This window comes from Sinocyclocheilus rhinocerous, unplaced genomic scaffold (assembly GCF_001515625.1).
Source record: "Sinocyclocheilus rhinocerous isolate Xijiao unplaced genomic scaffold, SAMN03320098_v1.1 scaffold153, whole genome shotgun sequence".
NCBI lineage: Eukaryota > Metazoa > Chordata > Actinopteri > Cypriniformes > Cyprinidae > Sinocyclocheilus > Sinocyclocheilus rhinocerous.
Window position 1 is genome coordinate 3,103,307 of NW_015660878.1, and position 72,089 is coordinate 3,175,395.

The 72,089-nt window shown below is 36.6% G+C and overlaps 4 protein-coding genes across 7 annotated transcripts in view; all 4 read right to left on the reverse strand.

The window, feature by feature from the left end:
- Window positions 1-3,612: 3,612 nt before the first annotated feature.
- On the reverse strand, window positions 3,613-10,315 carry LOC107725681 (keratocan-like). 3 transcript variants are annotated; one of them, XM_016535043.1, is made up of 3 exons: window positions 10,068-10,315; window positions 5,475-6,349; window positions 3,613-4,982 (listed from the first exon to the last, which is right to left on the reverse strand). In XM_016535043.1, the coding sequence occupies exons 1-3, from the start codon at window positions 10,298-10,300 to the stop codon at window positions 4,819-4,821; spliced, it is 1,272 nt and encodes a 423-aa protein (XP_016390529.1). In that variant the 5' UTR covers window positions 10,301-10,315; the 3' UTR covers window positions 3,613-4,818. The 3 variants fall into 3 exon arrangements, with proteins under 3 accessions (XP_016390529.1, XP_016390530.1, XP_016390531.1); XM_016535044.1 differs by lacking the exon at window positions 10,068-10,315 and adding an exon at window positions 7,586-7,660; XM_016535045.1 differs by lacking the exon at window positions 10,068-10,315 and adding an exon at window positions 7,586-7,629 and having other exon boundaries at window positions 5,475-6,356.
- A 4,710-nt stretch (window positions 10,316-15,025) lies between these two features.
- Window positions 15,026-18,018, reverse strand: lum (lumican). Its single transcript, XM_016535001.1, has 3 exons — window positions 17,872-18,018; window positions 16,099-17,004; window positions 15,026-16,018 (listed from the first exon to the last, which is right to left on the reverse strand). Exons 2-3 carry the CDS (start codon window positions 16,976-16,978, stop codon window positions 15,864-15,866), a joined length of 1,035 nt encoding a protein of 344 aa, XP_016390487.1. The 5' UTR covers window positions 16,979-17,004; window positions 17,872-18,018; the 3' UTR covers window positions 15,026-15,863.
- Window positions 18,019-30,343: 12,325 nt separating this feature from the next.
- Window positions 30,344-48,529, reverse strand: LOC107725622 (decorin-like). 2 transcript variants are annotated; one of them, XM_016534952.1, is made up of 8 exons: window positions 48,197-48,529; window positions 42,393-42,681; window positions 35,652-35,764; window positions 34,487-34,700; window positions 33,542-33,655; window positions 33,337-33,430; window positions 31,661-31,799; window positions 30,344-31,576 (listed from the first exon to the last, which is right to left on the reverse strand). In XM_016534952.1, the coding sequence occupies exons 2-8, from the start codon at window positions 42,664-42,666 to the stop codon at window positions 31,376-31,378; spliced, it is 1,149 nt and encodes a 382-aa protein (XP_016390438.1). In that variant the 5' UTR covers window positions 42,667-42,681; window positions 48,197-48,529; the 3' UTR covers window positions 30,344-31,375. The 2 variants fall into 2 exon arrangements, with proteins under 2 accessions (XP_016390438.1, XP_016390437.1); XM_016534951.1 differs by having other exon boundaries at window positions 48,187-48,527.
- Window positions 48,530-70,270: 21,741 nt separating this feature from the next.
- LOC107725512 (extracellular matrix protein 2) overlaps window positions 70,271-72,089 on the reverse strand; it is a 3,355-nt gene continuing 1,536 nt past the window's right edge. The window contains exons 3-4 of the mRNA XM_016534787.1: window positions 71,934-72,089; window positions 70,271-71,372 (exon numbers count right to left, since the gene is read on the reverse strand). The exon at window positions 71,934-72,089 is cut by the window's right edge and continues 778 nt beyond it. Of these exons, the coding sequence (XP_016390273.1) occupies window positions 70,271-71,372; window positions 71,934-72,089 (1,258 nt within the window). The remainder of the gene's footprint in view (window positions 71,373-71,933) is intronic.

Consider the following 72,089-nt stretch of genomic DNA (forward strand, 5'->3'; position numbering starts at 1 on the left):
CGACAGCATTCCACATACTCATTGATTTTACAATTTCTTCTTCTCTAGTGGTTCTGCCAATATTGCCAAATTTATGACTTATTTACTTCCAATAATGCATAAATATATACACACACTGTAGCTTAATTAGACACATATTACATTCCATCTGTTTGGCGATTACCGTTATAACTAATCTGAAAACTTGGAAGTTTCTATAATATGGACCTTGACCTGAACACATTTCCAATGACCAAACATCTCTTGTCTGTAACAGTACTTACAGCTCTCCTATCACATTTTCAGTGAATAGTCATATTTTTTATTGATAAAGCTTAAAAATCTACTTAAAAGCTTTAACATATCAGTCACACAAAACAAACCCCACAAACCAAGGAATAGTAAACTGGCCAATAAAGAACACATATAAATTGTCATCATTACCACACTGATCACCTGTTATAATACTTAAAACTGTTGTAAATAACCTGAGTTTCAACAATACTGTCATTATTGTAAGAAAATTCATGAAGATGATGGAGAATGGAAGTATTATATCATCAAACCAGAAATCCACAAACAAAAACGGAAGAAGAAGAAAAAAGACAGCCTCAGTAAAGTCAGTCATGTGTATTTAAACTATTTTAACTTAGCAAATGTGCATTACTATTACAAGAACTACAAGATTCATAAAGACCATGGTGTGCAATTAGTCATATACAAGACAAAACTGTAAAAAAATGAAAGCCTCAGTACAGCCAGTGAATTGCATTTTAGCTTTTTTAGCTTAGCCTCTGTGGCCAAGTACCACTGAGGCTAAGAAGCAGAAGGGACCCCAAGAAGCCCTTAGGTCCAGTCCCTGCTCTAAAGCACAGCAGCAGCATTTAGAAGAACATACAGAAGAACCCTTACCTCTTTCTCCTCCTTTCCCAAATGGTCCTGTTCTTCAGCTCGGACAGGCAGAGGGTTGGTGGGCCTGGCCAATGGCAATGGGTCACTCACGGTGAGTGTGTATCTGTGTGTGGATGCTTCTGAGTGTGTGACGTGTACGTGTGCACACACTCCCAGACCCGTGTGCCCTACCTGTCTGTATGTGTGAAGGTAAGAAGTGAGACTGAGAAAAGGGAGAAATCGAGTTTCTACAGCAGCGCCCACCCCATACCACACTGCATCACACACACACACTGAACAGACACACAGTTTGCACGCTGACAGACCCCCAACTGCGAAAATCCTTTAATCCCTTACAACCATCTTTCTTTTTTGTTTCCTGAAGAGACACATAAGTTATTCAGTTCTAAGTATGAGATATTTGTCTTCCTTTTCCTGAGGTGAGCATGAGGGATACTCTGCTTTCATGTAGGGATCTGCCGGGCCCCGGTGCACAATGGGCCCTCTGTGAGGCTCCTCTGTTAGTGCAACGTTGAGAGGTAGAAAAGGCCTCCATTCTGCTCGACGCCAGGATTTGGTGCTAAAACTCTACAACTCTGCTCAGTACCTCTGTGCAGAAAACCTGCTAACCTATCAGGAAGTGCAGTACAAGTGCCTGCTTCATGTTCAGTGGGATGTTTTTACAGGCCTCATTCTATTTTTCCATACTAATTCTCTTTCTCTGCGACTCAGTAATCATATTTCTGCTGAGTCACATGAAATAAAAATCCAGCATTAGTCTGTTAAGGACTGGGACTGTCAAGCAATTCAGATTTTAAAATAACATCTGACACATATTGCATTTTGTTTCAGTCTCACTGACATGTCCCTGGCAGTTTTACTGACCACTAATCTCACTTCGTTTGATTATATGTGACATTTATGGGTGTGCAAACATATCTCTTTTATGTGCTACTATCTGCCATCTTTAATTAAATGTAATATGCAGCTATTTATTTAATTATTAATAAATTATTTACACCGTGTTTTATATAGTTGAGCTTTAAAGGGGTCATATGATGTTGCTAAAAAGAACATTATTTTGAGTATTTGGTATAATGAAATTTGTTTATGCGGTTTAAAGTAAAAAAAACACATTATTTTCCACATACTGTACATTATTGTTTCTCCTCTATGCCCCGCCTTTCTGAAACGGTGATCAGAGAAATGACAAACAACAAGTGCTACTCTACACTGCTCAAAACTCGTGTTTGAATCGTCAGTGGCAAATCCTTTAAATGAAAACGTACTTACGTGAGTCAGAACTGCCGGCATTTTAGTCTAACGTTACTCTCCCAGGATCAGTAAACAGTCCTCCATAAAATGTGCTGCACACATCTGAATATTTGGGTTGAAGTGTTCTGGAACAGTGTTGTAAATACAACTTAACCACTGATTTCTAGTTCTAACAAAGTAGTTTCGCTTTCACAACGAAACACACGGCGGCTAGAGTGAGCGGAGGCCAGCGGCTAGAGTGAGCGGTGTCGTGCAGGCTTGAGAACGGCGCGGTCGGCGGGCTTACGGCAACCACATGTGACGACACCGGGCTGGACTCCGCTTAGTCCACGGTAAAAGCCGATCCGGCGATCCACAGCACGAAGTTGATGTATTTCCTCAGCGACCAGCACGGATCAGCTCTAGGCATGATGAAGCGGATATCGTCCTCTTTTGGAAGGCCAAACAAAGTAGTTTCGCTTTCACAACGAAACACACAGCGCCTTCACGACATGGTGGCAGCAACAATACTACAGCGAGAATAAAAGTTACGCCTTCTTTCTTTGCGTGAACATTTGGGCGACGTTATGCAAATCTTCCCACATCGTGACGTAAACATGTGGGGGCGTGTTTAAATGAGGCGTTTTAGGTAGGCGTGGTTGACTCTTAACTTTTATAAAGAAAATCTCTTTGGATTTAAGACTTTAGTCTTTGCAACTTTACAGATCTTCTTTATGCACCAAGAGCTTGTAACACTTCAAAGAGAAAGGAAAAATTGAAATCGCATCATATGACCCCTTTAAGGGACACCAAATGCACCAGAAAGTTCCTTAGCTGGACCATACATTGCATCAATATCCGTACAAACCCACTGGATAGTGCCAAGGAAATCCATTTACTTGCACAATCAATTTAAGCTGCACAGCCCTGCATTGTGTGGTGGAGGACTTAATGTAACACAGCCAGTCATGTCTAAAGTCAGCATAACTGATGCAACCAAAAATATATGCATCAGGCATTGCAGAATAAATGAAGCTATTGTTTCAATTGATACCCAGGTACTGTACACTCACTGTTGCTCTTTCTCTTTGTCAGATGTGTATAAATATTTAAAGTGTTCTAGAGTCTTCAGTTGCACACTGTTTTGTTTTAAAAGGTTTTTGTAACCACAAAGCTCTTGGACCATAAAGACGTGCTGGCAGTATTTCTCATACACCACATTCTCATGAGAAGTTTTGCAATACATCTGAAAATCTTAAACAAACCGACTTAATAGACGGGAATTGCTTTTGCTGGAACCGAATGTTTAGCAAAAGCTACAACTGAGTGGTAATTAAAATAAATCACAAGTCTAACCACAAGTTACATTATTGTAGAAGAATACATTGCTTGTGGATATATAAAAATTCCTTTATAACGAGGTTACCTGCTTGGCTACTCTACTTTGACAATTGAATCAGTGACAATGCAGAGACGATTGAAACCAGTTTAATCAAGAACACCAAACAAAAGTTTTTTTCATTTTATGTTTTCCATCTGACAATCCTAATGGTTCTCACAGTTTGCAGTGGTAAATGAAAACATGAAAAACAATAATCACATATGCGCGTTGAAAAAGAATATTCACATTATTTTTATACTCTAGAGAAAAATACATTTTAAAATCAGTCTAGAAGGTTCACTGGCAGTACCGTTGTCAACTGCTAAATTGAAACTCTATTTACACATTAATTATTAAAACAGTACATCTTTCTGTCCTAAAATGGCTGCTTCTCTCAATATTAATGCCACACTAAATATTGATTGAATATTGAAATATTGATTGTACAAAGATGTAAAGAGATATTAAAAAGTACTTTAAAAAAATATTACAGGTCAGTACATGTCAATCGCTATAACAGAGGCAAGAAACAATTGGAAGTTAATCTTCTCTTGGTGCTGTTGTTACTAAGAGTAACCATGCATTCAATAAAGTCAAACAAACCACCCTATGTACTCAGTTCACTACCAAAAATTTGGATCCATAATCAGACCACAACTCTTCTGTCCAAAAGCACTCCAGAACGGTGTGGTGAGGTAAGTTTTTGGGTAATGCTACACCTACTGAGATGCATTTGTTTTTTTTTCCTTCTGCACAGGATGGGGAAATTACATTACTTGCAAATTAGAAAATTGTTTTGGAGCTCTCTTCATTATACAGAACATTTAACAGATAATGGTGTTTTCCACAAATCAGGCCTGCTAGTTTTTCATATGTATGAAATTAAGGCACAGTGGTTTTACAATACAGTCATGAGAAACCATCTACAAATGCATATGTGAACCAGTCTTGTGAATTTCTACCCTCCTGAAAAGACCAAAATAGGAGACCGTCTGAATGTCATATTTTGGATACTGGAATCCCCACCAGCAATCTCAACGAGCTTATTTAGCAGGGCTTTCTTGGTCAAAAGCTTTATCAGATTCGCTTCACTAGCTAGTCCAGAACTAGACCAGCATAAGTGAAACTGGACCCACATTGAAATTCATTCTAGTCTTAACTAGTCTTTTCAGCAGTGTACATATTTTTATATTTATTTTCTGACTTTGCAAATAGATAGTCCTTTTTTGGACCCTTTTCATGTGTTTTAGTTTCCATACATTTTCAGGTCTGGTATATTAAATGGACAGGAGTATCTAGATGGCGTGGCATCTTTATATGACAATAGCCCTGAGGAGACGGAAACACATCATCAGCTCTCGTGGAATAGGGGGTTTGATCTCATTACCATCAAGGCGAAGGTAACGGAGACGTGGACTCTTCTCATCCAGGTAGTCATGGAGTGCATCAGGTGGACAGATGTCAGAGCTATTCACACCTATGGAAATTAAAGAGAAAAAAAATACACATCTTACTGATAAAGTCATAGACGTGCATCCAAAGTTTAAAGTCCAAAGTATACTTCGCACTTTCCGTGTACAATAATTTTTCTTATCAGGAGGATCCGGACACGGCTGCATGCAAGATGGAGCAGAATGTGGAAAATTAAGTTTACCAGAGCCTTAAGACGGCTTCCTTGCAGCCCAGTCAGTCAATAACTTATTACAATAACAGTCAATAACGTGGTGTTTTGCTTATGAAGTTGCTTCTTAAGGAAACTTATTTACTAAAATTTACTATATTGCTTATTTAATGGTAGAAATGAAGTCATATGCTTTGGATAGAACAATAATGTGACCATACGGGCAACAGTATGAACAGAGATACTTTGGGGCCTGTCTTTAACTAATTACTAAAGGATTTTGCCAAAAATACAAAGGAAGTCAATATGTACAATAGTGCATGTTCAGAACTTTGATCTTGAACTTACTCTTGATCTTATTGTGATCCAGATGCAGGTGCTCCAGTCCAGAAGAGATAACGGGTATCTCTGTGAGCTGGTTGTGAGAAAGCTGTAGATCCAGGATGCTGGAAAGATTAAACACATTTTTTGGGATACCTCCATTAGCCAGCTTATTGCGGTTGAGCCTGAGAGACACCACTTTGGGAAGACCCTTGAAGTATTCAGCCGGAATCTTTTCAATGTTGTTGCTGTCCAAAAAGATCTGTGTGGTTGTGGGTGGTAGGCCAAGGGGCATGGTATTTAGCTGATTCTTTGCTAAATTGATCTGGATCAAGTTGTTGAGGCCTTTCAGACTGACCTCAGTTACTGCATCATCCTGTAGCTTGTTGCCTTGCAGATCCAGCAAGGTGAGATGGTCCATTCCAGAGAAAACACCGGGTGGGATATTTGAGATTCTGTTTCGGGAGAGCCGTAACTGCTGTAATTTGGCAGGCAGAGAAGATGGAATGGAAGAAAGCAAATTGTCTTCCATGTAGAGATGTACAAGGTTAGACATAGCCTTTAGAGCATCTGCCTCCAGGCCTTCGCTTGTGATTTTGTTACGGTTCAGGTTGATCCACCTTAGTTGTGTGGCATTGCGCAGAGCGTTAGCTGACAGGACATCAATCAGGTTGTTCTGAAGGTACAGGTACCACGTGTAGGGAGGGATGACAGGTATGCGTTTCAGACCCGTATTGTCACAGTAAACAGCATTAGGGAAACTTGGAGGGCAGCGGCACTCTTTAGGACATGCCTGGATCTGAGACATAAGGTGCTCATACGGAATTTCTTCAGAGCTGACTTGGCCAGCCAGAAGTAGGGTTACAAATGCAACCATGAGCCACTCCATGGTTAGGTTTAACCTGAAAACTGATAGAAACAGAGAAGAAACAAAAACAGCTGTTAACAATATTAAAACCATATAACTCTTAGAGATAAAGAGTTGTTACAGGGCCTGGAACAATGTTTGTCCCCCATACTAAGAATATCTATAGATCCACCCTACATTACCTCAGGTTCTCTGAGTGGATAAACTCATTGACAAAAAATTAGGAACATCCTCTAGTTAAGATTATCTTTCCCTGTGTCTTCATCTTCTAAGTAGTAATCCTCTTAAACTCAGAATATGCTGCCAGGTCAACCTTAATTGACTTTAGACTTTTTTCATCTCCATTCAGAAGTTACATCTTGGACTCTGGCAAACATAAGGGTTCAGATATGTTCTATTTCTGAATACAAGAAGATATACCAAACATAGCAATGCTATCTCACGACCAATTCGTACATATTTTATGAGGTAGCTAATTCGTACGATTTCGTACGACCCCACTGGTAGGTTTAGAGTTGGGGTTAGGAGTGGTCTTTCGTACAAATTCCTACAAATTGGGCACCTTGTAAAATATGTAAAATTTTTCACAAAATGTCTGAATTTGTACGAGCCAGGTCATACGAATTCATACAAATTAGCCACCTTGTAAAATATGTATAAATTGCTGTGAAATCGGGTTGAACACAGCATGGTTTTTAACAAGACCTGGCCGTCATGTTACAATAGGGACACATACATACAAAAAAATTCCTATCTGTCATATGCAAGTTTGAGCTTTGTCAAGTGTGTATGCAAGAAATAATATGTCTCATCTGGTTTACATTTTTGGTCCTGAGCTCCAAGTGACTGTCTGGAGATCATTTTCTATGGGCAGCAGTCTCACACTAAACCAGAAGGGATCAAAGGGAAGCCCTGGGTACCGAGTGATCAGATCAGGTGGAGCCAGCTTCACCTGTTAAGATCTCTCAAAGTAAGAAAAGCCTTTTAAATCATGACCTCCATACTGGCTTTGCAGAACCTGTTCAGTGGATAAATGCATCAAAATACAGCTGAAAACTTTAGTGCCATAAATGAATACTCATCACCGTGCACTTCTGCAAGACAAATTAAATACAAAGCCATGGAGATCAAAGCAGAAAAATGGCTCCTAGCTCACAGTATGTAGTTCTGGAGGCTTTCTATTGGTATGGAAGAAGTGGGCACTGTCTTTGCCAAAAAAATAAAATAAAATTAACTGCACATTACCATTGCACAAATGCTAGAGTCTTACCTTTGACTTCTTGGGGCTCTGCTACTGTATCTCTTGCTGTGGGTACAGATGCCTCAACTCTGAACTACTTTGCCCTTTCCTGCCCCTATTTGTAGTGTCAATGGCATCTCATGATCCCTTCACAGACGGACACACTGGACACAGCCTTAGCCAATCATAGCCTCTTGAGATCAAGAGTCATAATCCTGTGGGGATGGACAATGCTTAAACCAGCGTGTTGGTCAAAAGAAGACATGGGCCATGGCCCAGTTATAATTAGGCTAATACAGGCCTATATACCATGCTTCATCCTTTTCTTCATCACCCCTCAAAACAACACCTGTCTTTGAGTAAACAAATGTCTCAATCAGACCACTAAGTTGATGAATCAGAGTTGATCTATCTATCTATCTATCTATCTATCTATCTATCTATGCATTTCCTCTCAGCTTGACTGGTAAATGACAATTGATCTGCTTTATTTTTGGCGATGCTTACAGTTGCAAAATGAGTAATGAGAAAAGTCTGCATGTTTGTTATTTAATGTGTACAATTGCCAAAAATCATGTGCTGAAATTTCTGTCCCCACGGGAGCACTAGTCTGGATTTAGAGGCTGATTTGAAGTCGGCACAGGTAGCCACATACTGTATGGTGTCTTTGTTTGACTGCCAAGCATTGATTGTGTTGTGTCATTACTTGCTCTCAATTCCGCTGACGACAACAACTACTTACTCTGTCATTGTAATCCCCTGTAATGGGCTCCTCCAGTCGAAATCTACGACCATTAGTAATCCAGTCTATTATCCAGCATCTCGTGTCAAGGATGGTGCTGCTCTACGTTAGAACCAGTGGTCTAAAGGGCAGAGCGTACAAACACCAACCTAATCCAGTTACAGAATTCAAAACCTATTATTCACAGGAACCGAAAAGTGCTCTAAACGCGGAATACGTCTGTGTCGAGGTCTGCAACACTAAATCGGCAACTAAGAGCATTAGGCTCCGAAATACAGGACATGACAAGAGGTCATTTTCAGGGCAGCAATTAGCATCTAGCTGTAGGAGGTTTAGGCCTATTAAAATACTCTGTATCTTGGATATCTGTTTATTCCAATGATGGCTTCAATACATGCAGACAAACTATGCAATATTTATATACATCTAATAGTGTCAACAGGGGAAAATATTAAAGACTTGCTCCTCTATAAGTCTCTGAGACCAAGATTACACAAGACTAAACCTTGTCACCCTATTGTGTTTACGACTAGTCTGCGACAAAAGCCCCAGATCATAGCTGGTGCCAACTTTTCTAATATCCGCACCTGTGAGACTAGACATGGCTTACAGATTTCAGACTGGATTTTCTAGTCACCCAGGTAGGTGGACTGTCCTAACTTGCGTGAGAGCAGCAAGTCAGGGATTAAATAGTCACATCTATTGGTTATGATCAGAACAGTCCAAACTGCTCAGTGCTAAGTGCTAATGCTAATTGTTATGTTTTTGCAGGTATCTTCATGAAACCTCACAAGACATCTAAACATTTTTAACTCTGAGACTGGTAAACAATATTTGAATGCTAGGTCTTTGTGGTTAATTAATATCTTTAATAGCAAAATACTTAATATACCAGCATCTTTGAATGGAAAAGAACAGAAGTTGATCATCAAAATGAAATGCAACAAGGATAAAATCCATCATAGGTGGGGGGGGAAACTATGACTGAGAAATGACAACATAGTCAACACAAATTTTATGCTTCACCTAAAAGAAAACACATGCTCTCAAAGAGGTTTAATTTCCTGTTTGGGGCATTGTGTCTCAGCCAGTTATGTTAATTACACACCGTTCCACATTTGGCTCTAGCTCTGTGGCTAGTGTGCCGTCCAAATGTCCACTGTCCAATTTCACATCTTTATGCTTCTAAGAAACATGATTTGAACAGAAACCTCTAATGAAATGTTCTGTATCATCTAATTGTTTTAGCCAACATCAAAAAGCTGCATTAGTTCTATCATCAGTAGAATTTACATTTAGAGCGCATCCATTAATGCTAGCTTTACAAAAAGATAAACTAATTGAAGTTGAAATAATTAATTGCACATTATAACACACCTCCTCCGCTGCTTACACAAGAAAAATCTAGGACTTTCCTTTAAAATCAAACTGTCCTGGTACCATGGTACAGGGGTGATATGGTCATACCATAGTATTTTGATCTATACCATGGTATTAATTAGATGCCAGTACATACGTAATACATACACATTTCAAGTTCATGATCCTGTTGCTAGCTATTACGATTCAATATTTTTTTTCCAATTACAATTAAAATACAAAATGTATTATCTTATACAAAGAAAGTAGAAAGTATACGGAAAATACAAGGAAGTGGCGTTTAAAATATCTCAATACTCAACTACAGAAAAACCATGAACCCCCACACCCACCACCCACTTCCTTATTGCATCACCACCACATAAAGTACAAAGAAATGAAAAATATTACCTGCTCATCTCAGTCATAGAGCTGATTTTGTTTTGTGCAGGTGGAGGCGAAGTGTCTGGTTCTGGTTTTGCGGTTGCAGTCAATCTCTTGGTCCGCCTGCTCTCCTCTCCAGTTTGAGTCCAGCCTGCAGTTTCTCCCACTTTCTTTCTGGCCCGGACATGCATCAGAAGACACAGCCTTATTAAATTACTATTGTTGGTAGTGTAACTTCCCCAAGGCCAAACCTTTGACATCAGCTGGTGAGCTTGATTAAGAGGGTGTGTAGAAGTTCGAAAGATACGTGTAGAGTTGTCTTTCCGCAAACATGCATTGGTTACTTATTGCTAGCACAGCACTTTTTTCTCTATTTTCTTACTCTTTTCTTTGTGCAGTGAGGGTCTGTGGAGCCTCGGGAGGTGGGGGCCACTGGCAAATATGACACCCTCCAAACAGTTGCAGGTGGCTTCGAGACATTTAACTCTTTCTTTTCGATGGACATATCTCATCTCCATCCTTCATGACTTTGAGGAATCTTTTACACCCTGTTAAACTAGGCCGCCCCCTCAGGTAATGCACATCATCTGGCTGTCCTTTTGCACTGATGGAGACTAGTCCCAACCCGTGAAAGGTAGAATTAAGCTGGAATGCAAAAACTGGTGAAAGGTACAGTGATGTTAGAGAGTTAATCCTGCACTCTTACCATATCCCAGCAGGTCCCTCTCTCTCCTTAAGTTGCACATAGCTTCACAATGAATGAAAAGGCAGTGGGTAGTAACCAGGCAACATCTGTTTCAACATCTGGATCCTGTTGTAGACATTTCAAGATGTAGAAGAGGAAAGTGGGATATAGAAGGTCTTTGAATTGGGTAGGGCACTGATTAAAGTCCCATTGCGCAACTGAAAAGGAGCAAATCTTTATCCTGTTGAAAGGATGCTATTGTCTGGAATAAAAGAGGATTCATGATTTCTGATCTTAAAGGAATAGTTCACCCAAAAATCATTAATTACTCACCCTCATATCGTTCCAAACCCGTAAGACCTTCATTCATCTTTGGAACACAATTTAAGATATTTTTGATGAAATCTGAGAGCTTTCTGACCCTGCATAGACAACAACACAACTGACATGTTCAAGGCCCAGAAAGATAGTAAGGACATTGTTAAAATAGTCCATGTGACATCAGTGGTTCAATCATAATTTTATGAAGCTACGAGAATACTTTTTGCACGCAAAGAAAAACAAAAATAACGACTTTATTCAACAATTTCTTCTCTTCCATGTTAGTCAACGCATGTTCATGAAAGTACCATGATGCATACATGTAAATAATGAAAGAATTTTCATTTTTGGGTGAACTGCCCTTTAAAGGGGTCATATGATGCTGCTAAAAAGAACATTATTTTGTGTATTTGGTGTAATGAAATGTGTTATGCGGTTTAAGGTTCAAAAAACACATTATTTTCCACATACTGTACATTATTGTTTCTCCTCTATGCCCCGCCTTTCTGAAACACGTAGATTTTTACAAAGCTCATGGCCTTGAGTGAGCGGCGGCGGCGGCCTAGAGTGAGCAAAAGCTGGGGGCTAGCGTGAGGAATGGCCGGAGGGCTAGAGTGAGCAGAGGCGGTTTGGGACCATCAAATCTCACACAATCTCACTTTACAAAGCACACATGCCCTGTCAGATCTCCAGATGTTTGGCCATGCCCAAAGAGGTCCACAAAAGACGTATTTACACCAGCATAGTCTTATCTAACTCATCATTCAAGAACCGGTTCACAAAACCAGTCTGAATGATTCAATCACAAACTGGATTGATCAGGGTCTGGATCTTATGACGTAAAAGAGCCACCAAAACATTGCTCACTACTTTACTTTACACTTTACAGATATTAAGCAACTTCCAACATTCTTATGTTGAGCTGCGATTATCATAAAAGGAAAAAAAAATTATGGTGGAACCCATAAATGTTGATTGGAGTGGCAGATCTGTTAGGTGCCAGATCTGAATGAAAGCTTGCAGTCAATTGTAAAAATGTTGGGGGTTTGGCAGACTAAAAGATTGAATAAGTTTGAGAAGAGTCTGTCATTTCACTGAAACATGACAAATTATGAAATGTTTAATTAAAACCATTAAGAACATTAAGATGCATTTAGATAGATAGGGGAAATTTCCATTTCATGTCGACTTCAAAGAAAAATTCCCAACATTTCTCTGTCCAGAGCCACACAAATCAAGTTTATAATGTTCTGACAATATCACATGTATCAAATAAACAGATTTTATCCCCTCAGGGAACCTTTGCAAGCCTTTTTTGTGTTCTCACATAGCATGACAGTGCAGCACAACGGTCCTATTCTAAACAACAACAGGAAACTCTTGTGGCCTCTCTCTCAAGAGATCAGCTGTAGGAGGACGAGCTAATAAACATCACAATGGTCTCTTTCCCCACTAAGTCTATCCAGTTTCGAGTAGATGCTGAATAACAGACTCTGGTTTTCTAGCAAGGCCTCAATTGCACAGCTGACAAGCACACTCACACAAAACACATGACATGGCAACATTCACTTTTGTTACAGCAACATTACAGTGTCCTATCAATGCACTTAGGTTAGGTTATGGAATAATTCATTTGAAAATAAAAATGTCATCATGTTGTTTCAGATGACTGACTTTCTCGCATGAAACACAAAACAAAGCAATGGAAATTCACCATATGTTTAGCTTGTGATATTAAATAAAAGATGTCATAACTTAGTCTTCCAACAAAAAAAGAGACTTCTCTCTGTCTGACTTCTCCAAACCTGCCCCTTCCTTACAATCGCCTGCAAGCTCACATTCAGATCTGCCTCTATCCAATCAACAATCAATGTATTTAACCAAGACCCTGCTATCATCCATGCAATGATGTGAAAGGAGCAGGGTCTGCCAAGCTCCAGAAACTTATAAGCTTTGATTTTTCATTCTATGCTATACTACAAATGAACTCCTTTTGTGCTCCACAGAATAAAGTCAAAAGGGCTTCGAAAGACTGTGGGTGAGGAGACAGAAAACTGCATTTCATCATCAACATCTGGTCATCAACATCAAAAGTTTTTTTTGTGTGTGTGTTTGGTCCTGCAAAATCAGCTTGTGGTGAACTTAAATGCCCAGGCTGCTATAAAGTGGTAAAGATATTTCAAACGAAAAGCCAGAACTGTCTATCCATCATCTGTTTCTAACACATGGACAAAAGAACTCCCACAGTGTCTTTCTGTCTAACTATCACATGGTCACCCCAGACCCTCCATTCCTCTGGAAGGCTGGGTTGTCTGCCTGCAACTCTACTGTTTTAAATAAAACACTCATTTTTAGTGCTAGCTCAGACTTGTGCAGAAAGATCTGTAGTTAACTTTTGACGTGCCTGACATAAAGGTGTGGTTTGGGATAGAGATAGGAGCAGATGGTTGGAAGAGGTAAAGGGAAAGAACGGACCAACTGTTGGGCTATTTTACGATTCATCCCAGGTTTGTTCTGAGCTGAGGAAGGGAATGAATGTTTACAGCTAACGCAAATACTGGCTCTGCATCTGAATATGAGAACAACCCAGCTACACAGTATGCATAAACAGTATGCCAAATGGGAAGGATGTCAGACTGCTTAGTATTCAAGATACAGTAGGCGAACCCGGATGACCTTCTGCATCCGCCAAGCCACTGAGCTTCTGAAATGTGCAGCCAGTGAATGCTTTGCTATCCCATGAGGCCAATAGTTGAATTAAAAATAGTGTCGAACTAGAAGAGTGTCTCTTTTCAAGTTTAAGTGTTGTAAGTACCAGGAAGTATGTTCTGCATTGCTGAATTGTACTTATTTAGTACTTAAGTAAATCTTTTTGTGGTTTTTGCTAGTAGGGCAACATCACATGACAAGATCATATAGTCAAAGGACAATGTCAACATTGCAGATGTAGTTGGCCATGGACTATTTATTCCACACAACTGCATACTTCATCTAGTTTGTTGTCAAATTCAGTACATAGTTTGAAAGTTTGGAAATTGAATCGCAGACTGGGATTTATTGTTAAAACTACTTTAATAATCCGTACTAAATCACAATTATTATAAGATGTTTTGATATGTTCTTACCTTTGGCAGCAGTATAAAGTTTCTTACATTGCACCGCCATTGGATGCGCCACAAAAATAACACCTTATACAAGCTCTTCCATACAAAAGCCTTTTCATCTTACAATTACTATATTTATATCCATAGCCTGTACTTCAGCTAGAGACATCAATAGAACACGTTTCCTACAGGAAGCAGTTCTGTCATCATGGCTCTGCTTCAAACAGAGCAAAACTCATAGACCTTTGTCCATCCATAAGTTTGGCTGAGAGGCCAGAAAGTAGGAAGATGGAGAACAGATTCATACCACAAGTTTCTTTCCATCCCAGACAGCAGGACTGAGAAATGGAAATCCACATGAGTCAAGCTGGAAGATCAACAACCGAGACGAAAATAATAAAACAGTAGTAGAGGAGTAGTGGAGTAGCTCGCCGGTGTGTAAAGGGAACTATTTGGGGTTTACTTTTAGTGTAGCAAAGATTGATGCCCTTATGTTTATGAATCATAAGACTTCATGACTTCTAATATCTTCTGAATACTTCCTGTGATGATGCTTCAGAGAATTTGGATGATAAAATGGAGAGGAAATTATTCACATTTAACAGATAACAGTTTTGGCTAAATGTATTATATTATTTGAATAATGCATATAATATTAATCTATTAATTTCTACATGTGACCTTATTATAAGGATTGATACCATCAGTATCCCTCCACACATGTAAGAAATCTGGTTTATTCAAATAAAGATGAAAAAACTGCTTTGGTATTTGTTTTTTAACAAAATAAAACAACAAATCAGGGAACTTACAACTTTTACAACAGTCTGCCAAAGTTACTGTAATCATACGGTTCAATAATTTGACTAACATTGTGATGATGTGAAATGGTGTATTGAATACATAAAAATGTCAACGTTGTTTACCATAGAATTGAAAACAATTGCTGTTACAAAATAAGATGAACTGCATGCAGATAAAATATGATATAAAGTGTTGGCAGAGTTCAGAAATTCAAGCTGATACTAATTTGCTATTAATACAACATTTTAGCACTGAAATTCCTCAGTTAAATAATAAACAAAACAAGAAAAACTTTAGATTGATTTAGCAGTTAGCTAAACCTCAGCAAATTCACTCAGTGTCCAGCATTTTTTTTTTTTTCAGTTTTGCGTGCATTTCAATTTCAGTTGAATTCTAGATATCCTTCAACATTGCTGCACATTTAGCCATTTTATATACAATTAGATAGTTATTTTCCATAACTTGTACTCTAAATAATCTAATTTCCTTACCGGCAGGCTTAATAATAACATGATTACAATTTTGAATGATAAGGTATTTAACATGCGGAAATATTAAGATGCAGTTAGATGACATATAGTGCAGCTTCTTATAGAGTGCACACTGGGCTATTCACTATTTGCACAAATTTGTCTCTCTTTAGATGGGAATATCTTGTCTAATTCGACTACTACTCTTTATACAGTACCGTACAAAACTGATATTTTATGTGCCAGATTTTCAAGATCCCAGACTACTGCTGTCCATTTTTTCATACAGATGCGTTCATCAACATTTTAGAGAGAAAATATTGCATGTAACCAGATGTGGTTGCCAGGATCATGAATAAAGATGTGCATATGTCAATCAGAGTGTCTACTAAGAGCAATAGCCTTAATTTGTTTGATAAACTACTGGCGAGATGTGACTCTAATCAAAGATGATCTCTGAGGCCTGGCGTAGGCAGTTAGCCGTGTCATCTGGCATACTGCTGTGTGTGATGTTGTTTCCATCCAAGCGCAGGGTCCTCAGTCGAGAGTAGTTGACCGGAGAGCTGAACTTGCAGATATTCGTCAGGTCAAACTCTGAAGAAACAGAAGTGGAAATGGAGTAAAAACCATGCAAAATCTGTAGCTTGAACAGATGGAAATGGAGTAAGACTTACTGTTTATCCCGTTGACTTGCAGGTACAGGTGCTCGAGCGATTCGTTGATCTCCGGGATGGACTTCAGCTTGTTAAAAGACAGGTCAAGCTCAAGGAGAGAAGACACGTTGAACACACCTGCAGGGATTCCAGAGTCCACCAGCTTGTTGTGAGAGACACGCAGGTACTGCAAGACCGGGAGCTTGGCCAGGTAGCCGTTAGGGATGCTGTCGATGTCGTTATTATCGGCGTAGAGCATCAAAAGCGAAGGTGGAACTCCCGAGGGAAGTTTCTTGAGCTTGTTCTCGCTCACATCCAGCAGAACGAGGGATTTCAGGCCTTTGAAGGCACCTGTGATGCTCTCGGTGGTCAGCTTGTTCTCGGACAGGTGGATGGTGGTCAGGTTTTCCATCCCAGACAAGGTGTTAGCAGGGAACGAGCTCAGCTGGTTGCTGATCAACTTCAACTCATCCAGAGACTTTGAAAGAGGGCCAGGGGGTTTGGTCAGCTTGTTATAACTGAAGAGGAGCTTCTCTAGTTTGCTCAGTTTATCAAAGGTACCGGCCTGGATCTTGTCGCTGGTGATGTTGTTGTTGTCCAGGACGAGCCAGCGAAGGTCGGTGACATTATCGAACACGCCAGCCTTGATCTCCTCAATTAAGTTGTTCTGTAGGTAGAGGTATTTGATGCCGCTTGGCACGATAGGGATGAACTTCAATTTGCGCTCGTTGCAGTACATGGCTGTGGGGAAGTTGAGGGGACATTCGCACTCCTGGGCACAAATAGGAGACGATACTCCCTCCAGTGGTGCGGAGGGGACGTAGTATTCGTCATAGTAATCATATTGACCCAAACTCTGACATAGCAGTCCAGCCAACAGGAAGAAGCCAAGAGCAAACATGGCTGCACAACTCAGTCGAATCCAACCTGGAGAAGAGAAGAGAAGAGAAGAAAAGAAAAGAAAAGAAAAGAAAAGAAAAGAAAAGAAAAGAAAAGAAAAGAAAAGAAAAGAAAAGAAAAGAGAAGAGAAGAGAAGAGAAGAGAAGAGAAGGGGTTAATATGGTTACATAAGTGGCCATATTAAAATGTGAAAAAATGTTTAAGAATAACAGAACTTTCTACGGTCAACCTAAGACATAAACAAAACCCAGAGACATTCTTCTAATGGAAATTGATGACTTCATCCTCAAGAATGCAAATAGGCCCAGACAGCCGTTCCTCCCTTTGCAAATTAGACCCACATTGCTTATGTGCAGATCCAAGTTTATCTCAAGTTACTTTATCCTTACCTCATACCTATAGATCGCTTTGTCTTTGCATGCTATGCCAAAGAATTATTGCATTGCAAATGACGAATAATGCAAGAGTACTTTTTTATAATATTGACTAATCAATTAATATTTCAAGTTAAAAGAAAAGAAGAATAAATTAGATCAGGGTCATGCATGCAATTTTGCAACAGTATTTGTGAATAACAATTCAAGGAAAATACTGCATAATCTCCCTCTGTTCATGCACAAAATAAAAATTAATGCATGCATAATATTTCTATCAGCGCATGCATTTTTAATAATGAATAATTTATGTACAAATATATTTATAACAACTTAACACAATGTTTTGAATCAAATGCATGCATGGAAGCTTCTCAAACATCACCAAGCCGAATATCTGCAATATGATAATACATTTTTTCTTCAGTCCGCCCCAAAAATCTACCAAGCAGATTTCTAATAATCTCATCCAGACAGAACAAAAGCGAGCATTATAACCGCAGATGCTAGATATCCTTACCTTCCTGCTTCTCTCTCTGTGCACGACTTCAGGTAGAGTTGTGTGTGGCCCGAGGACTCTGAAGAGAAAGAGTAAGGGAGGGAGAAAGCAGAGAGTGAGAGAGAGAGGGAGAGAAAGAGAGAGAGAGACACTCAAGCCAGACCTCAGTCGCCCAAGATTGATAGAAAACAGCAGTCAGGCGGTTCTAGTGTGCTGAACAAATGTCAGCAGTTGTTCCCTGAGAAACATATGGATTCTAACAAGGTTCAGGTGTAGCAAAGCAGTTTGGGACATGTAGTTCTTCATGGGACACAGAAAGGAATAAAGACTCACTGGGGAGGGTTTGCAAAATATATATAACTGTATAGTCGCCACACACACACACACGCACACACTTTTCCATCCCATCCTTTCCAAACAATCCCACAAAACAATTCAACTATTGTGTGTGAGACACAAACAAGCCTACAAACACCTCCATCGCTGGTTCCGTCATAACCAATGCTAAGCATTCCTCATAAAAATAAATATTCTTAACAAAACAAAGGTTAATGAAACTATTTGGAAAACGGTCTGCAAAAAAGTTGGCTACTTCAGATGGCAGCTGCCTGCTATTAGACTACTGGGCTGTAAATAAGACTTGGAAAAATTGACCAAATAAGACGGTAGTGGGCCAAACCAGACTTACATAACCGTGTTGACTATCTGAACGGAGAGTGTATCCAATTCTTAACAGCTGGTAGATTGTATATCATCAAACGGTGTGCCATCTTTTAATGTTAAGCCTCATAAAATCCAGACGGCTTCTGTCTGACTGTGGTCATGGACTTGTGATGGGAAGCTCGCACACGGTGGTGGGCTGTATGTCATGAGGGACCTAGGAAGGATGGTGCTGATTGCAGGTCAATTTAGTTTTAATAGCATACATCGGCTCTTAGGAATGCAGTAAAGCCAGAAAACCAGATGAGAGGTTGGTTCTGTAAGCCTCGTGTGTATCAGAGGTGCTGAGATTATGTACTGTCTTTGATTACTACTGCAAAATCAGTAAAGAATGTGAAGATAAAATCTGCACACCAAATGTAAAAAAATAAAAAAATAAAGAATAATTAACATAAAATTATTAAAACTAAATATAAAATAATGAAATAATAAATGACAATAACAACAAGTTTGTAAACTGACATCTATGGTCATATAGGATTACTGAGTGTGTTTAAATTAAATTAAATTAAATTAAATTAAATTAAATTAAATTAAATTAAATTAAATTAAAATTAATCATGAAAGGTCAATGATCATCATTTAAATGTCAGGTTCACTGAGAGTGTTGATTTAAAATAAAAAATAAAAAATAAAATAAAATAAAATAATCATGTAGGGTCAATGATCATCATTTAAATGTCAGGTTCACTGAGAGCGTTGATTCAAAATAAAATAAAATATAATAAAATAAAAAATAAAATAAATAATGTAGGGTCAATGATCATCATTTAAATGTCAGGTTCACTGTGTTGATTTAAAATAGATAGTAGAAAAATGAATAAAATAAAATAAATTACAATAAAAATTGAAATAAATAAATAATGTATGGTCAATGATCATCATTTTACTTGAAAGATGTCATGTTCTGTTAGAGTGCAGATTTAAAACCATAAACAAAAAAATTAAATAAAATTATTAGGAAATAGAATCATTAAGAAAAAAAAATTAATGTAAACAAATAAATCATTTACACATATCACCATGTTACTAAAAAAAATGGGTGAACAGATTCAAGAGAGAGTCAGATTCAAACACTAATTACATACTCGAGCACCATGGCTTGTTATGGCATGTGCGCTTACTGCTAGGCCACAGATCTGATGCCGCTGGGTGGTCTTAAACTGCTCTGGATCAGTCTGACTGCTGCAATGCTCATACCTGTCCCATACCAACAGCACTATGATCTTATCACCCATTCCTCACCCCTCACTCACTCCACTCATCTGTCAGGCCTGTAGGGCGAGCACATGGTGCGGAGCTCATGTTGGGACATCATGGATGAAGTTATGTAGCAGGGGCAAGTCAGGGCAAACCTGTGCAGCTCTACCTGATGCAGGTATATCCAGTTTGCAGTTGCCCCCAAATCATGTAAAAATGGTACATCTGTAGGCTGAATGATAAAAATCGGCTACAGAAGCACTTTTTTTTAGATGATACAAGTGCATTGTTTACTGCATACTGCAAACACACTCCTAGACATAGTTATGTGCCAAGTCACTTATTACACTTTAGACACTCATTTCACTAGTCTTAACTGATGGTAATTAGCTTTGGTTGGAGGACAACACTGTTATTTTAGCATCATTGGGATACAATTATAGTTTTTATTAATATTTTGAATCAGTTTTTATTTTTATATTTTCTGTTTTCATGTTAATTTCGGGTAAAGTTGAATTTTGTTAATAATACTTTTTTTTATTTGTTAGCTAGTTTTAATTTAGTTTTCTTTCTTCGTGTATTTATTTATTAATTCAGTAAATATGTCTACATAGTTTGCATAAATTTTTATTTCAGTTTTAGATTGAGTTATTTAGTACGTCAAGTTAAAAATTAAACTAAATGAAAATGAGAAAAGCTGCCTTTAAAAATATAAGGTAACACTTTACTTAAAGCCTTTATGTATAATGCATTATGAAAGTAGTTTTTACATTTTATTTCAGTTAAAGTTTATTTTATATTAAGTAAGGACATTTGTATGGGTTTAGATTTAGTTAGTAACTCTACTGTATAATGTATGACAAGTTGATAAAAAAGATTTTAAAAAAATAAGAAGGATAATAAAGATAAAAGATAAAAAAAGAAACACTTGTTTAAAAAAAAAGCAAAGAAACAACAGATACTGTAAAATACTGTAAAAACAATCATGTGTTTTTATAGAGCACTGCAGGTTACTTTTTTCTTAATTTTGTTATGTACAGTGGTGGCCAAAATTATTAGAACACTTGGCATATTTAAGTTTTGGCATATTTAAGTTAAATATTTTTGTTGAATTTGCCATTAAAATGAACTATTTCCGGAACTACCTGTGACGGAAGGAATCTGCTGGAACACTGAAAATGATGGACAGACTCCTCAAAGTCTGGAACTCAACCCCATCGAGCAAATTTTGGGCGAGTTAGAAAACAAACTGGACAGATCTATAGAACATTCAAAGGAAGGCCTTTGGCTTGAGTTGCAGAAGGCATGGGATAAGATTAGTGTTGAAGTTCTCAGGAAATATATTGACTCTGTGCCAGAGAGATGTGCTGCTGTAATTGCTTGAAAAAGGTGGACATATCAAATATTAAAATGAAAAGTGGATAAAAACAGTACGACTCACTTCATCTGATATTTGTTGTTGTTTTCATGTTAATTTCGGGTAAAGTTGAATTTTGTTAATAATACTTTTTTTTATTTGTTAGCTAGTTTTAATTTAGTTTTCTTTCTTCGTGTATTTATTTATTAATTCAGTAAATATGTCTACATAGTTTGCATAAATTTTTATTTCAGTTTTAGATTGAGTTATTTAGTACGTCAAGTTAAAAATTAAACTAAATGAAAATGAGAAAAGCTGCCTTTAAAAATATAAGGTAACACTTTACTTAAAGCCTTTATGTATAATGCATTATGAAAGTAGTTTTTATGCATTAATTATGCCTTATAATGCACCTTATAATGCATTGTACAAGCTTATGAGTAATTGTAACCACAGTTAATACATTATAACACTAACATTGTTACACTACGCATTTTAAATTCAGTTATAATTATTTACGGCAAGATATAATATATTACAACGCACATTATTAATAATTATAATGCATTATACATTAAAATGCATTATACATATAGGGTTTAAGTAAAGTGCTACCAAATATTATACATATAAAAATGATGGACAGACTCCTCAAAGTCTGGAACTCAACCCCATCGAGCAAATTTTGGGCGAGTTAGAAAACAAACTGGACAGATCTATAGAACATTCAAAGGAAGGCCTTTGGCTTGAGTTGCAGAAGGCATGGGATAAGATTAGTGTTGAAGTTCTCAGGAAATATATTGACTCTGTGCCAGAGAGATGTGCTGCTGTAATTGCTTGAAAAAGGTGGACATATCAAATATTAAAATGAAAAGTGGATAAAAACAGTACGACTCACTTCATCTGATATTTGTTGTGCTCAGAGCAACCCTCTGCATGTTTCATAAACATCATGAAATGAAATCATGTTTTGCTGGCAAAAAAAGATCAATATTTTCAGATCCATCTGGTGTTCTAATAATTTTGGTCACAACTGTATATCTGAGTGTTTTGTTATTTAAATATTGTTTATAACATTGAATTTGTGTGTGTAACACTGCCATGGTTGTTGGAAAAGCAAATTTTGATGACATTCATGTGATTTTCCATTGTACCACCTTTATTATTATCAGTATATTTTACAGTAACAAACAGAAATTTAATTAGTTTGGTATATTACTATACTATAATTAAATGACACACAGTTATTAACTACAAAATATACAGTGACCAACCTATAACATTGTCACTATATTTCTTCTTCTTCTTCTTCTTCTTACAGTAATATTCTGGCAACCACAGTTGGCGGTTTTGTTGTTGTTGCTGTTATTGACCAGAAATGTATTTATTCGACCATAAAGCCTGTGTCTTCTCAAGCCTGATTATTTCCAGCCCAACTTCGTGCAATGACATGAAGTATTTTGAAAGACTATTCTGTTTGTCCAGCTGTCTTTCCTGTCTGGACATTGACACACACGGAAAATGAAAACCTCAGCATCCTGAAGATCACTGGAAAGATTCTCCACACCAGTTCCACTAAAAGGTCCAGCATTTAACAACTTAGATTCTATAATTTCCTCTTTTCATCTCACCTACACGAGTTTACAGTGACGTTAGTGGATATATTCCCTCTGTCTTCAAAACTACGCACAGGGAAGCCCACAACTGCGTCTGTGTCTTGGTTTCTGACAGAACCAGACGTTTCCAGTCAAGTTTCGTCATTTTTCCTGGCCTGGACACTTTTGAGACAGACAAATATGTTTGTAGACAAGGATTATATTGTAATCCAACTGAGTAAATTGAAACATGTTTTATAAATCTATCAGAAAGCTGATTCTCCTGATCTTGTCAACAGCTTTATAATGTTTCCTCTCCTTAGCTTAAGTTGCTTATTTCTACTTGATCTGACACTTAAAAATGACTTTAACTGGCAAAACTGTCAGGCTGCTACAGTTATAACCTTTTTTCCCTTGAATAAAACCAGTTTCATCTTGTTTTCTGTTAGATGATTATCTGAGGAATACCTCACATGGTTCCCATTACAATACATGTCTTTGTCAGCAATAAACTGATTTAGTCACACACAATTCATTTACATTGGTTTTTAAAAAGGCAGAGAGAGCTGACTAAAGAAAACAAATGAAAAATGCCACAAAACTTTTCGATATGGCTTATGTTTACTGTGAAACACAGAGTAGCAAACCAAACCTTGGTCAACCAGTCGGCTTCATGAACTAATACGTTTATTAACAGATATTGATGTATATATAAATATTTTCTATCCCCTAACCAACCCAATGCTAACCCTAAATCTACCCCTTACAGAAAACCTGTTTGCATTGAATATTCTCTATTTGTGATGATTTTACTGGCAAAAACAACATTGTAAATTTAGCTATGATTCAGTGAGGTTTTTTAGACTAATCTGATGATTATGTCTAGTGTGAATGTGTTAAAAAAGGACAAAAACGTAGTTAACGTAATCATTTCAAACTATGAATTTCACATGAATCAATTCAGAACCCTGATTGATTTGAGTGATGAATCAAAAATATATTAAAATATTTTAGTAAAATATATGCAGTTATACATATAGCCTAGGTGAATGTAAATTAAAATGTTTAAAAATAAATTTTTGTGTTAATTGAATGAAAAAGTGTGTAAATCGTGCCTTGATGATTTTCAGAGATATTTATAATGCATTTTACATTTTATGCAGCTTATTTGAATCTATGTGGATGTATTTATATTTGCTCTGAAATGTAACAAATATAATACAATATAATAAGTATTAATAAATATTAATATATAATACACACACACACACACACACACACATATACACATATACATACATATACATACATACATATATTTTTTTTTTTTGTTTGTTTTTTTGGGGTGTTTGGGAAAAGTATTGTCCCTAAAATGTCTGAATAAACAAAGAAAGAAATAATATATTAAAATATGTATTAACAAATATTACATTTACAAAATAAAATATACGTATATATAATATATATAATTTTTGCATTTTTTAAAGTTATATAACCCACCAGTACTTTAAACTGGGTGGGTGTTTTGGGTAAATTAGTGTCACTAAAATGTCTTAGCAAAAGGCTGAAAATGTCTGAATAAACAAACAAACAAACAAATAATATATTAAAATATGTATTAATATATGAAAATTCACATTACACACACACACACACACTCATGTTTGTCTCTTGGAATTGTTTGGACTTTCTATACTTCTATTACTTTTATACTGACCAAATGATATTTTCTATCCCCTAACCCAACCCTAACCCTAAATCTACCCCTTACAGAAAACCTGTTTGCATTGTTATACTTTCAGATAAACATCATTTACTATTTTTAATATTTTTTCCCTGTCAAAAATGTAAAAAACTTTCAGGTTTTACTACCCTACAATGTAGCAAAAACAAATACACACACACACACACGCACAATTTTCATAATTTTTACATCTTAAAAATGAGGTGATCTTAAACATCACTCTTGGTTTTTAGAGCAAATTGGTATTACTAAAATGTCTTGTTTTAAAACAATATGTTCACGTTGTAAAATCCCAACTATCGGCTCTCCTCTTAATTAGTTAGAGGCATTTAGGCTCAGTTTGGACACAAACAGTCAAGTGTTGGGTGATCTTGAAGCGGACAAATGCACCTCAGACACCTCAGTACTGCCACAAACAGCCTCACATTGGCAAACACACACTCACACACTCACACACACACATGGTAGCACATGTGCCACAGACGGCTGCGAGAGTCATTTCAGACCTCAGTATATCCACTTAATGGAATACCAGCAAGCTAGTTAAGATGTCACAGCTCACACACTCGCATGCTGTGGAGGCATGTGAGAGCAAAAGCTGATCAAACTCACACTTCAGCACTGTCCTATTCTGAGGGATAAACGTCTCCCAATCTGAGAATGACGTCACTTCTGTCATGATGTGACGCACAACGCATCAATTCCTATTGTGACAGAAATGTGTTAGAATGTGTTTTGAATTTGCATTACTCCATAAAGCAGGAATTATGGCTTCATTTTGGTGCTGTCAGTAGATTAAACTAACTGAGCCTGATTAATTATATATATATATATATATGTATATTTGTATAGTAATACATATTTCACAATGAGACTTTTTATTGGGGATATTTTTGGCATTATTTACATAATATTAGTATATTATGTAATATTTTTATCATAATATTATGTAATTTTTTTTTACATAGAATTTATTCATATTTTGAATGGGCTTTTATTGTTATATTTTAAGTGTTTCTAGATTTAGCTTTTGTCACTTATTATTTACCTTTTTTATTTTAAATAATATTTATTTAAGTTTTGGGAATTTTAGCACATCTACAAATGTATTTAGGTATTTCAGTCTAATATTTATATTTTATTTCATTTCAGCTTTATTTTAGTAACAATAACAACACTCTGTTTTTGATAAAACATTTCAACTTCATATCTCACAATCTAAATTTGTATTAGGGTTATTTTATATTATTTGTATACTATTATAGTATTTTTAATATTTTGAGTTAACTTGTATTATATGTTTTCATTTTAATTCTACTTTAAATATTAGTCATTTTGTTTTGTGGTTTTTTGCCTTTTTGTTAACATATCTATTAACTTAAAATAAAAGTTTCTGTTTTAGCACTTCAACTTTATTTAAATTAGTTGCCAAAGCATAATTTTCTAATTGTCATTTAGGTTTAAGTTTACATTTTCATCGAAGACTTAGATTTTATTTCAGCTTTTTTCAATTAACCTTTTTTTTTCTTTTAATTAACAATAACAAAACTATTTTATATGCTGCTTTTATAACATTTATATGCTAATAAAGTGCCTTTATTTCTTATTTTAAACTTTATTTCACAATAATCTTTTTATTTGTTTGCTTACTTATTTAAATTTTTTTTTTTTAAAGGCAGGCAACAGGCTTTCACAGAAAACTGTGTAGATATAAAACATTGTCCTTTGGTGTAGATATATGATTATGGGTGATATTTATACTTCTTAAATCTCACAACATAATTAATAAACATGCCATTTGGAAAATTATTTCATTTATATAAATAATAATCATTTTATTATTAATTTTATTCCCACCTCTGCTCTACTTACTGTAAAGCTCTTGTCCAGTGCAGTGTGGTGATATTAGCTTTTTCCCTCAAGAAGAGATGCTTTAAACTGCTACAGTTGTTAAATATACCACCTCTCACACACTTAGCTCTCTGGCACACACACACACACATACACACAATCCCACACTGTGTCCCCTCAATCTCTCTCTCTCTCACACACACACACACACTGCACTTCACTGTTGAGTTCTGGAGGAGGAGCTTAATTATTAAAGCACAAATGACAGTAAATTGTATATGAAACTAGAGACAACTCAAAATAGTGCAGTATACACATATACATACATATACATACATACATATATTTTTTTTTTTTGTTTGTTTTTTTGGGGTGTTTGGGAAAAGTATTGTCCCTAAAATGTCTGAATAAACAAAGAAAGAAATAATATATTAAAATATGTATTAACAAATATTACATTTACAAAATAAAATATACGTATATATAATATATATAATTTTTGCATTTTTTAAAGTTATATAACCCACCAGTACTTTAAACTGGGTGGGTGTTTTGGGTAAATTAGTGTCACTAAAATGTCTTAGCAAAAGGCTGAAAATGTCTGAATAAACAAACAAACAAACAAATAATATATTAAAATATGTATTAATATATGAAAATTCACATTACACACACACACACACACTCATGTTTGTCTCTTGGAATTGTTTGGACTTTCTATACTTCTATTACTTTTATACTGACCAAATGATATTTTCTATCCCCTAACCCAACCCTAACCCTAAATCTACCCCTTACAGAAAACCTGTTTGCATTGTTATACTTTCAGATAAACATCATTTACTATTTTTAATATTTTTTCCCTGTCAAAAATGTAAAAAACTTTCAGGTTTTACTACCCTACAATGTAGCAAAAACAAATACACACACACACACACGCACAATTTTCATAATTTTTACATCTTAAAAATGAGGTGATCTTAAACATCACTCTTGGTTTTTAGAGCAAATTGGTATTACTAAAATGTCTTGTTTTAAAACAATATGTTCACGTTGTAAAATCCCAACTATCGGCTCTCCTCTTAATTAGTTAGAGGCATTTAGGCTCAGTTTGGACACAAACAGTCAAGTGTTGGGTGATCTTGAAGCGGACAAATGCACCTCAGACACCTCAGTACTGCCACAAACAGCCTCACATTGGCAAACACACACTCACACACTCACACACACACATGGTAGCACATGTGCCACAGACGGCTGCGAGAGTCATTTCAGACCTCAGTATATCCACTTAATGGAATACCAGCAAGCTAGTTAAGATGTCACAGCTCACACACTCGCATGCTGTGGAGGCATGTGAGAGCAAAAGCTGATCAAACTCACACTTCAGCACTGTCCTATTCTGAGGGATAAACGTCTCCCAATCTGAGAATGACGTCACTTCTGTCATGATGTGACGCACAACGCATCAATTCCTATTGTGACAGAAATGTGTTAGAATGTGTTTTGAATTTGCATTACTCCATAAAGCAGGAATTATGGCTTCATTTTGGTGCTGTCAGTAGATTAAACTAACTGAGCCTGATTAATTATATATATATATATATATGTATATTTGTATAGTAATACATATTTCACAATGAGACTTTTTATTGGGGATATTTTTGGCATTATTTACATAATATTAGTATATTATGTAATATTTTTATCATAATATTATGTAATTTTTTTTTACATAGAATTTATTCATATTTTGAATGGGCTTTTATTGTTATATTTTAAGTGTTTCTAGATTTAGCTTTTGTCACTTATTATTTACCTTTTTTATTTTAAATAATATTTATTTAAGTTTTGGGAATTTTAGCACATCTACAAATGTATTTAGGTATTTCAGTCTAATATTTATATTTTATTTCATTTCAGCTTTATTTTAGTAACAATAACAACACTCTGTTTTTGATAAAACATTTCAACTTCATATCTCACAATCTAAATTTGTATTAGGGTTATTTTATATTATTTGTATACTATTATAGTATTTTTAATATTTTGAGTTAACTTGTATTATATGTTTTCATTTTAATTCTACTTTAAATATTAGTCATTTTGTTTTGTGGTTTTTTGCCTTTTTGTTAACATATCTATTAACTTAAAATAAAAGTTTCTGTTTTAGCACTTCAACTTTATTTAAATTAGTTGCCAAAGCATAATTTTCTAATTGTCATTTAGGTTTAAGTTTACATTTTCATCGAAGACTTAGATTTTATTTCAGCTTTTTTCAATTAACCTTTTTTTTTCTTTTAATTAACAATAACAAAACTATTTTATATGCTGCTTTTATAACATTTATATGCTAATAAAGTGCCTTTATTTCTTATTTTAAACTTTATTTCACAATAATCTTTTTATTTGTTTGCTTACTTATTTAAATTTTTTTTTTTTAAAGGCAGGCAACAGGCTTTCACAGAAAACTGTGTAGATATAAAACATTGTCCTTTGGTGTAGATATATGATTATGGGTGATATTTATACTTCTTAAATCTCACAACATAATTAATAAACATGCCATTTGGAAAATTATTTCATTTATATAAATAATAATCATTTTATTATTAATTTTATTCCCACCTCTGCTCTACTTACTGTAAAGCTCTTGTCCAGTGCAGTGTGGTGATATTAGCTTTTTCCCTCAAGAAGAGATGCTTTAAACTGCTACAGTTGTTAAATATACCACCTCTCACACACTTAGCTCTCTGGCACACACACACACACATACACACAATCCCACACTGTGTCCCCTCAATCTCTCTCTCTCTCACACACACACACACACTGCACTTCACTGTTGAGTTCTGGAGGAGGAGCTTAATTATTAAAGCACAAATGACAGTAAATTGTATATGAAACTAGAGACAACTCAAAATAGTGCAGCACAAAATAATCCACAAGGGGGCACCAGAGAGAAACGAGAGAGAACCTGCTGGATAGATTATGAAATTGAAAAAGAAAAGAAAAAACACCCGTGTTATAATGCATTTACAACACTTCTGCTGTATTAAAATGATCCCAACATATAGATTTGAAAATTATAATGTATAAAAATATGTATTTGTTAGTTAATGTCTTGCCATTTCATTGCGTTCTTCATAGTTAAAGAATTTACCTAAACCAAAAATAATCTTCACTTATATTTTTACCATTTCTATTCCTTCTTTTAAAGTGCCAGATTCATAAGCATATATTGCCTAGACTTTGTCATTATCAAAGCAGGAAATTATATAATATTTTTCATCTCCACAAAAGCTACCATTAACTAACATCCGGACAGCTGATCCCTGTGTTTAAACAGACTCATGACTATTTTTTAATTTTCATAAAGTCCGTTTATGGTCGACCGGGAAACCGCATTTGTCTGCAGTGGTGACTGAGATGACACAATTGCAACTATTATTTTTAAAACCAGCTATTTCTGTATCAGAGCAACAAAATCCAGAGAAAGAATTATATTTGTTTAAAACAGAAAACTGAGAAGAATTAAAGGAAATTAAACCACACAATTCAAATGACTGAATGTCTTATTGCGGGGGGGTAAAAAAACTTTTTTTTTAATTTTTGGACACAATAAAACGGCCACATAAAAGGCTCTGAAACCTTTTGTTCCTCAGATTGACTTTCCCTAAAAGTGCTTTAACATTTTGTGCTTAGAGTTTCAACCTGAGCAATAGTTGTATAATTCATCTAAATGACACAAACACAGTTTTGTTTGACACAGAACTAGCACCCAAACGTGACATTTTTTTTACCGTAGCTCTTGAAGGCCTTCTGCGACTGTAGCATCCATCATAGAAATGTGTCCTGTGTGTTATTTTGAGGCATCATTCGGTTTCATTTACCTGAAAACCCACCCTGTGCCCGAACAAACCACACAGTGAAAGTTCCCAGAAAGCAGGGTGAGAGATTTGACTGTTTATTTGATTCAAGACGCCTGTGTCGGAGCCCTCGATTGGCCAGAGAGAGAGAGAAAGAGAGAGAAGAAAGGGATTACCTTTATTGCCGATATATTAAAGTCCAAACTACTGTAAGTGCTTGTGCTTCAAAGCATTGATAGGATTCTTTTATACAGCATTTATATACAGCGTCTATACAAGAGACATTCATGACTCTCATGAAAGCAGGAGGTGTCCATGTCCGCCGTCTCCCTCCAGATCCTTCCAGACTGAAACACAGACGATCAACAAACACGAAAATAAAGGAAAGAAACACATGTACAAGCTCGCACTTAACATGGCAGTCACCAGAGTAGAAAAAGCATGCGTTATAGGTTCGGGAATCGCGTTCGTCGTAATGACAACATAGTTTATTCTACATCTCGAAGCGCTATGTTCACCTGGGTAGAGCAGACGGGATCTGAGGAAACTAATGAACACAAATGCCACCGAAGCATCTGAATTGAGACGAAGAGAATCTCGAACAGCCCGACTTCCTGTTTTCTCCCACTTCAAATGATTACGAGAGAAACAACATGACTTTTTTTTTTTTTTTTTTACTTTTAACAGCACAATCTGAACTAGCGCTACACGGAAAGTAATAACTGAATACATTCTAGCATACAAGCTCTTGTTAATGGCACTGGCTGACATGTGTTAACCCCTTGCTGCCCGCTCCACAGGCCAGCGAAGAACATAGAAGAACATGGCTTAGGTCCAGAAGATCCAAAGTGACCTTCGAAAAAGATTATATCATTATCTGGGTGATGTGCGCTACTGGATATTCTAAGTGGTCATGGCTTTACTTTCTTTATTTTTCTTTTCTTTTTTTTCAAAATCATACATTTTCTGTTCTCCTCTGCACTTACACAATATGTATGTTCAATACAATACTGATATGCATTTGGTTTTTTGAATATCTGTCCAGTAATCTGCATGTTGAAAATGGGATTGTAGTTTATTTGGGGTTAACGGAGATATGACATTCAGACTAAGTTATGTGCTTGAAAGGATTAGGTCAGACAGGAAGGGGCGGGATGAAAACAGTGACTAAGCTGTCTGATTGGACGCTCTATTTCTTTCTGTAGTTGCCCAGTTGAATGGCCGAACGGTCGAAGACGCAGCGGAAGGTGATGGGCTGGACCTCCCAGTAGGGCACTGGATTACTGAACAGGCTGATGCCTGAGTACATGGCCTTCTTTGTATTATAGCCGGGTGGGCAGAAGTCCTCTGTTCCCACAGCAGCAATCTTGTTGGTGTGAAGGTAGATCACCTGGAATTGATTGAACGAGAGCGTGACAAAGTGTGACATAAAGATGTGTGGAAATGGCGTGTTAACTTGTGTGAGATCTCTCACCTGAATGTATTTGTGTTCTGGCAGGCCGGACGGGATTGAAGTCAGCATGTTATTGTCCAGGTGAAGTTCCCTCAGGTGAGGCACGTTGGCCAGAGAGCCGTTCTCCATCACGCTGATCTCATTGTGGCTCAGACCCAGCCTGAAAACACACACCGCGTTATTAACATTAACAAAAACTGCAGCGAAAATGAAAACCAAAAATGAAAATGCGAAGTAAAACAAAAACTTTGTTATATTTTCAGAAAACAGTGAAACTAAATAAAAATATATTTGATCAACCTTCTAAACAAAAATAAAAATGGCCACCAATCAATTTTTGTTTTCTTTTTTTACTTTCTGTTTTTTTTATATACATGGTACACTATCACACAAAGGTATGCATTTCATTGATGAAAATTGAAAAGAACAGGATTAATTTGGAACAGAAATATTTTGCGACAATATTTGTGTCATTACTTTCACTTTTGATCCATTTAATGCATGCTTGCTAAATAAAAGTATTAATTTCTCAAAATAAATAGATAAATTAAAGTATTTTAAGACTGCCAATGTTGTTTATTTATAAACAAATAAAAACATAGGCAGCCTTGAAATACTAAAACAAAACTGTGACCCCGGACCACAAAACCAGTTATAAGGGTCAATTTTGTAAAATTGTGATTTATACATCACCTGTAAGCTGAATATAAATAAGCTTTCATTGATGTATGGTTTGTTAGGATCGGACAATATTTGGCTGAGACACAACTATTTGAATATCTGGAATCTGAGGGTGCAAAAAAAAAATATTGAGAAAATCACCTTTAAAGTTGTCCAAATGAAGTCCTTAGCAATGCATATTACTAATCAAAAATCAAGTTTTGATATATTTACAGTAGGAAATTAACAAAATATCTTCATGGAACATGATTTTTACTTAATATCCTAATGATTTTGGCATAAAGAAAAATCAATAATTTTGATCCACACAATGTATTTTTGGCTATTGCTACAAATATACCCGTTCTACTTAAGACTGGTTTTGTGGTCCATGGTCACAAATGATAAAATGCATGAACTTATACTAGAAAACTCTTTACAAAAACTAAACTAAAACTAACAATGGTAACAACAAATTGAAAATAAAAAAAAATAAGAAAACTAAAATATATATATATAGATATTATAAACCTACATTCTCAGTGCTGTTTCGCTAAATAAAGAAACGCTTCCTACATATATTATTAATTTCCCTCATCAAATATAATCAGAATAATGAGATCAACAGCAAAACAATCTTCCAGTGTTCTCATAAAGCAGTCTGTATCTGAGTCAATACTCTTTTATAACATCTCAGCTGTGATTCAGTCTCGGCATGTACGCTGGAAAATCTCTGTAATATGAATGTTCTAATTTCTCTGTGCGATCCAAAGCAAACTGACCCATGCTATGATGTCATGGTGTTTGAGTCTCACAGGGTCGTTCTCATGCAAATTCAAAACAAACCTAATGAAATCTGAATTATTACTTCCATTGTATCAAACTCTTTCCCTTCTGAGTCAGAGTTTGCTGAGGTTTTCAGCTATACAGAGACATATTTAGCTGTTTCTGTTCAGACTCAAGTCTGCCATGAAAGAAAATCAACTTTTTGTTTGCATAACAAATTACAAATATATTAACAAGAAAGATGCATTTACTTGGACAGGTTCTTGAGGCCTTTCAGACTGTCTGCGGTCACTTTGGTGATCTTGTTTCCATCCAAGTGAAGTTCAAAAAGAGAACTGGGCAGACCTGAAGATTTTTTGAGACCGATTAATGAAAAAAACAATGATATTGTATTGATACAATTCACTGAAGTGAAACGGGCCTCCATCATTATTCACAGTAGGGATGATTCTGTACCTTTGGGAATGGAGGTGATGTTGGTGTCAGCAATTCGGATGTAAGAAACCCTCTTCAGATCAGCAAAGGCACCATTATCAACTCCAGAGCTACTCAGAGGGTTAGATCCCAGCTCTGGAATGGGACAGAGTCAAAATATGCACTGATTCATTTTGCATTATTGTTACACTGTTGATTTGATGGTGATTATTAATGTACTATTTGCTTTGAGTGCAGAATAAAATTTTAAAAAATTAAATAAAATCATTGTGACTCAGACTGAGCCTTATTTTTAAAACACACAAAGTGTTATTATCATTAACAAAAACCAAAATGAAAAGGAAAACAAAAACGGTTACACTTTATAATTCTTGCTATTTAACCATTAACTATGACTTTTTCCTCAATAAACTCCTAATTTTCTGCTTATCAATAGTTTGTAAGGTAGTTGTTAAGTTTAGGTATTGGATAGAATTAGGGATGTAGAATATAGTCATGCAGAATATGTGCTTTATAGGTACTAATAAACAGCCAAAAATAATAGGCATGCTAATAAGCAACTTGTTAACAGAGAGAATTGGCTATACTAAAGTGTTACCACAAAAACTAAAACAAAAATGCAGACTAAAACAAAAGCTAAAACAAAAAAAATTTTCATTTAACTGAAATAAAAAACAAACAAACGTAAACTGGGAAAAACTAAAACAATATAAACAAAACTTCAAAACTAACTAAAATAAAATAACCAAATTTAATTTTAACTTTTTGATACATGGTATATTATATTTATGTATTTTGTATATTTATAAAACACATGATTAATTAACTGTATAAATGCGTTATTCCTTTGAGTGCAGGATTAAATAAATAAATATGTAATAATGCAGCTAACCTAAAATGCGCCAACCCAAAAAAGCCACATATTTCACATATAGTTTTCTAATAAGCACTGACAAAAATTCCTACCCATGACGATGACATTGGCCATGCCGGCAAAGGAGGACTTCTTTATCTTGTTAATCTGGTTCTCGTGAATGCGCAGCTCCTGCAGGCTTTTCGGTATGTTAGCAGGAACATCCTTCAGGAGATTCTTGGACAGGTAGAGTCTCTCCAAAATGATCAGAGAAGAAAAGGCCTTGGCATGAATGATGGTGATCTTATTGTTGACCAGGATGAGTGTCTGAAAAAAAAAGACATTCCTTTAGGAACTTTATGGCAGATGCAAGTTATTAGTGTTTAAATGCACAAAGTTTTAGTTAGTCAACCTAAAGTTGTTTCAGTGTTTCTGTTCAAATCTGTAATATTCTTTTCACTAAAAGTTCACTAGCTACTTGCTATAATCTATACTACATTCCAGTGCATAAAAATCTTCATTTTTATGTTCTGATTGCATTTAGATCCAGGCACCATGTGGATGTTGAGCTTGGAAAGCGAGAAACAGCAAAGGGCCCTCGACGGGAGGCTGCATATTTATTGAAGTTCAGGAGGCTGGACAACGGATCCGCTCCAAAAGTGAATCATTACACTTGTGCACCTGGGAATGACACATTTCTCACACTGAGAGCTGTTTTCTGGAGATGATGGATTGGAAACACGGAGGATTTCACATTCCGGATTATGAGTTTGCCTGAAGCTCTGTTTTGCAAAGTATTTTCGAAAAAATTAGAGCAGATATTTGCCTTCAAAGATCGCTGTGGTTGCAACGCATAGTTCTAGCACCCAATTCCACATTTGGCAGACAAACAGTGTTGGAGTGTTTTCTCTGGAGAGTATTTCAGTGCTGCTCAAGCATTTGTTTTTGGGAAAATAATTACTTTTCCTTTATGTGAAATGAGGCTCGCAAGTGGTTTTGATTTGGACATTTGGACTTTATGTTCTCTGCGTTGAATTGACGCTTTCAAGGTCATAGCAAAAACATCACGCTGTCACTTCCAGTTATCAGCAGCAAGCAGCCAATTGATCCCAAAATGTATATATCAAAGAGAAATAAAATTTGTCTCATGAGGGTTACTTGGATTTAAAAGGGGATTGAGAAATGTCATTGCTTCTACGATCCAATTTAGACAAGCAAAGAAAATGCGAGAGACAAAAAGAGAGAACAAGGGAAAGAGTGAGTAATTGAATATCTCACTTGGAGACCCTTCAGGCCTTTGAAGTCGTTTTCTCTGATCTCTGAGATCTTGTTGTTCTGCAAATCCAGGAGAGTGGTATCAAGTGGAATTTTTTCTGGAACGTTCTTCAAACCTGAGAGACACAAAACCACAAGCAGTAAGAAAAATGACACTAATGAAATGGGATATGGGCTTTTATGGCTAGAATCTACTTTGAAATCAAATCAGCTGTAGACATATGGATTCTGGTCCAACACCAACACAACACACCCAGATACGAACCAACAATCCTTGAAGAGTGTAAATTGTGGTACTAAATAGAGCAGCCACATTCCTGAAAAACTTTTAAATTGCAGAAAGAATGTGAACTCTGGAGTGGTCTTGGTTTTGGACGAGCATAGACAAATCCTTTTATAGAAACGTTTCTATTAACTTTTATGAGCTACTATTCTACATGCGTAACTAGAAGAATTTTTTTTTTTTTTTTTTTTAAAGGCCAAGGCCAAAAAGGGGACAAAACAGTTTTAACTGTAAATATCTTATTATAAATAATATCATCGCTTAAGAATTGATTTCTCTTCATCCTTATTCATCTCATAATCTGAATTATAATATATAAAAATAAAATAAAATTTCACGAGCTACAGGGCCTGAGCAGTCCGGTCGATTAAGTACAACTATAAAGCACGTAAAACACTGAAAACAGCATCAAAATGAACAATGAATCAACTCCTTACAAAACCAGGAGGGTTTTATAAGGACTCCATAGACTGAAAAAAAAGTCTGAATGTGCAGTTGGACACCGGACCAATCCATTTCCAAAGTGCAACACAGTTAAGAGTTATGATGATGGTTCACGTAAGTTTTAGTGTTTCGAAAGGGGTTCTGAAAGTTAATCATAGACCACTCTTATGCCAAATATCTCACAGTTTTTCTTGGAAGGATTCTAAAAGCTGTACGATGCTGTCAGTTTAAAAAGCTGACATAAGATTTCCACACAAGGGGAATTTGATTTTGCCAACATTGGACGACAGTGGGACACAGCTTTCATTTAATGTGCTGCAGACCGGGTTACATGAATGGAATATACAGTGAAAACAAAAACGTATGGTAACACTTTATTTTAAGGACCAATTCTCACTATTAACTAGTTGCTTATTAGCATGCATATTACAAGAATATTTATTAGTACTTATAAAGCAAATATTTATGCTTTATTCTGCATGACCATATTTAGACCTCATACTTAAACTTAACTACCTTAAAAACTACAGGAAATTAGGAGTAGTTAATAGTTAGTTAATAGAGAGAATTGGTCCCTGAAATAAATGATTAGTGTGACCAAACATATTTAGACACTTCCATTTGTATGAATGTCTTTGCATGATATAACAAAAATATGCAACCAAGTGGCACATATTTTGAATAAAAACAGCACAAACACACTTTGTTTGAAATCCTTTTTCCATGCGAAACATTTCACAAAGTTTGTTCAGAAAATTAGCATCCTTAACAAATTAATTTTATATATTTATATATAAGCTTTTTGGGGCCACTGTGTATCATAGTGTTTGCTTCCAACATATGAAAAACAGGAAACAGCCCTCTACGGACACCTTGGCAATTGAATCGCCATTGGCTAGTAAATTTTTTAGTTTACTCGCCAGACTGATAATATATATATATGTATATATATATATACATACATATATGTGTGTGTGTGTGTGTGTGTGTGTGTGTGTATGTGTAAAATGGCAGTTTTATAAATATCTAAAAGTACACTCTTAACATCAGTCAGTCAAGCATTATAATATGATAATCAATATCATTTAATGATAGAACTTTAGTAATTAGAATTAAAACTTGATAACCATCCATGAAAGCATATTAGTCATTTTAACTGAACTTCGGACTGGTGGTGGTGCTTTTTTGGTCATTCAGTGTTTCTGTAAAAAAAAAAAAAAAAACATTTGGGAAGAGCTGACAAAAATACTGATTAGATAATAATGATACGAATTCTACTAATAAGAACAATATAAAACGCACTAAGGATTAATGAGCTACTGGATTCATGAATATTAATCAGGTTATGTGTGTTCGCACGAACTGATTTGCTGAAATCAAAACAGGGACGATAATAGGTGAGCGCCAGCCAATGAGATTGCCGTTTGCGCATTAGTTCCGCCCACTACCGGAGAAAGCGGTAGTTCTTAAAAGCTAAAGAATTCCAGAGTGTTCTGTGAGTGAAAATATATCTGTGCTAAACTTATACTTAGCCTCCAACTCACACACTGGCGAGTAAAATCTGAGAATTTATTAGCAATTGGCTAATATTAGACATCATTTAGTCGCCCAGAGTGAAGATTTAGTCGCATATGCGAGTGATTTACTCGCAATGTAGAGGGTTGGGAAAAATGAGGTAAACACACATGCACATACATACACATAAATATATCTGCTCTAGCAACTCTAAAAGCTTTTTAGGCAGAACCTCACACAAACATTATTTGGATTTGTTTTGTGGCGAGCTTCTTCATCACTGCATGTGTATAAACAGTTTAAGAATATGTCCCTGTTAATTATATAACCACAGGACAGAGGACACAGAGATCACAGTTGGACGTATCACTGCTGCTGAGATGTCTCACAAATGTTCCTTTCGTTCGGGTGTTTAGTCTCATTTTCTAGTGGCTACACGTCTCGGCCAAAATCACGGCAATCAATTTAGGTCAAAATGTGTTTTATTATGGAATATATTATCAGCATGTAACCCAAAAAGCACTAATAACGTAATGAAAACTTCAGTTGTTTGAGTAAATAAGTTAGAATTTTAACCCAAATGGCGATCAGATAATCAGAATGCGCAATCCATTGGCAGCCCTTATGGAACAAACATTAAACTATTAAAAAAAGAAATTGCCCTCTGTGGTTAGAAATACTATTTAGCCACTAAAATCAGCAACTGAATCAAAATCAAGAGCGGAGAAAAACACAAAACCATTATTAACAGACTCAAGGATGCTAAACTCATTCCTATACTTCTTTTACTGGTAAAAACGTGGGATGCTGTTTAATCCACAAGATTTTCATAATGGAAATCACACTACACTACACTAGTGGTCCATAACACTCAAAAATTTATATTTTACACTTATCTCAAGACAAAAAATGCTAACCTCATATCAACTGGTAACTAAAAGAGGGAGTATCTCACACTTACAGCCCGTTGTTAGGAAGTAAAAACACAAGCGGGCCCTTAATCAAACTTTCCTAGACAAACAAATTCATATTTGCCATTAGTTGTTCTTGGGTTCTGGCACTATTTCCAGACGGTTTTCCCTGCAGCTGCAGAGCTGTATAAACTGGGTCACATATTTCACTGAAAAGAGGTGAAGTTAGATGGAGAACAGGCCTGTGGCACACCTATCCCCCCTCCCTCCATTCTGTTTCATGCCAAAAGACCTGCGGAGCAGATGAGCGCTGGAGGCCTCAAATATTCGCTCTTCTCTTATTTGTCCTCGTTCTCTGTCCCATTTTCGTTCTCGTTCTTTCCTTGTCCACTTTAACTGGGGTTGAGTGTTAGCATTGCGAAAGAATTACTGAGAACTGCTGTTTTGCCTGGTCAACAGTATTTCTTTCCAAACAGACATTCTGTCTATCAAACAGACCTCTAAGTAATTTCCTGTTTATAAAAAGCTAGGCTAACTGAGAAAACATGTTACAGCAACTTAGATACACTACATTACAGGATAAAGCATGCTGGGATATGCTTTATTAACCCTTGTTCACTCTATGTTCTGTAATCATTTCCAATTTTAATATGACCCTCTGACTTAATCAAAACCCTGTAGGCAATTATTATTGAAGAATTAATCTATCTGTGATATCCATATATAGTAATGTTTCTGTTTGGTTTCCAAATGCAATATTGTACTGTATTGTTGTTGCTAACATAAACATGGTCACACTTTATTTTAATGTTCAATTCTTGCCATTAACAAACTATTAACTACAACTTTTTGCCTCAATAAACTCCTAATTTGATGCTTATTGATAGTTAGTAAGGTAGTTGTTAGGTATTGGGTAGGATTAGGGGATCTAAAATATGGTCATGCAGAATATGTGCTTTATAAGTACAAATAAACAGCCAATATGTTAATAATAGGCATGCTAATAAGCAACTAGTTCATGTTGAGAATTGGTCCCTTTACTAAAGTGTTACCAACATAACCACATTCACATATTTCTTGGAGGATTTGATGCTAAACATGTTTTGAAAGGGTAAAAAAGGGGACCTTATGTCAAAGAAAGTAAACTTAGTGAAACATCAGGGATAATGGCAGAACAATTAAGAAGGATCAGTCAACTATGTGTTGTTTCTAATGCTCTTTTTTGTGTAGATCACAGTGACCCAGCAGACAGGGCAGTTTTACAGGAAGAGAAGCTGTAATCTTTTGGAAGTAACCTTATAAAAGAACAGACTTCACTTTTTCACGTATTAACAAACACACGCCTGGGGATTCGATTAGGAAAATGAGGCAGCCGTCTGGAGGTTAGTGCCTAGTCGTCTATGGAAGTGAGGGCCGTTAACAGCATATGAAAACATTTAAAGTGGTTTTGAAACAGTGACATTACTAATTCAATGATGACTCAACAATGGGCAGATCAAACAAAGAGAGAGGTTTTGTTCATGGCTGCTTGGCCTTGGACAGTTTTATGTCATGAAATAATTGACATCAGGTGTAAACAATGGAAATGGAAAGGAAAGCTATGAAACATATTAACCAGCATGAAAAAAATAGATAAAAGACAAACTTTGATGTTGGCTTGACAAAGCCTTTTCTGAAAGTTTAAAATTGATTTTACAAGCTCAACGTTTGAAGGTTTTGCAGGTCATACAGTCGACAAATGGGACCATTGCAAGGGAGTTCTGGGTGGCATATTGCAGCCACGGAAGCCAGCAAACAAACTGGGTCAGAGATCGCAGACTCTACCAGACTTAAAAAGCCTCAGCACCCATATAAATCCTCTATAGATATGTTTCCATCACCCTGTTTTTATGCATATTTTGAAATATCGCATCAGAAACGAGTGATGGAAACGCCAAATAAAAATTTTTTTTTCCGTTTTTATGCTTGCTTGAGGTGTTTTTTGACTTGTGCAAAAAAGGGTTAATGCGAAGAATGGGAGATGGAAATAAATTGGAAATAAATAATAATGGAATGAATTCCTCCATGCGCATAAAAAAAGTCAGCACTATGGGAAGGCATAACCTGACTAACCAGCAGACTGATCTCGCTACATAGCATCTGAAATGTTGTTGTTATGGTCATTCTGAAATGCTTGAGCAAAGTCTGTCATCAAAGTATTTCTGTAATATTGCCTCCTAGAACTCCTAGTCTTACACGACTGCATTCCCAAACAGCAGGCATCCACCTCCGAAAGCAATGACTGCATTTATTGTTTCATCTGCTCACTCTGAGGTGCAAGTAATTCATTATATATGAAAATTATTATTTTCAGTGGTTTCTCCTACTTTTCTTAGTGATATTTAGTGGCAGTTTATCAGGAAGTGACAATTTTGTTCTCTTTGACTCATTGGATGGAAACGGTGCAAATGTTTTATGCGATATTCCAATTTTGTGCATAAATTAAATTTGCAACTTTGGATGGAAACCTGGCTTATGACCAAAGGCATATTAAAACGCAGATAACTGAACTCATCAATTTACGACGTAAGGCTTGTCGCCTTCTATTGTCATTATGTTCCCATGCAGTGAAAAATGCATCACGGAGCAAAGAGGAAACTGACAACGTGCCGACAGACAAGACAGAGCAGGTTACTTCTGGTATAAAAATAAAGTCTTAGCTTTCAAATTTTTGTAAGAAATTCAAACAATAAATACCGTTTTGTAGCTCAGATCGCTGTAGTGCTTCAGTTCAAGCGGCACGTAAACTGATCATCGTTTCATATTTACTAGTAAAAGCACAAAATAAACATGAATGAACATTAGAAGGTATTTTATTTCAACAGTGGAAAGACGTCAATACACACCATTTTTCAAGTTTAAAGGTCTTTGCACACTGAGTCCGAAATTTTTGCACGTTAAAAAATAAATAAATAAATTTGACCACACGTTGTGTCAATCACATTTACACACTGCTTTCGTCCGTCATAAAAAAATCGGATTGGGTTTGATTTTTTGCATTTTCGCATCCGTAGCAAGCATTTTGTCTCAGTGTGCAAAGACCTTATTAAGTCCACCGAAGTTAATCTACTCTCCTGTCTGGTTTGTTTGTCGGACAAAATGGCAGATTCAGAGATATGATTGGTCAGATCGCCTGTCAATCAAGCTCTCTGCCAAGAGTAAATTGCACTTGTTTCTGTTAGGTGTCCTTAATCTGGCAACCCACATGAGCGTCAAGTCTGAGGAGGAGGGGGAAGGAGAAACCATCTCTAATATTTTGAAACTGGACTCATTTCAACCGCTAGCTGTCAATACCGCACCTTTAAATTACAGCTTACCAGAAAAAGAATTTTCTAGCTTTATAAACAATATGTAGGCTATCAGACGGATAGCTAACAAAATGTTGCCAGTCTGTGGGAATTTGACTGACAAATGCCATCAAGTTTGTTATTTTCATTGATCAATGCTCACATCCAGCCAGAAACACTGACAGTGATTCTTTTAAAAAAAAGTGTCAAATAGGCCTATACAGCTTTCATCAAGCAGTCTAGTCTAGTGTCATGAAGTCGTTACCTAGATCAGAACACTGGGCCACTCGCAGATGGCACTGGCACCGGAAGGGGCAGAAAGGTCCATCAGGTCCATCAGGTCCATCAGGTCCATCAGGTCCATCAGGTCCCTCGGGTAGCACTGGAGGAGGCCTCTGAACAGGTGTTTTACGAACTGGAGGCATGGGAAAGCCTGAGCCTGGCTCATCCTCCATCATGAAGTCCATGAAGCCGGACTGACGGAAGGGCAGAGCCCAGCATACGGACACCAAAAGCAGGGAGAGACAGGCCGATTTCATGTTGCTGATGGAGGCCTGGAGGGTAAAATGGAGAAGAGAAGGGGTTAAAGGTGAGAGGTGATATGCTGGGTGGCATCTCAGGACCTGTGATGGTGAAAGGTTAAAAGTCAAATGACAGATGTAGAGCGCTTGAATGTGACTGAGCAATGTGGGTGATAACTAGGCAGAGGTCAAGGGTCAAATTTAGGCATATATTAGATTTTAGAGGTCTCTGGTTACTATTGCTGCAGCTTTTCTTGCTGTTAGACTGATGGTTAGCTTATATGACTAAATGCATTTTACTATATTTAATAAAACAAGACTGAGATAAATGAATGAGGAACAATACAGTACCTCAGTCAGTGGCTGCAATAAATTATTTAAAATGAGCCTTAAACATTATTCCTAAATGTGTTTCATACATTTTTTAAAAATACAATAGATTAAATCAATTTGTGATTAATATAATAAATATGCAAACAGTCATTAGAAATAAAACTAAACATTATTAATATTAAATTCTATACAATTTCTGAAATTAAACCGGAATATCCATGTAGCCCCCTAGGGGTCCCTGGACTCCAATTTGAAAACCCCTGCCATATAGCGTTAAAATGATGACTACGCACACTACATATGTGAGATCTGATAGTTGATTTAGGTTTAAACTCCATAACCAAACTCATTCATGACCTCATTCAGAAAAAAATAACCGTCTTCTCTCTCAGATAGAGTGCACAAAGCTGTCCACGAGCCCATACATAAACATATGTCTGAGGAGCAGCTGGACGTCTCCGGACAACAAGGAAATTGTAAAGTAGGTACAGAAACTCCCAGAGCTCAGTTCGACTTTTCAGGGTCATCTCAGGTCCATGTAATCAACATACAGCATAATTACAGTGTAAATCCTCCAGGCGGCCACGTCACTTGGACAGCGAATAACTACTGTGCCTCTGTTGTTAAACACTGGAAACCCAGAGCTTGACCTTGACAAACTTCTGGAAAAGAGCTTTTCTTAATTTCTCAAGCAAAAGAAAACAATGATACATACATTCAATCTCGATGCAGATCTATATAACATCAACTTTGTGATATATTGCATTGAGGAACCGTAAAAAGACTTCAGTTGGATAATCGCAATTATCTACATGCACAGAAAGTGTAGTTTCTCTCAAAAGACTAAGTCTCAGAAGAAAACAGAAAAACGGCAAGCGACCTTCAACCTCTGATTTCTCGTCACTGTTGATTTGCATCACAGGAGAGCATGTTGAAACTATTTTCTGAGGTTCCTTTAGCTCAACCAGTATCCATGTTTCAAGAAAAACAATGAGAAATTGTAGTTTTATTCAACGGCATTTCAAAACAACAACTTGCCGACCTCAATTTAGACATGCTATTTAATTTAATACTACGTTTTCAGGCCTGGATACAACATCCATCACGTCAGACACCTTTAATTACGTTTGACCCAGTGGGCAATGAGACGCTTTGAGCAAACACACTGCAGTATCACTTTGCCCTTTAACATTCAAGTATTTGGTAGGTTTACAGTGCATTCAAGGTAGTTTTATGCTTGTGCGTTCCTGAGAATTGAACCCATCGGTTGAGCCGCACAAACCTTTTTTTTTCTATATGTATTCCCAGCAGGAATGAAGCCACAGTAGGAGTTTAGTGCCTCAGGAGCTGGTCAGCAGTACGAAAAGCCCTCTGAGCATTACAGGCTGTCACCATGAGCGATTCTGTTTGCAGGGGGATCATGGGAAGCTGTTGCTGCATTTGAGTTGCGTCCTGTCAACAAACCACAGGCTGCTATGAGAGCCAGGCAAACAGACAAGACAGATTGATAGTGTCATGGCTTTGTTGGGAAAAACAGGTAAGGTACAAAGTTCACATTCGCCAATCACAAAACAGGAGTAAAAAATGGCTTTTGAATAAAGAAATTGATAACTTTATAAGGAACTGCAGCATAATACTTTTAGATTTTAACTAAAACCACCCAAATGAATCACAATGTGTGAACATGCAATATGTTTTAGTGGGAGGTATTGTTCTAGGTCATGTTTGGTTCTAGCACACATACATTTTTTATGTGTTTGCATAGACACTGAATTATAAATTATTAATATTTTATTATATTGACAGCCTCTAAACATTTTGTATAAGCATTTTGCGAATGAACAACTTCAGAGACCTTCAAATATTTATGAGTCCTTTTACATTTATTGAATATTGAATTTATGTAATCAATAGTTTGATTCATTTAATTTAATCAATATGATTACTTAAACATTTTCAATGTCATTATTCTCTGTAATTTCTTTTTTACAAAATTACATATATATATTTTTTATTGTCTATATATTTTTATACGCTCATATGTACATTATGTTTTATACATTGTTAAAAATATCATATCAAAGGGAAAGCAGTTGGAAACCAACTCAACAGGAAGGATGCGGTGTTCCTCTCAGCAGGAACTAATGGACCAGTTTCATATGTCTCAATGTGACAACGATTATCAGAACGGAGTTTAAATTAATTTTTCACAGACACAGTTCTGTGAATAACTACTAGCTTCTGCCAGGTTGTTACAGGCCTTCGACTCTGATTTCTCTCCGTCTGCGGGTCGGTCATCAATCTGATCCAACTGAAGTGTTTCACAGAACCCAAAATCAGCACTAGCCTGTTTCTGGTCTTATAAATGTGGGCTTGTAATGATTAAGAGGAGACAGGAACATTTCCACTTTTCCTCTCTTTCTCCAAGCATTTCTACCTTTCTTTTCACTCTCCCTTCTTGTCTTTCAGGATCTTGAGGTCTGGGTTGTGTCACAGCAGGTCTGATTTAGGGAGGGTTGACACTTCTAGTTTTCTCTCCCTCAATCAACCAAATCTTGTCTTGTTGCAAATGTCCTTAAAACAAGATTAATTTAAAAACCAAAATACATGGGGACCTGTTTTGATAAAAAACATCTTATAAAACTCAATAATATAGCCAGTGTAGACTATCACCACACCTAACATAAATATTTTATATACTCTACACATACACACACTAATTTTGAATTGAATCTCAAGACTGCTCCACCACAGGTGGCCTATGTTACAGAAGTGTAACATTAGTTTGTTCAGTAATTATGGTTTTGTACTGCATTATTCAGACTGCATTATGTCTGAAAAAGGTTGACTTATTCAAAGCACTATAAGTGATTTATGGGATAGTGTGGCAGAAGATGAGGTCATGTGATCAAACTCAGTGTTTACGTTACTGTTTATTAAGAAGTATAGTAGTAGAAAATGAACATGTATAAACATTATATATTTATTTACTTAAAAGGCAATAAATCTTGCTTTCTGGGAAAAAAAAGTATCAAAATTGAGTTTATGCTTAAAACAAGAAATGTTTCCTGGCATTTGGTATTAAACATTCATTAAAATAGTGTAAATTGCATATTGAAAACAGAATGCAGCTCTACTCATCTCACTTTCTTCTCTGTTCACACACACACACACACACACACACACATTGGCCTGTTGCTCCTTGTAGCAATGACTCACAGAAAGGTATTTACAGGCTACAGGACATTTAAAACATGTGTGCTCCCTTCATTTTAAAACATACACATAGACCAGTCTTATCATTGCATACCGAAACCTGCCTTTTATTTATGAAAGCATTCTTCCACTGAACACCGAATTCCCCAAACACTGAGAGAATGTTTCAGAAATGTAATGATCTGCTCATTCCAATGAGTCGTGTCAAAACAAAAGCACAAAAAGATATAATACCCAATGTGCAAAAGCTTAAAAAAATGTGGACTTAATATTGAGCTCAACAAACTGCACTCCTGGACTACACTAGCATACAAGAGCTTCAACCACTCTGCCTTGTGCGGTCAGGCTGGTTCCAGACCACTAAATCAAACTCCAAAGCCACTGCCAGAGCACAATTAGACTTTCTCACAGAAACCCATCAAACATGGTCCTCTTCAAAAGGACCTATCCAAAAGCCACAAAAAGTTATTCAGATGTTGAATAAGCAATTATATGCTGAAGGCCGGCTGATTATTTTGGCCCAAAAATGAATGAATAGGTTTGAGCCCATGACCATGACTATAATGTATCTAAGACAATCCCAGTTGCTCACATTTACATTCAAGCACTCTTACATTCATCCTCTCACTTCCTTTTTCCAAGGCAACTGCCTATCTGTCATAAGCAACTGCTTTGACTTTGGTCCAAAGCTCCAGTGTCTTTTCCTCAAAGGGTTAAATGGCCAAATAAAGAGAGGAAAAAGCAGGCAGTGACCAGCACGGCTACCATTTAATGACTCTCTCTTTCTAACATCAAATAGTTGGAGCCAAATGGAGACCTTTGGCTTCCAAAGAATACTTATTGCATGGCCCGAGGACGCTGTCTTTGAAGGGAGGAAGAGAGGGATGAGAGTTTCCTGTCATGGTACAAACGGTGTACGTGAGTTCTGTTCGCAATTTTTGAAAGCTGTAAACTATACAAATGAGGTCAAAAACCCAACCCCAACAAAAGAGAAATACATGACCCAATTAACCCAACTAAAATGCCCGTTGAATGTGTCTTAACCCTCGGCTGCCTCTTGCCCCCCCCCCTTTCCTTTTGCGGTGCAGTGCCTTGTCAGACTTGCCTGCGATTGGAAGAAAGCTAAATCATTAAAGGATTAATGAGGCACTCTCTCCATCTCTTTCTTTTCTCCTTCAGAGTGCTTTCATCCTTCAGCTGACATGGCTCAAGGCACTTTGGCTTCCACGTCATGGATATAGAGTTTAGGATGCGACTTTGAGCGAGTGGGGGCAAGCAGATGCAGAGCGAGGCCAGAGGACGAAACGTCTCTCCAGACAGGTCTATCCGAGGAGAGAAATCCTCTAGTGTTTTCAGGCCTTACATGAACTCTTTCTAAATGCCAAGTGGCGCACGCAAAAGGAAGAAAAACTAGGATGGAAAAGACGGAGCAGAGAGAATAAGGGCACTCGAAAAGTTAATGGCTTTTTCACAACAGTGAGTTTGTGTGGAGCGGTTTCAAAGAGCAAGGATACTTGTCACAATTTGGAAAAGTCGGAAAAGGTCTTGTCCTCTCCAGCTGAACAACAATCACCTCGCCATCAGTTTGCATGAACATACACTTTTCTGGTTTGAAATGGTTTTCTCATAGACTGCAACCTTAATCCACATGCAAAGCTATTAAACACAGGAGGCTTTAAAATAAATGCATTTGTATCATCGACACACTCATGTATTCTCTCTTTTGCATTCAATATCTTGAATTAATTCATCTAGGATATGCCAAAATGAAGCAAATTCACTGAAAACTTCCAATGCAAAGTCCTCATTTCTGCTCCAAGCCTTAATGAACTGCAGAAACCACCAAACCGCAGATTCCCGAAGGGTTATACCCACATTTCATCAGTGCAAACCATCCACCTCTCTTTGAGACGGTCAGTCTGTTCTCTCATTCGAAATCCCTGCTCTTCATCACTCAGAAGAGGAAAGCTTAGGGTGAGCTGATCTTACCTGCACGTACAGGAGCTTGTAGAGCTGCAGACGAAGATCCGCAAATCCAGAGAGGGCTGGAGCCGATGTGCAGCGCGGCAGGCCGAGGGCTAATCGTTGTGTGGACGCCTGCAGCCAAGATCAGGCAGGTGTGCTCTGTCACGGGGGAGGGGATGGAGAGAAGGACAGAGAGGGAGAGAGAGAGAGAGGGCGAGTGGAGGGAGGGAGGGAAGAAAAGGAGAGAGGGAGGGGTTGATTTCTTCGTCCTTTTCAAATGAGACAATTGGAGAAGAACTTCCCCCGGTCTGGAGCGGTCCAAATGCAGTTGGAACAAGAAAAACGAGGGGGAAAAAAGTTGGGAGACGAGAGGCTGCGACTATACAGGCATTGGCAAGTTCCCATACAGTGTCATCTGGTAAAGATAGGGAATTCTGTATACGATAAAAGCGGCTCGGGTCCCTCCCTCTCGTAGCCTTTCGGCGGACTTCATGCTGCTTTTTTTGCATGGTGGAAACATTCCCCTCCTTTCCACCCACCATACTTTTGTTTCTTTTGAAACAAGAAACTTATTCGGTGACCCGTAACCTCAACCGCACACACACGTACAGCATTTCCAAATCCGTATTAGGCTTGTTTATTTGTACGGAGTAACAGGCATGGAAGAGCATTGAATGTGCAAATGGAGGTACCCAAAATGGGGAGGGAGGAGCTGGCTTGAGTTCAGCTAGTTACTGAAATCAGGACCCAGTTTTTCTTCTCTCTCTAGCTTTCTTTATTTTGGTTATTCTACATTTGCCTGACTTTCTCTTCTTTTCTGTCTAAATCAAAAGACTGGGTTGAATTGGTACGATTCAATCCTCACAAATCAGATTGGGCTTTTGGGATTTTCTGGCACACTTTTTGGAGACGGAAAAGATAAGCTGTACATTTGGACAGGGGTGATTAGGATTTCAGCCTCAAGCCTCGTTCACACTGATTTTATCACACCGCTGGATGTCCTGCATTACTGGTTATTTGAAAAGCTTTTGAAAATCTCATCACAAATTGGATATAATTCAAGTACAAATAACATGCCATTCAACTGTGACAATGAATTCGATTTTTAATGCTAAAAATGAAAATTTCGGAGAGGAATGTGTTATATGAAGCGCATCAGTTTATAATAATTCATATAATGAGAAATTATCTATTACTATGAATAACTATCAATGCAAAAAATAAAATACATTTTTTTCACTAAATAAAATGTATACATTCAGCCTGATCCCATTCATATTCATAGGTATTTTACACACACATTTTGATATGTTTAGACATAACCTGTATTGTAACACACAATGTGGATGTACTAAAATGTAAAATTATTTGCATATGCACATCTTTAGAAACTTAAAAATCTTCACAAATCCTTTACAATTACATTTTCTTTTATAAAAAATATTTTGAATCCCCCCCACAGCACACTTATAACAATCCTAATTACTTCTTAATTTATTTTACTTTTTTTTTTGTAACTATCTATATATAATAAAGTATTAGAAATCTCACAGAATGGGAAAAAAACTGTTGTTCAGTAAAGGCAAAATTAAATTAATATTTAAGATGTAATGACATTTAATAGTGAGAATTGGTCCTTAAAATAAAGTGTTACCCAATTTACATATGAATACCTACAATCACTAATGAGATCATGCTGATAAATCATGCATACATTAAAATTTTATCACATTATCGTAGTAATACAGGATATGGATCATGTGCTCTCCATTGTTTTATTGGAAGTATCTGGAAGTATCATCTAACTGCACGTTTTCATAAAAGTTAAACTGTTTCAAGTCATTGGACACGCCAATTGTTTCAAGTCATTGGATCACTGTTACTCATGTAATAATTCATAACTCATTGCAAAGGATTGTTTGGTCGGATACTGCTGGATGCTCATCAAGACAATTGAATAAGGTCTAAAATCCCCTATGACTCTTTCACAGTATCAGTTTTACGGTTTTAAAAAATTTCAAAACCTGAACTTATGGTTTCAAAATTACTTCTCACTGACCCCTGAGCCATGTGTCAGCTATAAGGAGACTTGGAGACAATGTGTGCTCCTTTAGCAGAAAGCTGGAGAGGATGATATGGTGTCAGATCAGTGGAGGATGCAGATGATGACCTGTTCATCATCCCCTCCGGCCATCTGCCCTGGGCTGAGCTCAGAGTCAGAGGATCTGGCCAGTAAACCTGAGGCCACAGCCAAATGTCCACATAAAACTCAGACACACTTGTGTGACCCACACCCTCCTATTTACCCTCTTCACATTCTTCACAGTCCTTCTCGCTCTTTTCTTCTTGCTCACCGCACATGAATCTGCATCTAATATAGTCTGGATTTTATGTTCTTTTAACTTTGAGGAGTTTTGTTGAGTAGGTTTTCGAGTATAAAGATACTCGTCACGCAACCTGTTCATATTGCATTTGCTTCATTTGAGCAGCTGACACATGATTTTGCACCAAAATTTTGGTTAGACACACTGTCTTTGACGTCGACAACTGAAGTTATGAGTAGCGTTTATGGTTTATGCTGCTATACTAACTAGGGCTGTCAAAATTACTGAAAAACTAAATTCGACTTTTCCACTTAAATATTATCAAAATTCGAACTATATTCGAATTTAAAAGGCATAATTTCAGTTGGGGGAAAAAAAGCTTTTGGCTTCTCTCCTGAGGCCACAAGAGGGCGCATCGAGCAAAAATTAGATACAGTGGGATGGGGGAAAACCGCCATAAAGTCTTGAGACATGTTTTTAAAAGTTGAACTTTCTAAACATGCCGCTCTCTTGTGCGAGACGCGAGTACAACGCTGATGTCCCTCTAGAAAATGTGATAAATATGCGTTCTGTGTGAACGGCTTGGTTTAAGTTTTGACGTAAACAAAATCTTCACATTCGAATGTGGATTTTATTTTTTCATTCGACGAATTTTCGAAATTCGAATTTTTTTTTTGACAGCCCTAATACTAACTATACATGATTATACAGTTGCTAGTTGCATGTTATTATTGTTGTTTAGCATTGTTTCTTTATTTTTCCAATCAGAACAAACCTTTCTGATTTGGGTCACAACTCACCAGTTGAGAACCGCAGCTCTTAAACACATTCATCAACGGGAAGTTTTTGCTGGCAAAACTGGAACAAATGACTATGAATTTCTATTTCATATGATGACTCTCACTTTATTTTCCTATGTCCCTCTTCAAATCTGATTTCTCTTCCTGATCAGTCATTTCCGAAATGGACGAATGGGATCAAAGCAGGTTCCAGCTGTTGCATGAGTTTGTCTTTGACACCACCAGTGCTCCCTAAAGGATAGTTGACACAAGGGCCCCTGCTGGTGTCAATGTCTGCTATAAACGCTAATGTGGAAACTATTACACTGAAAGTCAAAAGGAAGAGAGGATTAGCTAGGAAAAAACACATGATACATAAGATGTAGTTAATGAATGTGTCCATGTTTATGTAGTATATACAGTGTTGCTTGAAAGTTTGAGAACCCTTTAGAAGAACCAAAGTGAGAACCAAATCAAACAATTGAGACAAAAATATATACTTTGTCATTTATTTATTTATTTTGGAAAATGATCCAATATTACTTATCTCTAAGATTAGCAGCAAATTTAAAGGCGAAATTAGAGTCATCTGTTCAGAGGAGTTTTTAATCAATGGGATGACTATCAGGTGTCAGTGCCTGCCCTGTTTTATACAAAGAACAGGGATCTATCAAAGTCTGATCATGTCTGTGGAAGTGAATCATGGCTTGAACAAAGAAAATCTTTGAGTACCTCCGAAAAAAAGAGTTGTTGTTGCTCATCGGGCTGGAAAAGGTTACAAAACCATCTCTAAGAGTGGACTCCACAAATCCACAGTCAGACAGATTGTGTACAAATGGAGGAAATTCAAGACCACTGTTATCTTCCGCAGAAGTGGCCCACCAACAAAGATCACTCTAAAAGCAAGACGTGTAATAGTCTGTGAGGTCGTGAGAAAATGTTAAAGTTCACGAGTCCACCATCAGGAGAACACTGAGCAACCATGGTTTGCATGGCAGAGTTGCAAGAAGAAAGCCAATGCTCTCCAAAAAGAACATTGACAAACAAGAGGACTACTGGAGAAAGGTTTAATGGACAGATGAGACCAAAATATAACTTTTTGGTTTAAATGAGAAGCATTATGTTTGGAAAAAGAAAAACACTGCATTCCAGCATAAGAACTTTATCCCATCTGTGAAACATGGTGGGGGTAGTATCATGGTTTGGGCCTGATTTGCTGCATCTGGTCCAGGAAGGCTTGCTATCATTGAAAGAACAATGATTTTTGAATTATATCAGCAAATTCTAAAGAGAAATTTTAGGACATCTGTCCAAGAACTGAATCTCAAGACAAAAGGGGTCACACAGTAAGACAACGACCCCAAGCACACAAGTCATTCTACCAAAGACTGGACAAAGAAGGACAAAGTTAATGTTTTGGAATGACTGAGTCAAAGTCCGGACCTTAATACAGTTGAAATGTTGTGGAAGGATATGAAGCAAGCAATTCATAGGAGGAAACCGACCAAAATCACAGTGTTGACGTAGTTCTGTATTGAGGAATGGGCTAAAACTCCTGCAAGTCGTTGTGCAGGACTGATCAGCAGTTACAAGATACATTACCTGCAGTTATTGCTGCAAAAAGGGGTCACTCCAGATACTGAAAGCAAAGATTCACATACTTTTGCCACTCACAGATGTGAAACACCGGATCATTTTTCTCAATAAATAAACGACAAAGTATACATTTTTGGCTCATTTGTTTGATTGGATTCTCTTTGTCTACTTCCAGGACTTGTGTGAAAATCTGATGACCTGTGGAGTCGTTCACTAAAGAGTTCACAAACTTTCAAGCACCACTGTATGGTGAACTATATATATTTTAAACCCTTCATGAATTGATTTATAAAGGTTATGCTGTGTTTTTAAAACTAAGAATTTTTATGTGTGATCTACATTTCAATGATGTCATAAATACAGAAAAAAACTTTGATGCATATTATTTTTCATAATAATATATTTTATGTTATATATGGTCTTAATTAGTTTAGAAAATATAACTGGAGAAAGTATGTGTATATATGGTCGTTCTGCAGTATTTTTAAAAGTAAAAATTTTCTATGTATAGCAGTCTATAATAAAACTAAATGCATGATATAATCCTAAAATATTAATAGAACCTTTTAAAACAATTTTAGATGCCGTAAAGCATGTCACACTGCAGGACGTGATCTTTCCAAAAAGTAGCCTATATCATGTCAGCTACCCATAAACTGGACATGTGAAAACCATGTACACACATTAAAAATTTCCTGTAGACATCCTGACCTGACAAAGGCTTTGAATCATTGTTATAAAAGTGAGCTGTGTGAGATCCCATGCCATTCAGCGGTTAGTTACACAATGCAAAGTGGAATCGGGACCGATGGCTCAACTTTTGCAAGCAATCTGGATTTAATCTCAGAACTGGTTCAAAATTGTGGCAAGACTCTGTCTGCCTTATGCTTAGCATAGATAAGCCTCCAGACAAGAGACGTGATGTATGCAGCTGAAAAGGGAGCTCAGAGTCTGTTAGAATCATCAGAACCTGCAGGCAGAGTGCAGACCTAACCACGACAGAGCAGCGAGGAGAAACCCGAACCTCCACTGCCTCTGGAACCGCTGAACAGCTGGGACAAGATGAGGAGAAAAACATCACAAAAAGACAAAAGATATCAAACTACTAAAAATATTTACGAGGGTGTAGACCTGCAATGAAAATGGTGCAAATATTATTTACACGTGTCCACAGTGAGTCTGTATGTTGTGAAGCATGTGTGGATATATCCGTTTCTCCAATCCTCAACAATCACACCCAGATATTTCCCAGCAGTGTTAGTCACTGACGCATAATTTAATAAACCACTGAAGTAAATAAACCGTACAATGTCATTAGTTAAAAGCACTCAGTGGAAAGTCTTGGTTTAGGGTTCAGTTGCACTGATGAGGAACACATTAATTCTTTTTTTTTAAATAATAATGTAAAAGTTCACCCCGTTTCTCCTAATCATTTTGTTATATTGTCAGAAATTTGGATTGTCATTTCTTTAAAAATATCACTACTGCATCAAGAGTTTACCATAATCTATGATCACTTTAAGAGTATATATGAACACAACTGACTCGGTTTATTTTCCATATTTTCGAGTGATATTCAATCAAATTAAAACTATAAAATAATAAAAATGAATATGTGAAATATGCATTGATCAAATATTATTTATACATACATATATATATATGTATACATATATTAGTGCTGTCAAACAATTAATCGCGATTAATCGCATCCAAAATAAAAGTTTTTGTTTACATAATATATGTGTGTGTACTGTGTGTATTATGTATATATAAATACACACACATGCATATACAGTATATTTAAGAAAAATATGTTATGTTTATATATTAAATATATTTATAATTTATTTTTAATTGAATGATTCCATTATTGTATTCATTGCAAAAGGTACAAGTTAAAAAAGTAAAATATTAAAAGTAATTCATACACAAAATTATGTTTTAATAGTTCATTATAAAATAATAAAAAATGATATAAAAACAATAACAGTTTAATAAAATAATACAAATTAATATGTGAATTATGCATTGATCAAATTTAGTTACTTTCTTATATTTTAGCCACTATTTCTCATGATTCTTTGGGGGGAAAATTAACATATATATTTTTAATATATTATTTTATATAATTTATTTTAAATTAAATTAAATTTACTTTTTAAGTTAAAAAGGGGAAAATTAAAAGTAATTCATACATTTAGTTGTTTTAATAGTTCATTATAAAAAAATGAAAAATAATAAAAAACAATAACAGTTTAATTATATATAAATATGTACACTTTGATTTTTATTTTTTTTTATTTTTTTGTAGATAACATATTAAAGTTATTGAAGTAATACATTGAAAAAAAAAAAAATTAGTAACTGACCAGGTTTTGTTCACTGGTTTATATATGGTATTTCAACCTTATCTTACAGGAAAATGTAACTATTTTAGGAGGTGGCAATTTTGTGAACGATTCTTTACGGAGAAAAAAAAAAAAAAAAACTAAGCACAAAGATCCACCCACATAACCGTCACTGGGAAGTAAACAGATTGTATGAAGACATACAAATGAGTTCATAGGGATTAGTAACTAATTCACCAAAATGTCAAATGGTTACGAATTGTGTTGTGTTGATTTATTTTATTAAACTGGTCTGGTTTTGTGAAGCTGATGAATGCTGCCATTAAAAGCTGCTCTGATCTAATCCCTGCATCACCAACCACAATTACCAAAGAGAACTACACAGACCTCACATCTGAATCAAGGTCTTAAGAGAAAACACAGCTGTGGGAGTGTGGGCGGTGGAGAATGTCCTCTCACCTCCGGTCTACACACGTTCTTTCAGATTTGCCTTGTTATTATTTACATGATTATTACAGATTTAACATCTCCGCCTATCCTATCCATTTAGCAAGCATTCAAAGCTTTACATTTATTCACAAAACTTCCCAAGCTCTGTACAATTGGATTTTACAACCTAAGTAACATTGTGTGTTCCAGGATGTGTGTAATCTCTTTGGCATCTTGATTAGTGTATATTTGTCGTACTAAAACTCAAGAGGGTCGAGATGTAACAGACGACAGACTGCCTTGCTGTTTCAAATGTAGCTAACCACTAAACTTGATCCTCAGTTATTAAACTACAATTTCATGCAATTAATTTCTTAAAATCTGGCATGTTGGTGGTTGAGTCAAACTCAGACTGCTTTCCTTCTAGTGTCAGTTTTTCTGGTTCAGTCTGGTTTTGATTTATAGCTTCCATCAGACACCAAACAGCTTTTACTGCTGGTAACTCAGTCACAAGACCACCTCAAAAGAGCCATAAAATGAGCGTCAAACAGGCCAAAACGCTAAAGAACCCAGCAGAACCCCACACAAACCTGCTAAGTCAACAGTCCCCAACTAAAGGAACCAACAGACCTGAACCAAAGACTGCATACAAGAAAGAGGCAGCTACAGACCCTTTATAAAGCCTGATGAAAAAAGGATAACTGTGTTGCTTCAGTGAATAAATGCTAAATGAACGAATTTTGTAAAATATAAATTTAAAAAGCAGAAATGATCTGTTGTTGGATTTGAGCAGATTTAAACAGACTGACAGCCTGAATTATTCTTCTGTCATATATAATGTCACTTCTTTTAAGGTACTGTTATCCTTGCCTGGGACAATCTAAATAATTCTTGTTCACAATGCTTCTGGTCGCCTTTGGCCCTGTCGAGCTAATCTAATGAAATGCTAAATTGCTTGACAGAAGCACAAAGAGATAAAGAGCGAAGAATCACTCTAAATGGAGGGAGTTTACGGATAATAACACAATACAGAGCGACAAGCTTCAGCTCATCCTGTTCCAGAACATTTTAGTTTTATAAATAGACTTTTGGTTTCAAAATGTTATTTTAAAACAGTCTATTATTTATTTATCTGTTTATTAATTGTGACCCTGGACCACAAAACCAGTCTTAAGTAGCAAGGGTATATTTGTAGCAATAGCCAAAAATACATTGTGTGGGTCAAAATTATCGATTTTTCTTTTACGCCAAAAATCATTAGGATATTAAATAAAGATCATGTTCCATGAAGAAATTTTGTCAATTCCTACTGTAAATAAATCAAAACTTAATTTTTGATTAGTAATATGCATTGCTAAGAACTTAATTCGTACAACTTGATTTTCTCAATATTTCGATTTTTTTGCACCCTCAGATTCCAGATTTTCAAATAGTTGTATCTTGGCCAAATCTTGTCCTATCATAACAAACCATACATCAATGGAAAGCGTATTTATTCAGCTTTCAGGTGATGTATGAATCTCAATTTCAAAAAATTGACCCTTATGACTGGTTTTGTGCTCCAGGGTCACAATTATGGGAATATTAATAGCCCTTGCTCACCTGGATTAACTAAAGTGAACTGGAAATTAAATTAACTTGGATTTCGTGTTACATTACACAAGCTGTTTGATTTGTCAGAGGTGGGCTGGACTTTGAGACTCAAACACTGGAGGACATTTTCCAACATGGGGTGAATTTCGTCTAAATGTTTTGAGAGTGTGAGAAAATCAGATGACTCAAACTAATGAGACTCAAATATGGTATCTGAGGAACACAGACTCGTAAGCGTGAGTTTGCATTCGAGTGCATTTGTGAGAAAAAGTTGTATGGAAAAATCTTGACAGACAGTAAAAAATGTGATGTCTTTACCAGTCTCGTCAAGCTTGCAAGCGCAGCCTGGAATGTCTGCAGTTAGTTTTTGTTTGAGACAAGAACTTGTGTAGTATTAAAGTCAAAAGCAGAATTAAAATGAAAAGAAACTGCCTCTGTTCTTGCTATAAAAAAAATAATATTTTTTTATTCTCCAAAAATATTTAAAAATTCTTAAAATAAGATCAAATTAGTTGTGAAGATATATTTTCAGATATGTTTAGACTTGCTTTAAGAAATTATATCGAATTATTTCTCTTTCAATGGAATTTTTTTTTAACCACGGAGTTAGTAAGGCTTATGAAAAAAAAAATTTCTAAATTAATATCTTACATAGTGTTGCTTCAATTAAATGTATCATTTTTTTAATGTATTGTTTTAAGGACGAAATAAAAAATTTTAAATTACATTTTTTTCCAGGTAACAACATAGCGACCATTTTTGACTGGTGTAACTTGTCAGCACTAGCTAATTAGGATAATATTAAGTTAATATCCCACTCTCTGTTTCTTCTTAATTAAACTTATGTTATTTTAAGGACTGAAGTAATAATAAATAGCCTACTAATTTTTTTTTTTCAGGTAGCAACATAGTGAGCATTATCACTGTTTTAACTGATCAGCACCAGCTAATTCATTCATATTTTGGATCAGTAAAATGCAGGAAAAACAAGCTTTTTCCCCTTTGCAGCTGAAAGATGGAAGTTTTTAAGAAACCCCTGAGAGCCAAACGTCTGCAGCGGATCACTGAAAAAATGTCAGTGATAACAAGATAAACAGATGCTTCTACCCCAAACGCACACAAATGACACAAAAACACACCCATACCCCAAACAACATCCAATATACACACGCTATAGTCTACGATACGATGCACACACACCCTGACAAGAAAATGTATTAGGCAATACCAGAGGAATGTACAAATTCAGGGGAGATTTAGAGTCTGGCTGGTCAGGAAAGGGCCAGTGGAGGGGGAAAAGATTCAGCCTAGAGTCCACACAATGACAAAAAAAGAGAAGAAAACATGATGCTCCTCCTGGCCTGATGCAAACCTAATCACTTCTTTAGAAAGCACAAGTAAATATTTCCTTCTTGTAACTATGTTTCTCCAAATACTGTGTTTTAAAGTGTTTGCTTGTCGTGTTGTTTCTTTTTCTCTTTGCGTCTGCCGCAAATGAACGTTCCCATTGACTTATTGTTCCCAGACCTCTGCGATCCTGTTGATTTTATCGAGGCCTTGGCTCAGCCTTCCTGTCTAAAGTTTGAATAAACGGTCAAAACCCCCTCCTCTGTCCCAGACATCTTGAACCATTATTCTTTTGGGTTTTTTTTTTTATCCTCCCCTGGTCTTTCAAAGACATGCCTTATCACACAGCAACAAACCACTTTGAAGCTCAGAGAAACTAAAGTAGCAGTTTCACCAAGCAAATATGTTGCACAAGTAACTCCAATATCTAACTTGCACAGAAAAAACATTTCCAACAAAATCATGAGAGTATTTATCCACCCACCCACCCACCGTGACGGCCGCCGTGCTTGTAAGCTCACAGTTAGCCAGCCGAATGACTGACGGGGAGTTGGGCTGAATAGAAGGTCAGCCATCTTTCTTCAACTCTCTTCTGAATGGAGCAATGTGGAGCTTTCAGCTTTTCTCTGTGAATGCCTGGTAACACTGACTGCCAGACGAAACACTTCCTTTGTATATGTCAGGCCTCGGCGCCTGGCCATCACTGCGCCTGTTTTTATCTCATTCTGTGTTTGTGCATTTGATAGGAAGAGAATATAAAGAGACATTCTCTGTTTTTTCTCCATTATGGGTGCCAGTTTCTTTCTAAAATCAGTTTTTAGAAAAGACAATACATTTGACTTGTTTCACTCCAAAATGCAGTGAACTACCTATGGAGGGAGCGTAGTCTGTTTCAAAATCTTAATTGCATCTTAATTGTTACGTTCATGTATTATTTTTGGAAAATTTTAATTTGTTGACAAGGCAAGTCTATACTGCACTGTTCTATGATTAACATGAAGTAAATCCAAAATGACAGATCAGGTGAGGAAAAAGCTGATTATAATTATTTATAACTCATGCAAAGATATAAAATGAGAATACATACATTTAATCCAGTACTAAATACAATAGTTCAATTAAAACATATTAATTTACCCAATATTTGTGTGTGTGTGTTTTTTTGCTATGCTATCGCGTGGCTAATGCTATCAACAAGCTTTACTCACACATGTTGGTTAAACTATTTCTATGCATATTAGTGTCTGCTTGTTAGCTTAGCAACATGCTAACATTGAAATTAACTGCAAGCTGCATTAATCTCGAAAAATTATTTATGCAACTGTAAATGGATTGTACATACATCTAAATGCTACTTTAGATGCAGCTTCTGTGCCACTTTTGTAGTGTATAAAGGGATTTTGTTGATACATTTGACTGGTAACACTAACCATCTACAGTGTCTTATTCTAAATGAATTTATCAATCGTAAGAATTTTGACAAATGAGCTACTGCTTACCTGTGTTACTTACATGAATTACTAACCAGTGTTATTTATCTGAGTTCAGACTGCTGAGTTTGAGAACTCACAGAAGAATTGTTGAATAAAGTCGTTATTTTTGTTTTCTTTGCGCACAAAAAGTATTCTCATAGCTTAATAAAAGTACGGTTGAACCACTGATGTCACATGGACTATTTTAATGATGTCTTTACTAACTTTCTGGTCCTTTTAAACATGTCAGTTGCGTTGCGGTCTATGCGGGGTCAGAAAGCTCTCGGATTTCATCAGAAATATCTTAATTTGTGTTCTGAAGATGAGTGAAGGTCTTACATGTTTGAAACGAAATGAGGGTGAGTAATTAATGACAGAATTTTCATTTTTGCGTGAACTATCCCTTTACGAGTACTGGCTTTTGCATTTTCTTCATGTGTATACATAATAAGGCTCAGCTTAAAAAAGTAAAAATGCCCCAGAAATCAATTTAAGGTGGCAAATATGGAAATAACCATTGTATAAGTTATGAAGAATAGGGGTTTTGGGAGTCTGCTAATTATTATTACCACCCATCAAGATATTTTCTTGTCAGTATCACACACACCTACATTAGTCACCCATAAGTCTGCTTTCACGGAATAAAGTCTGTGTGAGATGAATGAAATCTTGAAATCACTGTGAATGCTCTCACGTGGCTTTCTTGCTGTGCCCAGTGGGGCTGATTTCCCATCATCCTCCAGAGAGTATAATAGCAGCCCAGACTGTTTCTCTTGGACATTCGTGTGTTTGCTCTACAGTTCGCATATATTATGTGCTGAATGCTTCACATTTTCATAACTGAGATCAAGAGCCTGTGGCTTGCTTTCTGCTACCACTAAAACGTTTTATAGAGAATGAGTTATCCATACTCACACAGAGAATGAGAAAAAAAAGAGAGAGTCTGAGAAGCAGATATCAATCCTAACTGCAATAATACTAGATTTTTACATTTTTAAAGTTGCGTTAGCTATATGCAAAACTCACCACAACAATTCAAAAGTCTTGTCACTGGTTGCACTGTTTCTAGGGGTCTGTTCAAATCCCTATAACTCAAAGTATTAGCAAAAGTAGCCTTCGTGAGTGCTAATAAAGTAACATATCTGCAATAATAATGACTTTTTTGGCATTGTATGTGTTCTTGACACTTTGGGCCCCAGTATATTTGGCTGTGCTGTAAAGTCGAAGTTGCTGACTGATGGATCCTAGATCTGCTGTTTCTGTTCTACATCACCATTTATCAGTTTCAGTCTGTGTATGCACAGAGCGTGTGCTCGCATGTGTGTGTTCCAGCTCATTCATACTGGCAGTGTAGCTCACATTTCGACTGATCAGTGTGTGAACTCTGCCCTGCTTACCCACTACGACTCCAGCGGCGTGTCTGGCGTGACAGAGTGCCTGCTTACCTAAGCGTGCTCCTGGCTCTCCTCTCATCTCCGCTTGGCTCTGGTTCCTGAGGCTGATCTCATATCGACACACAGCACATCTGCTTCTGTTCATTTCTCCATCTGAAACGAATGACTGTTCTGTGCTGCAAAAAAAAAAAAAAAAAATCATTCTTAATCAGAATTTAATCATGATTTTAATGTGGTTAAGAAAAATAAATGTTTATTTTATATGTATTCTATATTGTATGCACACTACTTTTCAAAAGTTAGGAATAATTACACATTTTTTAAATAATGTTTTTAAAAGAAGTAATATTATTACAATTTAAAATAGCTCCTTTCTATTTAAATATATTGTAAAATGTAATTTATTCCTGTGATGGCAAAGCTGAATTTTCAGCAGCCATGACTCCAGTCTTCAATGTCACATGATCCTTCAGAAATCATTCTAATATGCTGATTTGCTGTTTAAGAAACATTTAATTATTATCAATGATGAAGTGTTTGCTGCTTAATATTTTTTGTGGGAACTATGATACACTACCATTAAAAAGATTAGATATAACCTGTATTTTCCCTGAAAAAAAAGTTTATTATAAAAATGTATTATCTCTCTTTTTTTTTTGAGAACAACACAAAAATATTGATTAAAAAATACAAATTTATGTTGTAGCCAAATGAGGTATTAAATTAACATGCATTTCGTGTTCAAAGCAGCACTGAGAGAGCAAATAATTAACACAAGCTTCAGTTCACTGTTTTAATACAGACACTTGATCCATGAACTAATCAACTTGAGCTTCATGAGTTTGCATGTTTATATGATCCTAATGAGTGAAAATGGTAAACAGATGTGGCTTCCTTGGAGCTCAATAATAAGCACTGTTTTCACACTGCATGCATATGCAGCACTTAAGCATCCCATCAGCGTAATGGCAACAGCACACCCTGGTTTGCTATATATAAATACCATTCTTTTCATTTAAAAGAAATTAATACTTCTATTCACAGCAAGGATGTATTAAATTAGTCAAAAGTGACAGTTTAGACATTTATAAGGCTGCAAAATATTTATATTTAGCCGTTTAACTTTTCTACATCAACAGTAAGAATAAATGTTTTTAAGGCAGCAAATCAGCATATTAGAATGATTTCTAAAGGATCATGTGACACTGAAGACTGGCGTAATTATGCTCAAAATTCAGCTTTGCCATCACAGGAATAATAATTAAACAAAATTACTGTTTTACTGTATTTTGTATCAACTAAATGCAGCCTTGGTGAGCATAAGGTGATTCTTTCAAATAATGTTAATACAATCTTTCTAATCCCCAACGTTTGCATGGTATATTCCATTATTTTATGTTGTGCTTTACTCTGCACCTTAGAATTTTTCAATTGTTGAAAAAACAAAACAAAAGGGTGAGACACAGATTCAAGACGGATCATGCTGAGAGGTTTGAAGGCTAGGTGAAAAATGATGAGTCTGTTAAAAATCACCTTTAAATGCCAGATGGTATATCAAAGCCTCCATGCATAACCTGAGTCTACACACACACACACAATCATTGAAGAGCCCTCCAGGCGGCCTCGATGTGATGCAGAAAACACATTAAAACAACAATTATCTCCTTGAACACATCCTGTTTTCTTCTGAAGGCCTCATACTTGCCCAAACAGACACTCATATTGAAAACTTCATTAGGGGTTGTAATAGACTTTGGGATGCACCATTAAAAAGTGCTGTAAACTCATCACCGCTGACGAGTCTGTGTTTATGAAGTGTCTGATTTCTTGGCTCATTTTTGAATGTCACATACTGAAAAGCTGAATGTTGCGAGGAGAGATATGAATACACAACCTGCGCTAAACCTCATCGCAAGCAAACAGCACAGTAAAGTTTAAAAACTGGTCTGCCACAGCTGGAGATCACATTACTGAGCATCTCCAGGCCTAGAAAAAGCTGCGTCATGAACGCTTACCCAGCTTCCTAGTGGCAAATGGTAAATCATAAGAGGGTTTTCACAAGCATTTTCCCCTCAGCTAATGAAGCTACCGTCCTAATTCCCGTTGACATGTACGAGACAGTATTAGAAGGAAAAAATGACAGAAAAATAGTAGGACAAGCAACAACTTTGGAGTGCTTAGGTAATGTCTGCTCGAGGAGGAAACATTGTGTTCTACAATAGACTTTTTGTCTAGTCAGGAACGAATCGAGTAGAGAAGAGAGGGAAAGGAAAAACAGGAATTACGCAAGGCTATTTTATAAGTCGATTTTTACATTTCCTGAAGAAAATGTGAGTAGTGCTTGCCCTTGAAAACTCGCCACCACAATGCTAATTGATTGCTAAAATGTTCAGAGTGGTTGTTAGCACATTGCTAAGCTGTTTCAAGGACGTTTTGGGTGATTGCTATAGGTCATTGCTGCTAGATCATTCATTGACTGTCCTAAGTCATAAAATTAATTGCCAAGCAAAAACTTTTACTTGAAAAGTAAAAACACTCCTCAATAAGCCATTAATTAGAAAAACAAAATGAGGGAAAATGTTGGAGGATTTCAATATACAAACTTGGTTCTTGAGAAACTAGCATATTCTCCCCCGAGCTTATGCTACACACAAATGCATTGCTTCACTTCAGAAGGCCTTTATTAACCCCCCGGAGCTGTGTGGAGTACTTTTTATGATGTATGAAGGTCCATGACACATCATTTGTTAAAGTTTAATACTTAAAGGGATAGTTCACCCAAAAATGAAAATTACTCACCCTCAAGCCATCCTAGGTGGACATGACTTTCCTCTTTCAGACAAATAAAATCGGAGTAATATAAAAAAATGCCCTGGCTCTTCCAAGCTTTATAATGGCAGTAAATGGGGTTTAAGATTTTGAAGCCCAAAAAACTGCGTCCATTCATCATGAAGAGAAGTACTCCTCACAGCTCTTGGGGGTGAATAAAGGCCTTCTGAAGTGAATTGATACATTTTGTAAGAAAATTATACATATTTAAAACTTGACAAACCGTAATCGCGTTCACGAGAGAGTGGTGTTCCAGAGGATGACGTAGGATGTAGGCGAACACAGAAGCGTAGAGGAGAGAACAAAACAAAACACTAGTCATGAATTAGAAAAACAAAATGAGGGAAAATGTTGGAGGATTTCAATATACAAACTTGGTTCTTGAGAAACTAGCATATTCTCCCCCGAGCTTATGCTACACACAAATGCATTGCTTCACTTCAGAAGGCCTTTATTAACCCCCCGGAGCTGTGTGGAGTACTTTTTATGATGTATGAACGCTTAAACCCCATTCACTGCCATTATAAAGCTTGGAAGAGCCAGGGCATTTTTTAATACAACTCATATTGTATTTGTCTGAAAGACGAAAGTCACATAGAATGGCTTGAGGGTGAGTAAATCATGGGGTAATTTTCACTTTTGGCTGAACTATCCCTTTAAGATTAAGAATTTGCTCAAATTGTAAAATGTAATTGCTTTAGTGATGCCTATACCTTATCAAACACCACTAATAACTTCATGTGTTGCGTGTTAAATAGTCTCTGTACGAGTTCTTTGAAAGGTGATGACAGGGGAGAATATCTAAACAAGGAACTGGGACGAAAAATACAAAAAGGGTGAAACAAAACCCTGTCCAGCTCAGTTTGATATAGAAAAGTACCTTTTCTTGGTTTCCTTCTTTTTTTCTTCTTTAAAGTGGCATCTTTTAGAAAAACAACCTAATAAATACACTGCAGGAACGTGGAATTCTTATAAAGCCCCTAAAGAGCACACCTGAATGCTCAGGGGTCTCGTAATCCGGCCTCACAGATAACATTTAGGGATAAAACCAGGGCTGGTGTAAAACGAGCATACTGACCTTTGACCTTTAGCTTTAACACCGGCAGTCATATGACCCGATAAGGGCATTGTTTATGGCTGTTAACCTTGTGAATGTTCCTCAGGCTGGAAAATATCCTTTTGCTGTATCTAAGGATATATAATAAAACATTAGGTACATAATTACACACTTTCAGCAGCTATTATTTATTTTCTAAACAACAAAATCTTTTAAATGCTCAAAATGTCTGTTCTGCGAGAATCTTTTAAAAAGGTATAAATAACCTGAGATGAACCAATACAGGATCCTGTATCCTACACACACAGACACTGTGCAGAAGAAAGGAGGCGTGGCTAGACTTCATATGCTTGCATGGAGCTTTCCAGGACAGAAAAATGCTTCATTTATATTCATATGTATACATTTGCATGCATTTGTATATGTGATAATGGAGTGAAACAGCATGCGATTCGCTAATCTGAAAAACTCTAAACACAACAGCCCTCTTGTGGAGCCTGCACGTGTGTAAATGAGACTTTGTATTTGCGGGTTTGCAGACAACTTGTGTCCACACCAAAGTGTTTGTCTTATTAAGGGTTAAATGAAATCGAGGGAACAGAGGGAAAAAGTGATGGTGAGAGAGATCAGGGGCTGTAAATGCAAATGCATACATATGTCCATATATATAAGTGTGGGTGTGGGTATATAGAGGTCCGTCTGGCTCCCATGGTTCAGTCTTCAACTCTTTCTTGCTCGGTTGCCACCTCCCCCTTTCTCTCTCCTCCTTCTTTTCTGTCTGTCTCTCTCCTTCTCCTCTCCACTGACTCAAGCGCCACCTCACTTCAGTTATAGTAATAGCAGAGTCACTCAGCTTTGAACACTTGTCAACTGTCCCTTTAACTTCAAGTGTCAGGCTTCAAATTTGTAAAATCATTCTTTTATATGAAATATGGAGATTATGTGTGATGAGTCATTTTATATCATGGTACAGTTATCTTTTGCTTTTCGAGAGATCAGATCACTTTAAACATGAAATTGGATAAACTTAACGATCTAGTTTTTTCCAGATTAACTGTGAAAGTTTTTTTTCCCTTGTTAATTAAAACAAAACATGGTCTGATTCCAACATTGTCATTTAAGACACTTTTATCCAAAGCGAATTAAAAATGAGGACAAACCCAAGCAATTTATCATCCAAAGGCCAAAGATATTAACAGTGCTGCAGTTTTGCAGAAGTATAAGTGTGGAAAAATAGAAAAGATAATTGGAAGTTGGAAGCTCATTCCACCACAAAATAACAGAAAGAGTGATCAAACCAAGTGTTTTTGCTCATTCAGGTATCCCATGTGACCCATGTCCTTTAGAGGACACAGGTCTTCCAGACCAATGTTGACCTGATTTTCTGTTTATTGACCTGGGCAGACGCTTTGTCTCTATCCATTGATTCCTTTTCCTTTTTTTCAGGGTGGGGTTTCATTTCCTGGCTTTGTGTTTGCAGACATTCTTCAATGGTAACTAAGTTCAGGCCTTCTGTTCATTAAACGCCACAGGCTAGACTGAATGCTAATGAAATCACAGATGTTAGCATTAGCCTTAGAAGAGCAGGCAGGCTTTTGCGGTTACGCTGCTGCTCACAATTTTCCGCATTGCCTTTACTTTTACTTTAATTTACTGTTGAACTATCAACTATCTGCTTCAAGCAACTAAATGTTGACCTCAGACAATGCAACAGTCAGTGACCTACCCTGGTTTATGAAATGTCTGCAAGGCCAGCATCCAATAATTGTCTTGTTGTTTGTTCCTTCGCCTAATAGTTTGTTTCTATGCCTCCTAATTTAGAAACAATATGATGCCAAGACTGACTCAATGGCACCACTTGTATTAGGCATTGTCAGATTTAACACTGTACTTTAACAATTCAATAAGTTACCTGGAGACATGGAAAGAGCGCGATATTTCAAAAAACGTTTGTGAATTTTAAATGTTCCTGGAAAAAAAACTTTAGGGAAAAGTGTGAAATTATGATGCCTTGATCCATTCAATTTGTGTCTCATCATATATGTAAAAAAAAATGAATAAATGAATGGATGAATGAATATATATTTATATGAATATATAAAGAAAAAGCTTTTATACTTTTCGCATGTGCATCTGCGAAAAGATGCACATGCGAAAAGTATAAAAGCTTTTTTTAATTAATATATATAAATAAAGGAAGTCGTACAAGGGAGTGTACTAATATTCCAATAAAACACAATAACAAAAACTGTTGTAATTATTACAGACTTTCACGGAGAAGGTTGAAAATTGTTTCACTAATTTACAATACAGCCTACTGAATATTAAACCTTTCCTTGACTGGATTATGAATATCTAAATAATATGCAAATTTTGACTTTGGAACGGGATTGTGCATTACATTTTTCTTTTTTGAATTATGCAGATAATTTTATTCGAAATATAAATTGCAGATATTGTGTCACTAGACAACTTTTTAAAAAGTCATTCCCATAGCACATTCTATTTCAAATAATAGTTATAAATGCTTCTTTTATCATTTCAAATTATAGCAGAAATCATGACAAATAATTATAGGTATCAGCTTTACTTCTACCTCATTTCTCCTTGCTTGGTGGACATTATGTCAAACGTGTCACAGCTTACTCACCCTCCAATTTGTACAGTGTAAAAAACTTTTACATTGCACTGGTTCTAGAAAGATAAATACACAAAAGAAAAACAGTTTAAAAAATATAAAAAGACAAAAAGATAAATTACAGGGGTCAGGGTCCTGCTGGACTGTAGGGAGGATCTGGAAGAGTCCTTCACCTTCCTAAAATCCTTCTTTTTTTCTGTCTTCCTCTCTCCTCTCTCTCTCTCTCTCTCTGCAGCTGTCTCACAGTGCCACGTAGCTTTCCTGCATTATTAGACAGATGGAATTTACCAACCCTGCACATGAAGCTGCTATTTGCTTTCTTTCCATCTCGTTTCTCTCTCACTTTGTCACCCCCTTCCCCCTCTTCACCTCTCTTTCATTGTATTCCCTGACTCATTCTCCCCTTACACACACTCATATGGTTTGCTTAAACAGTCTCACTTAATTGAATGTAAAGACCTCAAGACTTTGGCAGCACCCTGTCAAATCTGGTCATATTCTAGAGCAGGAACATCATTTGCATCTGCTTTCAACAGGTCAGAAGATATTAAACAAGGACAGATATTTGAGACAAAAAGCAAATAAGCAAATATTCAAGAATGGGGAGATTTCAAATAACAGTTATTAATAGCGTCAAAGTGCCGAAGATAAACAAATCTATTTGTGCATAATACTTCCTAATAGATTGTGTTAACTTATTTGCAATTTATTGTAGAATAACCAGGAGAAATATTTAAAAAGCATGATGTAAAGTTATGTATTGGCGAAGCATTTTTAAAATATACTCTTCTGCCATCTAGTGGTGAATACAACCAAGTACAAGAGTCTTTCACAAGGTAGTATTCTCCTTAATTCTGGACTGAATAAACATGAGCAGGGAGACACTCAATAACTTTCATCCAAACATGTTTGTTTGCAGTGGAAAAAACACACACATTGGAATTGCTGTAAGTGGCGTAGACAGACTATGTAAGTCCCATGTGTGAGAGAGAAAAACAGCCAAGTTCACCTCAGCCAAATTCTGAATAATGTGCTTTTCTTCACTTCAAATCTGGCAAGAATAACCGCAGCCAAGCATTTACCAAGAAAAATATAACGAGCTATTTTCAGAAAAACACTTTTTTCACTATGAATAATGAAAAACATACTGACAATATTTAATATACTTGTCATGATGAATTTCTTGTTGAAAGCTGTTATAGCATGAAATGAGCTGAAAGGTCATGATGAACCACTTTGGCAAAGCAGTGCTGATATAACACTGGCTCAAGAAAGAGATAGTAGACTGCCAGGTTATGAAAATGGGTGTTTTATTTTCAAAAGTAATACACTTAAATGATGAAATACACTTATGAAACATCAGATAAAAACAATGTAATCTCAAAACAACTGTCTTGGGATTCGTCCAAGCAACAGCCCTGTTCTCTCTGGTTTTTAGCAACTAGTCACATTTCAGTGATATAACAGTTATAAAACATCAACACATCTTAGGGAGGTCAAGTAACCCAGGCCTCAGACAATGAAATCCTGTTATATTTTGGCTTTTAATAAAATCAGTTAAGCATCAACAAGAAGGAAGGTACGGAAAAAGGGACATTAGGACTCAAATCTGTGTCCCCATGAGCACAACTGCTCTTTAAAGGGGTCACATGATGCGATTTCAATTTTTCCTTTCTCTTTGGAGTGTTACAAGCTCTTGGTGCATAAAGAAGATCTGTAAAGTTGCAAAGACTAAAGTCTGCTCCGGCCAGACAAGGCATCATCACAATATGGTAAGGGGCGTAACATGAGGTATTCGGCCAATCATAACGCACTGGATAGCTGGCCAATCACAGCACACCTTGCTTTTCAGACCGATGAGCTTTGTAAAAATCGACGCGTTTCAGAAAGGCGGGGCATAGAGGAGAAACAATAATGTACAGTATGTGGAAAACAATGTGTTTTTTTAACCTTAAACCGCATAAACACATTTCATTACACCAAATACACAAAATAAGGTTATTTTTAGCAGCATCATATGACCCCTTTAAGTACTTCAAAATCCTATTTTGTAAAGTTTGTAGATCAGGGCCGGGACACATATTTGTCTTATATGACAGGTTTGCAGTCAATGTAGTTGCCTCGTCAGATTTTCAGACTTTCATCCAACTGAAAGTTCCCCAATTTTCTCTGTCATTGTAACAGATGCTGCTGGCTCTAAATCTTCAGTCCAGACAAGAAAGAAAAACCAAGCTGAGACCTGTAAATTCCACTTCGACCCATATGTTGACCATTTACAGGGATTCCCAATTGGTTCAGTTTAGTAAAATTGCACCACCTGAAAGCCCCTGAGGCAACGGAAGGCCAATGTGTCCAGGTGGCCCAGATCTATCAAGTTATATTCCAGGTGAACCCTGACTAGGCGGCTGAGAGGAGACTCATTGCCTCGACCCCAACAGAAAGCATCACGTGGAATTACACGGATCTTGTTGTGTGAAAATGTTGCAGAGTGGAGCCATAAAGGGAGCTGCCTTGGTACCTGTTGTAAGGCGTTGTGACTCATGTCTAGCTGATGCAGAAGTGGAAGAACCCGGAAGGCACCAAGGGCCACTTTAGTGATCTTGTTTCTTGCTAGGCCTAGGTGCTCCAACTGAGGCATTGAGATAAAAGCATCCTTGCCAATGTTAGAGATGAAGTTTCCCTCCAAGTTAAGGGTCTTTATGCTGCGGGGTAGATGGAGAGGAACTTGCTTCAGTAAGTTGCCCTCTAGATTTAAACTCTCAAGGTGACTGGCATTCAGTAGTGCTGCCTTCCCAAGACCTTTATCGGTCAATCTATTCACACTTAGATCCAGAACCTGCAGCTCCGCCTCACCCCAGAACATGTCGCCTTGGAGGCGTTGAATGCAGTTGCCTCTGAGATAGAGTTCTCGAAGACTGAGGGGAAGCTGCAGGGGAACAGAGGCAAGCTGATTGTAGGAAAGTGTAAGCGTCCGAAGTTTGCCCAAGGGTAGAAGAACTCCTGGAGGGATAGTGGATGATTTGTTCCCCAGGCTGTTGTTGCTCAGGCTGAGGATCAGCAGGTTTGGGCAGCGTCCGAAGGCTGCGTCGGACATCACATTTACCTGGTTCCCATCCAGCCGTAGCTCCTCTAGAGTAACGGGCAGGTCATTTGGGATACTTCGGAGAAGGTTCCGCTCTACGTATAGTCTCTTAAGGCTCTTGATCCCTTTAAAGGAACCCTCGATCGTCTCGTCTGTTAAATGGTTGTTGCTTAACACCAGGAACTCCATGGAGTCATACTCGGAGAGCAACTTCAATTGAATGCTATCTATGTGGTTGTTCATTAAGAGAATGTAACGGGAGTTGTAAGGAATTCCGTAAGGTATTTTGTCCAGATGTTTGTCGGAACACTGCACAACCCTGGAAAAGAGGAGATCATGTTAAATTACAGCATGTAAACTGAATGTTTTCCAGTGCAATACTCAGCAGCATCAGGACCATTCTTAAAGGGATAGTTCACCCAAAAATTGTAATTCTGTCATTAATTACTCACCCTTATGTCCGTCCAAACCTGTAAGACCTTTGTTTTCTTTCAGAACACAAATTAAGATGTTTTTGATGAAATCTGAGAGCTTTCTGACCCCGCATAAACAGCAACGCAACTGACACGTTCAAGGCCCAGAAAGGTTGTAAAGATTTCGTTAAAATAGTCCATGTGACATCAGTGGTTTTTGTACACAACGAAAACAAAAATAATGACTTTATTCTATTAACGATGTCCTTACTACCTTTCTGGGCCTTGAACGTGTCAGTTGCGTTGCTGTCTATGCAGGGTCAGAAAGTTCTCAGATTTAATCAAAAATATCATAATTTGTGTTCTGAAGATGAACGAAGGTCTTACGGATTTGGAATGACAGAATTTTCATTTTTGGGTGAACTATAACTTTAAGCATGTTGGTTTAAGATTTAATAGACACATACCTCCCATAGCAGGAACATTCTGAGGGACAGTAGTGATCTTCAAAATAGGGAAAATACGAAGGTGTTGTTGGTTTCAATTTTCTCTCTCGTTTTAACTTTTTCACTTTCTTTGCTTTTTTCGTAACTTTGGTCTTCTTCGCCTTTACTTTGAGGACC

What these genes read in the sequence shown, in the direction of transcription:
- LOC107725681 (XM_016535043.1), bottom strand. Translation starts at nt 10,300, where the DNA reads ATGTCAAAGGTTTGGCCTTGGGGAAGTTACACTACCAACAATAGTAAT. An exon ending in TCTATGACTGAGATGAGCAG is followed by an intron (nt 6,350 to 10,067) that starts GTAATATTTTTC and finishes ATCAGTTTTCAG; the next exon opens with GTTAAACCTAACCATGGAGT. An exon ending in GGATCACAATAAGATCAAGA is followed by an intron (nt 4,983 to 5,474) that starts GTAAGTTCAAGA and finishes TAATTTCCATAG; the next exon opens with GTGTGAATAGCTCTGACATC.
- lum (XM_016535001.1), bottom strand. Translation starts at nt 16,978, where the DNA reads ATGTTTGCTCTTGGCTTCTTCCTGTTGGCTGGACTGCTATGTCAGAGT. An exon ending in GCAAGTCAACGGGATAAACA is followed by an intron (nt 16,019 to 16,098) that starts GTAAGTCTTACT and finishes CTGTTTCTTCAG; the next exon opens with AGTTTGACCTGACGAATATC.
- LOC107725622 (XM_016534952.1), bottom strand. Translation starts at nt 42,666, where the DNA reads ATGAAATCGGCCTGTCTCTCCCTGCTTTTGGTGTCCGTATGCTGGGCT. An exon ending in GGCCCAGTGTTCTGATCTAG is followed by an intron (nt 35,765 to 42,392) that starts GTAACGACTTCA and finishes TGTGTCTCTCAG; the next exon opens with GTTTGAAGAACGTTCCAGAA. An exon ending in GGCCAATGTCATCGTCATGG is followed by an intron (nt 33,656 to 34,486) that starts GTAGGAATTTTT and finishes GTCCCATTCCAG; the next exon opens with AGCTGGGATCTAACCCTCTG.